The sequence below is a fragment of the Hermetia illucens genome, chromosome 5 (assembly GCF_905115235.1).
Source record: "Hermetia illucens chromosome 5, iHerIll2.2.curated.20191125, whole genome shotgun sequence".
NCBI classification, from domain to species: Eukaryota; Metazoa; Arthropoda; class Insecta; order Diptera; family Stratiomyidae; genus Hermetia; species Hermetia illucens.
The window spans coordinates 4,765,647-4,837,481 of NC_051853.1; the positions used below are offsets into that span (position 1 = coordinate 4,765,647).

Below are 71,835 nucleotides of genomic sequence, written 5' to 3' on the forward strand. Positions count from 1 at the left end.
TGTACGCTATTTATTGCTTGCAGTGTTTTATTATTTTATTACCAATACGTCGTCTACGTAACGCGCCCAAAATTTTGGCATGATACCCCGCTTTTCAATTTCTTCTTCTATGCTTTTCATGAAAATTTCGCAAGGAGGATAATCGATTCCCCATTGCAGTTCCTGAAGTGATTTGGTAAAATTGGTCTCTTCAGATGAAGTAATTCTCATTCGTGCAGAGAGCTGTTAATTTTGCCTAGATTTCCGCCTTTTTTCTCTTTTTAAGTTCCACCCATTGTTCCGTTAGCCAATTCTCGAGCTTCCAAATGGCTTCTTTAGTTGGTATGCTCCGATATAAGGCTCACAGGTAGATACTAGACAGATACCACACCACAGCTACCGAACAAGTATAGGGTGTCCTTCGTCAGTACGTATGGGAACAGCGCTCTTAAGTCGAAGGATATTAGTATTTCGTCATTTTGTATGCTCCCGTATTGTTCAGTCAATCGATAACTTGCCCGCTGTTTCGCACTGTACGTTTTCAGATTATTAGGCCCAACCTTATCGCTTTTTCCAGGAGCAGTATTTTAGGTCGGGGAATTCATTGCTGCCATTGGATAGAGAGACAGAGCGGTTGGGCATTCTCAGTTCGGAGGCTTTTTTAATGATAGGATTACATCCTTTTAGAGACTTATCGTATACTTATTTGTTCATAATGACCACTGCGTTTCCTTTGTTCACTGCTAGGTAATATACTCGATTCTCTTCTCTTCTCTCCATAATAATTTTTTGGTGGTTAGTTGATTCTTTTTTCCACGGAGCCCTTCGCTTGGTGGAATCTAATAGTCGCCGGATTTCCTCTTGAAGCCCGTCCTCCTTGCCTTGTGTGGTGCATTTAATTCTCGCTTCGATGACCATTGTGGTGTCTTCTTTGGGAATAGTGAGGCCTTGTATGGGGAGCTTTAAGTCTTTGTTGAATAGCGATGGCTACTCCTGAGTGAAGTGTTTGTTAGATTTGTTGATTACATAGCTGGGGATGAATTCGTCCTCCGATTTTTCTATTATCTGCTGGTCCGTTTGTGTTATGGTGAATGCCTTTAGTTTAGCTTGCAAATTTGCGGGCAGAAGTGAAGGTTGTTGTTCAGTTTTTGAACAATTCCGCAATGCCATACGTTTTCCCTTTCCTAGTGATCGTCTATTATCAACTTAATGGTCTGCTCAAAAATTTGGACGAAAATTGAGATATACACTGAAGAGGGTTAGGCTACTGATGGATGCAGAGTTTTTCAAGATTATGGATAGAATTCTGTCAAGTCTGGCCAAACTTTCATTGTTACTCTGTTTGGTGGGCTTCGCGAGAGTTTTGAATTTAACGATGTTGACTTGTTGGATTGAGCTAACGTCTGTCTGGGAAGGACTTCTGTGGGAACAGTTCCGTCTGACTTTTTGAAAAAATGTTTATTAATGGATTGAAGAGTCCTAAGTCTCGCTCCTGTCAGGCTTTAATCTGAAGTGTGAGCGGATTTAGGTTCGATATAATTCACACATGTGTTGTATTTAGCGGATTATAAGAAGGAGCGTATAACACCTGCGAACCGCTTCGGTAACGCTGTTCCCAGAGAGAGGTGAGGCAGCGTCTAATGAGTTGCTTTTACCTTGGTACGAAACCGTAACCCGTCTTCGTTCCCTTTAAGATTTTGAAGTTTGGGTGGTAAACCTAAAAAGAGGAGTCTGTGGACTAAAAAGAGTAGGAGTATGTTGCTCTTCATTTGGTCCAGTCTGACATCAAGTGGATGCGGACTTAGGACTCCTCAATCCGTAAACCATGCTTAATGTCTGACCTATCCACTGCCACTTCTGCCTTCTGATCACAACAAGTACGGGTATCAGGCCTGTGCGCCGACCAAGTTTTAAGTTTGCAATGGTGTCAGGCTAGCGTATTCCGTGGTAACGAAGGCATGGAACGTCTGAGTGACAGTGGAGGTCACTTTCCATGTGCTACTTCCATATAGCAACATAGAAATAAGACTAGCACAGAACAGTCTCGACTTACTGTTGTAGTGAGATTACTGCATTTCCAGATGTTAAACAAAGCAGCAAAGACGGATCGCTGTTAAAGGGTCGGGCAATATTCAGTTCAGTCGGTAGAAACAACGGATATACAAATTGATCAACGCCTCCGATGCTCTGTCCATTAGTCAAAATCGTCTCTGCGAATAGATTAATAGATATTCTTTTCAGAGAGTTTACAAGGCTGATTCCTACAAAGATAATCTATGATTGATTGATTGATTAATTATGACTGCACAAGGGAAAGTTTTAATTATAATTGATAAAAATGCCCAAGTAAATGTTATAAAGTTTTGGCTATACTGTTTTTAATAGCTCTGAGGTAATACTCCATTGCAGTATGTGTACTTTTCATATTTAAGGTTCCAATCGATCAGATGGATGAAGATTTAGGAGGATAAAAATTGAAGGCAAAAGTTTGAAAGCAGTATTACTGGAGCAATTAGTACTACGCCAAGTGCGGCACTTGAAGCTATCTTAAATTTACCCCCCATTCACTTGGAGGTGAAACGAAAAGCGGCCAACGACGCATATAGGCTCGATACCATTGGGGCGTGGAAATGGTCGCCTTTCCAAACGGTCAAACGGTCATTCGTCTATCTGGAAATTCCTTGGAAAAAATCCGGTAGCCCTGATGCCGACCGATCATCTGGTTTCCAGATTCGTCGAAGAATGGTTGACAAGTAGCCATGAGTCTTTTCAGATGACAGACCTAATAATCTTCACCGACGGGTCAGTCATGGAAGATGGATCGGGCGGAGGGGTGTTCTCGGAGAATCCGATTATAGAACTGGCCCGACCCCTCGAAAAGATGACGACCATATTCCAGGCGGAGATATATGCCATTTCATTGGCAGCAGAAGAATGTCTGCGACAAAAATGGAGGGGTCGTACTATTCGAATCTGTTTCGACAGTCGGGCGGCATTATCAGCACTAAATGGCAACAACATATCAAGCCAGTTGGTGTGGAGTTGTCATCAGGTGCTGCTGAAACTTGGCCGACTGAGCGAAACATTCCTGATGTGGGCGCCGGGGCACTCTAACATCGCCGGTAATGAGGAGGCTGACAGACTAGCTCGCTAAGGGTCTGGATCCACAATGGTGGGGCCAGAACCAGCTCTTGGAATCCGACCATCTACTGTCAAATCTACTCTGAAGGGTGAAATTGCAAGGATTCATGCAACCGAGTGGAGAAATTTGGACTCTTGCCGGCAAGCGAAAATCCTTGTGAAAGAGCCTAGGGACACTAGAGCGGCATTTTTGTTGTCCCTTAAGAAGCGGGACATGAAAACCCTAGTAGGGTTTTTGACGGGACCTTGCCCCTTAAACTACCATATGGAAAAGATTGGGGTAGTGGTTTCGGCTATGTGCAGCCAATATGAGGAGGAGAAGGAGACGGCCCTGCACTTTTTATGCAGCTGCCCAGCATCCTCAGATCTCAGACGAAGACACCTTGGCAAGGTTTTCTTCAATGAGAATCTGCACACTCTCTGCCTCTGGAGAATGTTCTAAGATTCGCTAAAGCCTGCGAACACCGTAGGCGGGAAGCCATTGAATAGGCAACTCACGGGGATAGTACAATGGGCCTAACAATGGCCTGAGTGCTCGGAGCTGCGGCTCCCCCCAGTTAACTAAACTAAACTAAACTTGAAAGTAGTACTTAAGTTCCTGCTATGTGTAAGTACTGTTTCGACATAACGTTTGTGATGTTATTTTATATCAATAAATATGATATTGTTTTGATAATGATGATCGAAACCATGAATCTGTCTCTATATTATAACCTTCTGTGAAGCAAGTCATCTACAGTCCATCACATTATCATTTTTCAACGATAAGCTCCCGCCTTCGCATTCGTGCTCCCACTCTAGTGGAGCTCAGTATTCCACTTTTAATCATTTTCTTTTCATTTTTCACTTTATTTCCGTGTGCTTTCATCGTGTAATCTTTACGTGATGCACATTATTGAAATATCATGGAAAAATAAATATAATATAAAGTGATGTGTTCAGGCATTGGTAATTCACTCGCAATATGTATTAAGGTTTTTGCATTTGCAACAGAAGCATCCCAAAGATTGGACGAATTGCATTCCGTTCCAGTTCAGAGAAATTCTAAACGCAATACCGTTCTGAAGAAAGTAGGACTCTGGAAGCAGCTTCAACTAAGGAGTTTAAATAACATATTCTTCCGGTGTTTTGCAGGATGGTCATGCAAAAGTTCTCCATGGTTTTGATTGCTCTGACGCTGGTTTTCATCACCAATAATATCGGCTTCGCTTTAAAGAGATCGTGTGGATCGCTTCTGACTAGCAGGCTGTACAAAGTTTGCCAAGACCTTGGAGGTTACAATGTCTTCAGAGATGGTGAGAATTTTTGCTTCCATAGATTTTTCTGCAATATGATCAAAAATACTCGATTTCAGATGGTCACCCTCGAAGGCAACGCAGATCGATAGTTGAGGAATGTTGCAGAAACGCTTGTTCAGATAAGGATGTGAGCCAATACTGTCGAATCAAGAGTACCAAGGAAGACTTCAGGTGAATATTTTCAGGACTTAAATTAATTAATTACTAATTAATACAATAAATTAATTAAATAAAATAAATTAATTAAATAAAATAAATAAAATAAATTAAATTAATTAATTAAATTATTTAATCCTCAATATTCATCCCACTTGATTATAGCCAGTGGTAACTGAACTAATTCTCATTTTTTTCCTTTTCAGCGAAGAAATTCCAGAACCTGTTCCAAACGAGATCCCGAAAATAACCTCTACTACGGAGCCCTATCAAATTAAGAAAGTTATTGACATCACAGAGATTACATCCGACTATCCTCCCATTTTATTTGGGACTGTATCCCCGGAGTATACTGGCAATTCAATGTCTCCCCAAATATCCAAATATTATGATTATCAACCCTTCGAGGATCATACTCAGTAGACAAGCAGTCGCTTGGTGGCAGTGTAATATTCCGCATACATCCTGTGAAATTTGTGATAAAATTGTATAGAAAAGTGCAAGCGAAATGTGATAACTGATTTTCAAAAAATCAATTTAAATTTCAAATATAGTAAGTGAAATTATTGCAATACTTCCTGCGAAAGTGTTGGTGTTTATCCCAGTGTGTACCAAGTCATCGTAAGTACATCGGAAGCCAAAGAGGACGAATAAATCATGAAATTCGTCTGAATCTTTTGTTTTAATTTATTATCGTATTTTAGAGAAGTCGTTAATCCTTGAGATAGTGCAGACAGGAGTGAAAAAGATCAAACGTATGGGGTTTTGAAAATGTGATCCTTGAAAGGTGTTTCCATTAATAGGAATTTTAGGGGATTTTCCGAAGGAGGGGAGGGGGGGGGTCTGCAATTTTTCCTCCAAATATAGTCATGTGGGGTGTCAAATGAAAGGCGTCAATTAGTACTTTCCAAAGCATTTCTGATATTTGATGCAAAAAGTGGGAGTTCGGAGCTGGAAAATTATCACATGGTATAATTCTCTGAAGCTACTCGAATCGAAAAATCTGGGAAAAATCCCTTAGTTGCCAACATACGATGTCTAGTTGCCAAAATATCTGCTCAGATAAAGTCAATAATACTATATTTCGGAATGAATGAATGAAATTTTGTAGTATTATAAGGCCTACAAATAAGTTCTTTCGGTTTTTTGTTTAAATTTGAAGCTTTATTGTGAAAAATTGGTTAAACATTCATTGTTCAAAGTATTGCCCATCGCTAGCCACAACTTTCTTCCATCTTTCAGGCAATTCATAGATACCATCGCGCCAAAAATTGGCCGGCTTTGCCCCTATCCACTCATCGAGGCATTTTTTGAGTTCGTCGTAATTGGAGAAGTGTGGAACCGGAGACCGGAACAAATAGTAATCAGAAGGAGCAATGTCAGGAGAGTACGGCGGGTGGGGTAGGAGTTCCCATTTCAACGTTTCTAGATATGTTTTAACGGGCTATGCAACATGTGGACGAGCATTGTCATGTTGCAAAATAACTTTATCATGCCTTTGCTGGTATTGCGGCCGTTTTTTCTTGAGTTCGCGGCTCAAACGTATCATTTGACGTCGGTAGAGTTTGCCCGTGACCGTTTCGTTCGGTTTTAACAGCTCATAGTATACCACACCCAGCTGGTCCCACCATATACACAGCATGATCTTCACACCATGAATATTCGCTTTGGCCGTCGATGATGAGGCATGGCCGGGGTATCCCCACGTTGCCCGACGCTTGGGATTATCGTAATGGATCCACTTTTCATCGCCAGTAACTATTCGATGCAGAAACTCCTTCCTTTCTTGTCGTTGAAGCACTTGTTGGCACGTGAAAAAACGGCGTTCGACGTCTCTTGGCTTCAGTTCATATGGAACCCAATTTCCGACCTTTCCGATCATTCCCATTGTTTTTAAACGGTGGGAAATGGCTTGCTGAGTGACTCCAAGGGTTTTTCCAAGTTCTTCTTGCGTTTGCGATGGATCTTGATCGAGTAATGCCTTTAATTCTTCATCTTCAAAAAATGTTGGCCGTCCGGCGCGCTCTTCGTCTTCCAAATCAAAATTGCCACTTTTAAACCGTCCAAACCACATCTGACACGTTCGCTCAGATAGAGCATGGTCACCATAAACTTCTACCAAAATGCGATGACTTTCGGTTGCTTTTTTCTTCACATTGAAATAATGAAGTATGATAGAACTCCCCGCAAAAACACATTATTTGGTATAAAATTGGCCATTTTCGTTGATGAAAGAAGCATTGTTGTTTACACTTCAATTAAATAATTTATACTGACGTTTGTGCCTATTGACAGTATCTTTCCGATGAATGTTTGGAAATGTGGATCAATTGAATAAAAAACAAGCTACGCCATCTATTGTGAAAACCGACAGAACTTATTTGTAGGCCTAATATGTAATGAACTAATGGGAATTGCGATGGTCAAATGACTATCCTGAGTGGCTGAAGACAACCTAGAGGGAAGAGCTCTCCTAAAACCTAAAATGTTGGCGAAACTGACTGTGAAGGTCCGCCCGCGAATACTAAAACTCCATCGTCGCGTTCGGTCGACATGTGTTTGCACACCTCTGTGCTAGCCAGGTTCGGGATTGTCGGGGGGCGGGGAGTCATTTGAGCCCTACGATCCCTCACGTGTCATTATACAGAATTCACGTGTCTATACCAGTGCGTGGGTCCGCAGAGTTTGACTTTGGGGGAGATAGCGGAGTCTTTCTTAAGGATGGGCCATAAGGTTTTTAGTCCTGTTAGGGTTTTTGCGATGATGGAATTTACCTGGGGCACGGGTGATAGGCGGGTATTGAGGGTTATTCCCAGGTATTTAGTGGATTGGACGGAGGGAATGGTGGATGTTCCGATTTTGATCTTGAGGTTGCGGGTGTCGGCTCGCATCTTGCGGGTAAAGGTGGCTCTACTGCGGAAGACGATGGCTTCACATTTGCTGGGGTTGAGGAGGAGTTTCCAGGATTGGAGGAATTTGTTGAGCGTTAGGATTGTGGTACTTATGCGGTTTTGGGCGGATTGTATGTTTCGGGACGAGGTGTAAAGAATCAAGTCGTCAGCGTATTGGACAGTTTTGACCGTTAGTGGAGAGTTGGTGGGGTGTTGGAGTGGTATATCGGCGGTATAAAGGGAAAATAGAGTTGCTGACAGTACTGAGCCTTGGGGGATGCCTGCTGGTGGATTGTATGGGTCGGATAGGGTATCGTGGATACGTACTCGGGCTTGACGGTCGGACAGGTAGTTGATGATGAGTTTGCATAATTGGGGATGGAATTTGAAAGTGTGGGAGAGTTAGTAGGTGAGGCCTTCGTGCCAGACTGTGTCGAAGGCTTTTTGGATATCAAGGAGGCAAGCGGTGGTGGGGATGTTGTTGTTTATCTGGGTTAGGATGCCGGTTTTGAGAACTAGGATGGCGTGTGAGGTGCCGTGGCCACGCCTGTTGGCAAACTGGAAGGGGGGGATAATGTCGTGGTCGGTGATGTGTTGGAGCATGATGTCGTGGATGACGTGCTCGAAAATTTTCGATGTCACGTTGAGAAGGGAGATGGGGCGGTAGCTGCTTGGGGAGGCCGAGGGCTGATCCTTTTCTAGGATTGGAACGATATGGGATTCTTTCCATGGAGAGGGAAAGTATGCAGATAGCAAGCATTGGTTGAAGAGTTGGGCGAGGAATGGGCATAGCGATTTTGTACATTTTTTTAGGATGATGATAGGGATATGGTCAGGGCCAGATGACTTTTTGTTGTTTCGGGAAAGGATGATGGATTCTACTGTCTGGGGTCATTTTGCACTATTAAACGCATTTTTTACGTCGAGGGTTATTACTGGGCAGCATTTTCCTTCTTGTATTGCAACCTGAACCAAACCGGTCACCATAGTGATTGCGTTGACAGTTGATTTTGCCTTACGAAATCCGTTTTGTTCGTCGGAAAGGCCTCCTTCCTTTCCCGCAACAGCGAGCTGTCTGTTGTATATTACTCGTTCAAATATTATAGTTTACCAATGGTATTGACCAGACATATCGGTCTATATGAGGAGGAGTCACCCAATGGTTTACCTACCTTCGGAGTGAGTATGACCTTTTGTAGCTTCCATTACTCAGGAAGTTCTCCTTTCCTAAGGCATGCTGTGAAAACTTGGACAAATACACCTGATGCTGTCCTGGCGGCTACTTTCAGGGCAATATTAGGGGTACCATCCGGTCCAGGAGTCTTTTTTTCAGTCAATATTTTCGCTGCGTCTAGAACGCAGGATTTAAATGTACTGCAGGAAGACTTGTACAGTTTACTGGGAAAAGAGGGAAGAGAGCACCATCCTTTTCTGCCTCTAATGTAAACTCCATTTTATGATGAATCTGGTTTATTGAGGAGATGACCCTGTCGTTTAGGTATTATTCCTCTTGACTCAATTTCTTTTTCCATTGATCCATGAACCTGTTACTGAGTAACGGCGAGCGAGGGTTCCCCAGCGCTACCCACGAAGTTGTTTTGTAGAATTTATCCCGAAACGTAAAATAGTTTTTATTCATACAGAGCCTGGCAAGGTTTGCATAAAGTAGAAGTTTTATTTTCCATTCTGGGTCAGATCCAAACTGGTTCAGCCATCTTTTGAGTCCGAAAATTGACTCTTTCACTGGGGTGTTGGGAAACAATGCGTTCACGTCGAACAATACCATCACCCATCCTGTCAATGAGTTGCAGCTTCTGGATTAGTTCGTGAGAGTTAGCCACTGAATACTTACTGTTCGTCGTCCCAAGGGCCTGGCACTCATTGATCAACCACTTGGCGATGTTATACGTCGGTGAGTTCAAATCGGTAAAGATTTCTCACATATCGTCCTCTACCTTGTGGATTTTCAGTTGACATCTGATTCTTGGAACCGCCGGATTTGGCATTCGGAGTCGTTCAATGGTCGGGAATACAACACTAGCATCCTTCAGCGCTCGATTACGTTAATTACGTAATTATCAATATGGGTTATTATTATTTACCTACGGACTCGATTCGTTTTTTTTATTTTTTGAGAATTGTGGGGTCCTAAGTCTGCATCAATTTGATGTCGGACCGAACCAAATGGAGAGCAACTCAGACCAGTCAGAAGATGATTTAGGTGGGTTGTTCAGGAATATCCAAAGCTGCAGGGCTGCGAAAAGGAAGATAAATTCACTTATTTACTCTTACTTCTAATGCCGGCTCCACACGTTTGCCGCTTGCCGCTAACTTCAAAGCTCCACAAAAATTTCGCGGACCACATATAGCTATCCATACGTTTGCAAGTGCGTTAGTGTTTTCTGAGCTGGCAAACAAATTACCTTTGATTCAAGTGGTGGCAAACCTACATAAGCCAATCCAAACACTCTAACACTTTGAATTTGCAATAGGAGCGATGGAGCCTCGGACTGGATAGAATTTAAAACGAGGAACCTACCATATTAAGCCAGAGGGGACCACTTACAATTAAATTCCTCATACGCTAATCGAACGTCGCCGACTTCCAGCGTCAATGAACGTCAGAACCTATAGGGGAGCCAATATTGACTCAGATTACTACCTCGTTAGCATGAGGCCCCGGGCTCGAATAACGAAACCACCCTGAATCCCTTCTGACAATTAGGTGAGAGTAAACACTGAAGCCATACAGAAAAAAATGCGTCGCAACAGCACGCGGAGAGACCGCTAATTGATAAGCTTGGGATAATCAACAGGTCAGAGAACTGGAGATGTACAATGACAGCGTAATCGTATCAGGGGCGAAAGTTTTACCAGCAAGTGAGCAATTATAGAAGTATGGAGGGAAAATATATAGGTTATTCTATATATTTTTCGTTATCTTGCTAGCCACCAAGGAGGCGTCATTCTGTGTATGAAAAAACTCACCGTCTCCTCATCAACTTCAAGGCAACCTTAGAGAATTCGGTAGGTCAACGAAATTGATAAGACTGATTAGGTTGACTCTGGTCATCAACAATAAGACAAGGGGATGGAGCACGCATTATTTGAAACCTGGCCTTGGACAGAAGTGATCCGTGGTGCTGATGTAAATGTAGGAGATACCATCCTCTTCAAGTCAACCAGGTTACTAGCCTATGCTGAGATGTACTCTCCACCTTCAGGACAGTTGAAGATAAGGATACAATTTGAAAATCGTTGACAATTTCTCCTATATAGCGTCGAAAATTACAACAAGCTTCCTAGACCGGATAACGGTTATTGCGCCGTTGATGATGATGGTAATGAACATACTCCTTGACCAAATTGCCCTCTAAAGTACCTTTAGCAGACTTGATCCAAGGAGGTTTTGGAAAGAGGGGATTCCTCCCAGGCCTGTAGTTTTCTAGGGGGGTCGGAGTAGAAATTTGAAGGAAACGAGGATAATATGGGGTCTCGCGTAATTTTCTTTCCCCTCTAATTTTCAACCAGGGTGGGGGGGGGGGGTGAAGTGCTGGTCTTGTAAACCACTTTCCATTGACCGGAACAAATGATAGTCTGAAGGTGCAATCTCCGGAGAGTAAGGCGAATGAGGTAAAACTTCCTAGCCAAGCAACTCCAACGTTTCTTTTATGATTTTCGTAGTATGTGTTCTAACGTTGTCGTGAAACAAAATCATGTTCATGTGTCATTTGGTCTATTCAGGTCGTTTACTGTGCAAAACGCGACTTAAAACGGTCATTTGCTTTCGATATCGTTCAGCTATCACAGTTGGATTTGGTTGCAGAAACTCGTAATACAACACAACTTGCTGGTCCCACCAGATACACAACATAAGGTTCATGCCGTGAATTTGTTTTGATGTTTATGTTGACGATTCACGTAGCTTCACTTTTGCTTTTTTCGCTTAAGATTATCATAGCTTATCCACTTTTCATCACTGGTAATTATTCGATACAAAATTTACTTCTTTTTGCGTCCTTTAGGAAGCAGTTGACAAGTGGCTAATCGCCTTTTTTGCTGTCTTTCCGTTAACTGGTGCGGTGCCAAATTTCCTTCTTTTTAGATGGATCCAAGTTTGTAGACGCGTTAATCCATTCCCTGCTTCTGCTAGTGTGTGCTTAACGCCATAAGCTTCAACAAACTATCTATGACTTTCAGCGGCACTTTCTTCAATTTGCAAAAGTATAGCAGAACATCCCCCAAATGCTGCTTTGTAGGAACTAAATTTTCCATTTTCGGATGATTAAAAAAATACTCTGCACACTTCAACTATCTGTCAAATATAAAATATTGCAGCTTGACTTGTCAATAATATGATATGATATTATAGCGTTAACATTTCTACAAAAAAAAACACATCAGTGTCATTTCTTGTAAAACGCCTGTTATTTATTTCGCCGCCTAATACTTTTAATTTTGTCCGTTCTGTCTATTTTGTCTGTTTTCGTCTAGCTTTTATTCAATCAGTTTCATTATATTTTTTGTTTTGGATGCTGGGAGTTCTGAGTCCGCATGCACTTGATAACGGACCGGACCGTCAGTCATATTTTTTGATAAACTTGGGTGTTAAACCCAAAAAAGGTGTCCGTCGAGAGAGGAAGAAAGTTGCTTCCCAAGGGGTCCAGGACTCCCATCCTCAACAAAAAATTCACTTCGGCCTGGTTTAGGTCTGAACTTACGACGGATTTCACTTCAATATAATTCGCACTTATATCGTGTTTACGATTATATATAAATGGAGCGATTACCACCTGTCCCTGCTCCCAGGGCAGAGGTGAGGCAGCGTCATTTTGATTTGCTTTGTTGTGCTATGACGGTGGAAGGCGTTCCTTTGGCGTCAAGTCCCCAATTCTGTTATCAACACAAGAGATAGAAATACTTTTGTTTCAATATTTTCTTGCATATGCTATCATTTTTGGAGCAGCAAAAAAAATTTGTTTCACCTAATATGGTTGTTGCTGTTTTTTAAATTGCTGTTAATCTGGAAACGGACAAAGAGAAACCAGATCTACCGAACTGAAACCTTAAATTTTTCAGTTGTTTTGGGGAATTACGATTGTTAACCTTCCGCCTGACCTGCAGCTCACCATTATCTGCAGAATTCTAAATGAATTTACTGCTAAATAAATGCACGAGTGCTATTACCATACAATACTCTGCAAAAATAAACAGATTATTTAGTGCAGAAATAAAAATGAAAAGAATTTCTGGTCTCCGCTAATTTTTTTTAAGTTACTGTATTTCGGGAACCAACTGTCCTTTTCATCAGTGTGCACTCTTGCAAGAGCCCGTCGTTGGCCGACTGCGGAATTATGCAAGCTGTCCGATGAAAGGAAAAGATTGAAGGTTCTTTTGGGCACTGCGAGGGATGGCGACTGTGGGCGCTGGAATTTTGGTACCCTGCGAAATCCCGGGAAGCTCAACCTAGTCTGTGCCGTTACAAAAGGGAATTTGTTATTGCGCTGGTTACGTAAATACTGGGTGCGGCAGCATAACTTCCTTTTTTAAAATGCGCGCCACTCAGTTAGTTGATGTCATAGCGGAGCGCTAGTGGTCTCGTTCAAGAGGGGATACTGTAAAGTTTTGTCCCAACACGGTTCAGTCGCCATCATGCGTTGGAATAGTGAAGAGCGTGCCTTTGCCGTTGAGGTTTACTTTTCAAGCGGATGTTCGGTTATTGCAACATAGCGTGCATTTCGGAATCGCTTTAATTTAGCCCCGTTGGCTCCCGTCCAAGGCCGCAAATCAATTGTTACATGGGTCACTTCATTCAGACAAACTGCAAGTGCGACAAAAGGAAGAACTGAAGTCCCTCGGCCCGTTAGATCACCTGAGAACATTGAAGGAGTGAGAGCGTCAATGTTGCGATCGCCACGGCGTTCTGCGCGCAAACACGCATCTGCCCTTGGACTATCCGATCGTTCTGTGAGAAGAATTCTTCGTGATGATCTTCATTTTCATCCCTATAAGATGGCGATAGTGCAGGAACTTTCAGAACGTGACTTCAATTCTTGGATGAACGCGTGTGAGCTTCTTCTTGATGTCGTTCTCGAGGGTGCTATTGTTTTTTTTAGCGATGAAGCCCATTTTCATTTGTGTGGGTCGGTTAACAAACAAAACATGCGCTACTGGGCTGACACCAACCCTCGAGAATTGCATCAAAAGCCTTTACATTCACCCAAAGTCACAGTGTGGTGTGCAATTTCCTCAGCTGGAATTATTGGTCCCTGGTTTTTTGAGGAAAATGAGGTTACAGTGACAGTGAATTCGGACCGGTATGTAAACATGCTACAGAATTTTTTTTCCACGGCTAGAAAATTTGGATTTGGGGGACACTTGGTTCCAACAAGGCGGTGCAACAGCACACACTTCAAGAGCATCGATGACTGTTTTGAGGGAACACTTTCCAAACAAAAAACAATGTAAATAAAAACTTTAGACATGTACCTACATTATAAAAAATAAATAAATATTTTCCGATGCATACAATAGTTTTTATTGAGTTTTGAAAAAAGGAAGTTATGCTGCCGCGCCCCGTATAAGCTGCCGCAGATCGCAATGATTTCAGAAGTGTATACCCCATCATTAAATAACTTGGATGTGGTGGCAAATTTTTTGATGGTACAGTAAGCCCCAACATGATGAGCAGCTGAGGAAGTGGAAGGAATCCGTCACCACGGTTCTTAACAGTATAACATACGGTGAAGTTCCGGAACAAAACCGCTGGGCTCCCCGTGGAGCTATTTATTACTGCTCCTCCCCTGCCCTTTTCTACAGATCTGTTACTTCCGCTGGGAGCCCAAGACGTTTTCCAGAGAGTGGAAGAGCAAGGTGATGGTTAAGCTTCCAAAAAAAGGGCCCCGCCTTGAGTGTGACAATTGGAGTTGTATCTGTGCTCTCCCTATCGTCGCAAAGATAATAGTTAAAATAATCCAGGAACACATCGAGGAGCATGTCGAAATCGTGAAATGACATCTCTTGTGGAAGAATAAGTGAGCTCACTGAATGTTTTCACTATTCCTTAGCTGTATGCATTCGGATATTGGAATGGAGGAAAACCGCCCCGGATACAAATAACTATGTCCAAATTTTGAATGCATCACCCAAATCCAGTGTATTCCAGGCGGAAGTACTGGCGATATTGAAAGTCTGTCGATGGCTGGAGCGTGATTCGAGCCCCATGCGTAACATAGCCATTCTAACAGACAGCCAAGCGGCTATCAAGGCCTTGTACTCAATGATGACATCTTCCCGGTTGGTGGGGCAGTGCAGAGACGCGCTCAACCATCTGGGCGGCACGCTCAAGATCACTCTCCTCTGGGTTCCCGGGCATAGGAACATAGAGGGGAATGAGCGGGCTGACGAATTGGCCAGGCAAGGCTCTGCTCTTGGCAGTCCCTCGGGGAATACAGTCGATGTTCCGCTGGTGGCTGTCGAGTCTACTCGCACTACCTAGCAGCCGCGCGAAGGCTTACAAGCTGTGCCAAATCAAGGAGAATTTGGCCCGCTTATAACATAGCCCGATCACGAGAGCTCCTGTGCCAGACGCGTGCAAATGCATTTAAGATTACGGCGGTCTGCACGGGGCACTGGCCCATAGGGGACCATGCCGCTAGGCTCGGCTTACCCTACAACTCGCATTGCCGAAGCTGCGGAGAAGGAAGGGAAACCCTCATGCACTTTCTCTGCGATTGCCCAGCTCTGGCGCAAGTCAGGCTGCGGACACTGGGTAAACCATTCTTTGGGGACCTCAGTGAGATTTCTAGCTACAGGGTCGGAGAGCTGCTTTCCTTCGTGAATGCTACGGGCTGGCTCTGAAGATCCGAGCCAGCTGGACTCTGCTTCCCTGTTCCTATAACAACAGTCACGGTCTTAGGAGTTTGTGGCATCAAAACGGTGTACTAAAGCGCTAATTGGGCTCCTCGGAGCGGCCACTGATACCTACCTACCTACCCCCACCCAAATCCTGCGTGGAGCGAATGACTCTGCCTCGCGACTTCTGAAGCAGGGGCGTGGCTAATGATATGGCAAAATATGATTGCCACTACTAGACTCACTACGCGCTTATTTTTACAGCAAGGAGCAGGCGGCCCCCTTGAATGTGGCTGTTTGTAAGGATTTCGGGTTGACACCATTCAACTTGAATGTGTGGTTCTGCGTTCGTAACGTTAAAACATCTCATTTCTTACTGCGCTGTGATAGCATCCATGCAATACATGAACAGGCGTAGTGGTAGGTGATTCATCAGATTCTTGCATACAAGTATGGCCTGATCACGGGAACATATCCAGTTTATCGATATGTGCCTCTGTCAGCACCCAATAGTGCTGCTTATGGCTTGTATTATGATCGGGAATCTCTTACCTTCCTCCGTCAAGCTTGCTTCATAGGTTTTGAGTATATTTTTAAAGATCCTACTTTCCATCAAATTTAATATCAACGGGAGTAACCGTTTTTGAGAAGAATGTGTGTGATAGGCAGACAGACAGACAGTAAACAGAGTCCCTCCCGTATCACTTTAAAAAAAACTTTAGTCGATGGGTGTCCGGATGAGAATCTGAAAACCGAATAACAGATGGTACCTCGGGCGTACTTATCGCAAGCAAACACTCGAGCCAAAACAGGAAATTAAACGAAAAAATAAAAATAAGGGCTTGACCGTGCCTTTTGGGTTCCTAACCTTTTTGTCATAAAAAGGGAGGATGTCCCTGTTCTTATTGTGAGTTTTGTGGGTAAGAGAGAAGGAGATGAATGGGGTGTTCTCAAATCAAAGATTTTGGCCCAGATTCATGTTTGTATTTCAGAACTCATGCAAAATGACGAAATACAAGGAATTCAAGACAAAATAATTTTTAAGAGAAAAAAATAAAAAAATAAATTCAAAATAAAAAGAAAACACAAAAATTACGCTAAACGAACAAAAGTTAGTGAATAGGAAAAAATGGTGAACAACAACAATTGAAAATATGGAATGCGGGCTCCTTCCTTTTAGAGACCCCTGATGATGTTTTCGCCTATGTATAAAATATCCAAGATGCACATAAAATATTTTGTAAACTTGAAAACCTTTCCGTAATCTTCAATTTATCAAATAACAGATTATTATCGACAGGATGAGCTCTTACAAAACTTAAACAAACGGTGTAGTGACCGGGGCTTTGCACCGGAAGCCGAATTTAATTCACCTTCTTCGGGATTAATTTGATCAAATAATGCATTCTATAGTGTGCAATTACCTTAAAATTGGTCGCATATTGCACATTATTGAATGAATTCGGGGGAATTGATCCTGACATCTGATCCTGACAATTGATCCTGACATCTGATCCTGACATCTGATCTGCCGCATTCGCCAACACTACAGCGCATGTTGCTGACAACATAACCTCGAGAAGTTCACGGCTAAGTTTAGCCGGACCGGTTGATCGAGAGGCGGCTGATGGGCAGGGGAGGACAAAGGAACAAGGAGAACGGAGTTTTTGACAACGGTGTCGAAAGACTACAATGTCTCGTCGGATTTTCTGTAGATTATTTTTTTGTGCGGTTTTTTCTGAATTCTGTGGATGCGATAGCCGGAAAACTTGCAAAGTTATCCACCGAGCATGATGAAAGTACAAAACTTTGTCTGGGTCGAGTGGAAAATTTGGAATCGCAAAAAGGCCACTTACAGTTTTGAGTTCTTTCCTACGTCAGTTTCGCTTGAAAATGTTTTATTACACAAGGAGTTGAGTGAGTGAAAAAAAGGGGGATTTTCTGTCCGGTCGATTTTTGGGAGTGTGGAAAAAGAAAGTTCGTTGGTGATAATCAGAGAGTTCACTTGTGAAGGAGAATTGAAGCCTTACGCCAGCTTGGTGTCGAGGTGTTTGATATTTCCTGCGAAAAGGAGTTGCGAGGATATATACGGGAAAAGAGCAGCAAGATTTGAAGAACTTCTATACCACCATTAAGGACGTAGTCGAATTGAGTTCTACCGTGATTGCTCAGTGTTTCGCTCAGGCGGCCTTGAGGAGGCGTGAGGGAAGTCTAAGTCCAGGGGAGAGCCGAATTTGGATTCTATTCAGTCAATCTAGCGCTGCATTGGGCTAAACCGTGGTTCAAGTGCATTTTGTTTAAAAAAAGAAAATTTTGAAAATAGTTTCAAATCATAGTCAAATTTTCAGAAGAGCTACGGCAATAATTAGAGACCCAGATAAAGTGTCGGAATTCCCGAGCTGGGTAAAGCCAAACACATAGATCGTGAAGCACAAAAATTATGGAGGAAAAGTGTAGAAAGGAAATAAGCAGCGTTTTAAAGTTTTTGAAATTTTTGGGGAATATTTATCATAACAAAGTTACATGATCACCAGAGCTGAGAGTGAGGGTTTTATTTTGGATATTTTTCTTTATTATGATACTTATTTTTTTTCTTTCTTTTTGAATTGGTTCTTTCTATTCTTTCCATTTTAATTTTACTTTTTTTTTTATTCTGTTTCTTTAGATATTGGCTATTTAAATATTTCTACTTTATATTATTTTCTGCATGAGAAGTACAATCTTCTCATATTTTCTCACGCATGAATATAATGAATTAACTCTTTAGTCAATTTGAGAATTTCCTTCTTTTCTCCTCCCCCTTAACCCCGCAAAACTTTAACACAATAGGGACATCCTTCAGAATCATGACCCCTCAGAGGTCGCGCCGCAATAACCATCTGAGGCAGAAAGAACAGGGATCGAGACGGTGACCCATCGTGGATCCCCCTCCTCGATCGCGGCACTCTGGTCCGGAGTTTTTTTTCAGGTTTTAGCTCGTCATCATCATCATCATCAACGGCGCAACAACCGGTATCCGGTCTAGGCCTGCCTTAATAAGGAACTCCAAACATCCCGGTTTTGCGCCGAGGTCCACCAATTCGATATCCCTAAAAGCTGTCTGGCGTCCTGACCTACGCCATCGTTCCATCTTAGGCAGGGGGGGGGGGATGTTCTGAGCGTATGGGGCTATTCGGCCTAGCAAGATAGTGGAGAATATCTTATAGATGGTACTCAGCAACGTGATACCTCTATAATTGCTGCACTGTGTGATATCTCCCATTTTATGTATGAGACAGATAATGCCTCGTTGCCAATCGTCAGGCATTGATTCGCTGTCCCATACCTTGAGCACAAGTTGATGAACCACTTGGTGTAACTGGTCGTCTCCATGTTTAAACAATTCGGCTGTAATTCCATCGGCTCCTGGCGACTTATGATTTTTTAGCCTATGAATTGCACGGACTGAGAAAAGTACGTGTGACAGACAGACAAACAGACGGACAGACAGACCTGTGAGGAGTGGCCAGATTTCGCATCGGGCGTGACCCCAACTGGCGGATTGGCGCATATCTATTGATGTGTAAATATGTGTTCGTACACTTTTCTTTTCCCTCATCTCTGGTGCGTGGACTAAAATGGCTATGGGAAGGATACCAAGAACATAAAACCAGACGTGAGAAGGAGGAAACTTACGGTGCAGGGGCTCGGAACCCCAGTACCGGCGGCTTTCGGGAGTGAGCAAGCGGGATCCCGGTCGTCGATATCTCTCGGCCACAGTGCCTCGGTGGTGGACAACTTGGCCGCCTTGGCATATAATGTTACAAGTGATTTGGATCTGGAGAAGGAGGTGTTCAAGCGAAGTACGACCTTACCGAGAACATCAATAACATCAATAGCAGATTTTAGGACAACGAAAACCGTGACAACACCCACCGCATATGTTCAAGATGCTCGACAGCAGGAGGTGCTCCAGGAGCAAGCAAGGGATCCATTCAAAAGAAGCTCATGCCGTGTAAAAGGAGTAATCCTGCCGGGACTTATAGGGAGCAGAGTCCCGATCTGGACGAATTACCCTTCACCCAATTTGGGGCAAAAATAGTTGAGCTGTCCGAGTTCTTCAAAGACAAGCACAATTTGCACCAAGCCATAAAGAATATGGTGTGGGCTATTAGAGTCCTCTATAATAGATCGCAGATGGAGGAAAAGAATACTAAGGATACGCCGAACCCCGCTGCACCAACAGTGTCACAAACGACCCAAGTGACATCTAACCGTACTACCATAGAATCACGGCGAAATAAATGAGTACGTGAAAAAGAGGGGGATCCTTTAAATAGTCAGTAGGCGCCTAAGAGGAAAAACGCGGACAGGAAACTCTGAAAACCAGCACTAATAGCTCTGACGGAGGAAAGCGTACAGCGAATGTAGAAAAGTCGACCAGCGTTGCGAAGCCCAAGACGAACGGAAACGATGGATGGACTAAGGTTACCCGCAAAAAAACGAAACGAAAAGCAAAAGTGCGAACCCGTCCAGATGCGATTGTTATCTCCAGTAAGGTGAATCTGTCTTACGCGGAGATACTCAGAAAGGTCAAAGCGGATGAGTTCACGAAAAGCCTATGGCGGTACTCAAATGGCCACAATACGAGTACCAGCGGAGGCAGCCCAGAAGTTGTTGGCGGCCGGAGAAGTTCGGATTGGATGGGTTGTCTGCCGTTTAAGAGAACAGACCTCACTAAAGAGGTGCTTAAATGCCTCATGTTTGGGCACTTTGCGATGGTATGTACCAGCAGCATTGATCGATCTGATCGATGCAGAAGGTGTGGGAGAAGGGGCATATTGCCACAGAGTGCAATAAGGACCCCAAATGCTTATTGTGTGAGGTGAAGGGGGGCATATTGTCGAAAGTGGTAAATATCCGGAATTTAGGAAGGCGCGCACTGCAATGAGAAAATGAGGTTTATTCAAATAAACCGGAATCATTGCAGGGTCGCCCAGGATTTACTTGAGCAGACCTCGTTCGAATCTGAGATGGAAATCACCATCATAAGTGAGTGGGTCACAGATTCGACTGGTTGAGCGGCGATATCGGCCACAAAATGTACTGCAAGTCAGGCAGCCAGTGGCTTTATGTGGGCGGAAATAAGTGGTGTGTATGTATACTGCTGCTACGCCCCACCAAGTCTGACACTGTCTAAATTTAAGGAAGTGCTTGATAATTTTGTTCTCGACGCAAGGGAACGAAGTGCAAGAGTGATTGCTGGTCATTTCAATACTTGGGCCCTTGAGTGAGGTACCAGAGAATCAAATGCCAGGGGGCCCAGTTTATTAGAGGCTTTTGCGCAAATGGACATAGTTTTGGCTAACAAAGGTGCTGTAAACACCTTTCAGGTCAGGTTTGGTTGTAGACCTGACCTTTGTCAGCCCTTCGCTGGCGCGTGGCATGTCCTGGTGCGTCAGCGAACGCTACACCCACAGCGATCACCAATCTTCTTTGAGACATGTATCCAGCCATGTATTTGTCCGTCGTCTTCAGTTGGCGGGACCTCCAACTCGCCGATGTTCTTGTTGTTCAGTAGCTCATCAAAGTACTCAACCCATCGCTCTAATATGCCCATTCTGTCGGAAATCAGATTTCCCTCTTTGTCTCGGCAGCATGAGCATCGAGGTGTATAAGGCTTCATCCTGCTGACTTGTTGGTAAAACTTGCGCGCCTGGTGCGGTTGCTCCCTGTACTTTTCTAGTTCACAGACTTGTTGGTTCTCCCAGGCTTCCTTTTTCCGTCTGTGAAGTCGCTTCTCCGCTCGACGGAGTTCGTGATAAGTCTCTGCGCGTGCCCGCTTTCTTTGAGAATGCAACATTACTCGGTATGCGGCATTCTTCCGTTCCGTTGCTAGCTTACATTCATCGTCAAACCAGCCGTTCCGACTCCTTTTGCGGCTGGGGCCAAGTATGTTTGTGGCCATATCCATGATAACGTTCTTCAGGTGATTGTGAAGATCATTTGTTGATGCTTCATCTCCAGGTCCTCTGTTGACTGCGGTTATTGCGGCATCCATTTCCCTCTTATAGGTGTCGCGGAGGGTTGTGTTGTGGATGGCTTCAGTGTTCACTCTCACCTGATTGTCAGAGGAGATTCTAGGTGGTATTGTTATTCGAGCTCGGAGTACCATGCCAAGGAGATAGTGATCCGAGTCTATATTGGCCCTATATGTTCTGACATTCATCAAGGCTGAGAGGTGGCGGCGTTTGATCAACACGTGGTGAATTTGGTTGAAAGTGGCCCCGTATGTTTGTGGACCGCTTTCCGGCCAAACCAGGTACTTCCGACAACCATTTCGTGTGACCCTGCTAATTGAATAATCCACAGCCCGTTATCATTTGTTTTTTTCGTGTAAGCTATGGGAGCCAGCGTATCGCCTGAATACGGGCTCCTTCCCTACTTGGCTGTTAAAATCCCCAAGTATGATTTTGATATCATATCTGGGACAGGCTTCGAGGGTTGGTTCTACTGCCTCGTAGAAGGTATCCTTCTCCGACTCTGCAGTCTCCTCTGTAGGGGCGCGAACGTTTATGAGGCTTATATTTCTAAACTTGCCTCGCAAGCGCAGAGTGCATAGCCGTTCGCTTATGTTTTAGCTCGTATTTTGGTTTAAATCGTTGCGCTTACGCGAATCCCTATGTTTGTGTAGTGATTTTCAAATCCGGTGCCCGCCCACGCACTAGTACAGAACGTGAATTTTGGATAATGACATGTGAGGGATCGTAGCGCTCAAAGGACCACCCCACATGCCCAAGCTTGGTTGACACAGAGGCGTGCAAGCACCTGTCGACCAAGCGCCCCGATGGAGCTTCAGTACTTGCGGGCGGACCTTCACGGTCAATTTCACCAACTTTTTAGGTTTTTGCGATAGTTCTTCCCTCTAGGTCATCTTCGGGCACTTTAAAAGAGCTTTGGATCAATTTCCATCAAAAGTTACTGATTTTGCGTTATTTGACCTTTAAAAGTATTGCTTTTTTTACACATTACGAATTTATGTTTGACAAGAGTAGTACTTGTACGAACAATTTTTACTAAATATTTTTTTATTCGATTTTTGTGGTTGTTCCGAAAAAAAATTCCACTCTGGAGGGGCAGAAGCACACATCGGCGCTATATAGCTTTTGTTTTCTATGTTACCCTCTACTTCCAACCCAAATTTCATGTGAATCGGTCCTGACTGAAAGAATTAGAAAGCTGAAAGCTTTAATGACTGAACTTTAAAACAAACTCAACAAAAGTCAGTTCACTTTAACAAGAGCTTTTTACCATATATATCGCAGATATCTCTATGAAAATCTAATTTATTAGCATGCACAAACCAACTCCTTGCCACTTCCAAATTCGATCTCCTCGAGTCAGCTGAATCCTGGTTCACTTCCTCAGCTACCCAATGTGCTACTAATTTGGTGGCGCAGACTTTGAACTCAAAATTCTTTGTCAGCTTGGGACAGCATCAAGAGTTGCCTCAATTTTTTTCATAATTTCTGTCATTACGACAATAACATCCTCACAGAATCAATTTGCATTCGCGTGCACGTCGTCTTAGCTTGAAAGAAGCGTTAGGAGCGTTAATAACATGCAGCATAAACAGTCCAACAACAAACAAAAAGGTTAATGATCGTTTTCTGAATATTAGAAAAATTCTATATTAAAATTTGGAAATATTTAAATGAACTTTAGAGTTTTGAGCGAAGTTAAAAAGTGAAGGATTGGAGTAAGGGAATTGAGGAGGAGTATATTGGAGATGCTCAGGGCTGCCAAAACATGAAAAAAAAAGCGCGACATGCCCCAATCCACTTTTCTTTCTCTCTTCTTTTAGTAGGAAATTATGCAAGAAGTTTCTAGAATCGCCTGCAATTTCAGACGACCATTCGACTGTAATTCCATATTTCTCTCAATATGAAATATATACATACACACTCTCGAAATTGGATGTTGTACTGAAGATAACAATTTACAAAAATGGCTTTAATTTGTTGATTTTTGGAGTCTATTATTAGCAACGTTACCTCTAGCACTATAAAAATTCTCCATATAATTTGTATTTTAATTAGGGAACCATTTATGAGAATCTTCTCAGTTTCTGATGAAGGTCAGTCAACTTTCGAAAAATTCAATTATCACATAAAAAAGGAAAGAATGTGCTAATTTTATAAACAGACGCGATAAAGTAATTGTGTTTTGATAAGGTCGAGAAGAATCTATGACCTTGAAACTTAAATTGGACGCAAAATTACGAAAAACATTATCTCAAGCAACCTTTGTAAACTTTTTTATATAATATGCCTCGAGAAATGATTGTTTTGAGGAAAACCGCACTCTAGTCCGCAATAACAGCAGTGCACCCTAGCAGAGAAGATTATTAATTTTATTTGAGGTTGAAATAGTCATCTTGATCATACTGATGGCTATATAATTATTTCTTCTTCGTTTTCTTTAGTCCTCGTCCCGTTCACAAGCGGTGTCGGCTCGTCATAATCGGTTTCGCCATTTGGATCTGGATACAATCCCGAAGCTTTCAAATCCCCATCCAGCATATCAAACCACAGTTGTTTCACCGACCTTTTGGTCGCTTAACAACGTTCTCGTTAGTCCGAATTATGTGACCATACCATCGAAGACACCTCTCTCTCAATTTTCACACGATCGGTGCCACCCCATATCTTCCCTCCCCCCCGGATATCTTCATTTCGGTCATGATCAAAATGTGTCACGCCACTAGTCCAACGCAACATTTTCGTCTCCATTATCGCAAGACGCCGTTCATTGTCTTTTATAGTCGGGCAACATTCAGAACCATAGAGAGCAACAGGATGGACGACATTTCGTCAAATTTTAGTTTTGAGACGTTCGTTGATACACAAAGAACACCAGTTGTGGAACGCCACTTCATCCAGGTTGCGCTAGTGCCTGAAGAAAATTCATAACGCAGTTCTCCATTAGCTGATATCATTGATCCGATATACAATATTTAAATCGTTCAGTTCTAGACAGGTCATCGCCGCTGACAGTGCCTGTTTCATGGGGATCGGCCGCCAAATTTCTGTTTTATTTAGTTTCAATCTGAGACCGTGTTCCATGAGGCGATCACTCCATTTTTGGATAAGTTGCTCGAGCTCATTTTTGCCATTAGACGCTAGGAAAACCTAACCTGCATAAAGCAGTGTATAGGGCGCTGGAAGGCGGATGTCCCGTGTGACAGTGTCCATAACAAGAACAAAGAGGAGTAGGGTAGGTTGGTAGGTATCAGTGGCCGCTCCGAGGAGCCCAATTAGCGCTTTGGTGCGCCGTTTTGATGCCACAAACTCCTAAGACCGTGACTGTTGTTATAGGAACAGGGAAGCAGAGTCCAGCTGGCTCGGATCTTCAGAGCCAGCCCGTAGAATTCACGAAGGAAAGCAGCTCTCCGACTCTGCAGCTAGAAATCCTACTGAGGTCCCCAAAGAATGGTTTACCCAGTGTCCGCAGCCTGACTCGAGCCAGAGCTGGGCAATCACAGAGAAAGTGCATGAGGGTTTCCCTTCCTTCTCCGCAGCTTCGGCAATGCGAGTTGTAGGGTAAGCCGAGCCTAGCGGCATGGTCCCCTACGGGCCAGTGCCCCGTGCAGACCGCCGTAATCTTGAATGCATTTGCACGCGTCTGGCACAGGAGCTCTCGTGATCGGGCTATGTTATAAGCGGGCCAAATTCTCCTTGATTTGGCACAGCTTGTAAGCCTTCGCCATCTCAGGCCCGCGGCTGCTAGGTAGTGCGAGTAGACTCGACAGCCACCAGCGGAACATCGACTGTATTCCCCGAGGGACTGCCAAGACCAGAGCCTTGCCTGGCCAATCCGTCAGCCCGCTCATAGAGGGAAATGTTCCTATGCCCGAGAACCCAGAGGAGAGTGATCTTGAGCGTGCCGCCCAGATGGTTGAGCGTGTCTCTGCACTGCCCCACCAACCGGGAAGATGTCGTCGTTGAGTACAAGGCCTTGATGGCCGTTTGGCTGTCGGTCAGAATGGCTATGTTACGCTTGGGGCTCGAATCACACTCCAGCCATCGACAGATTTCCAATATCGCCAGTACTTCCGCCTGGAATACACTGGCGAAACCTGGGAGACCATACGACTTGGATAACACCGTGTGTATTCTCGAGGTATTTCATCTAGAATGTTGCTGTGGCTTTAGGACTTCGCTGCTCAGCATCCGGACTCACGTAGTCTGACGGCACTGCACGGTGCAACATATCTGATGTGGAGGTCTAGGGGGAGGAGATGCAGGAGTACATTGAGAGCATCTGCCGGGCAGGACTGCAGAGCCCCCGTAGCACCTGCACACGCAGTTCTTTGAATCCTATTAAGCTCCGTTCTATTGTATTCCTTCTTCAAAGCCTGCCACCATACATAAGATCCGTACGTCAGGATCGAACGCACTACAGCGGTGTACATCTAGAGAACCATCCTCGGCCGGAGACCCCATTTCTTCGCAAAGGTTCTCTTACAGACATAGAAGGCTATACAGGCCTTCTTAACCCTCAGTTCTATGTTCAACCTCCAATTTAGCTTAGGATCCAGGATTACACCCAGATACTTCACATTAGAGGAAAGAACCAATCTTTGTTCATTCAGCCGTGGTAGATGGAATTCAGGTATCCTTGTCTTGGTGGTGAATAGCATCAGTTGCGTTTTGGTTGGGTTTATGCTGAGTCCGCATCTTGCGGCCCACAGGCACACCTTTCGCAACGCTCCTTCCATGATGTCGCTCATAATGGACAGAAACATCCCTGATACTAATATCACCAAATCGTCGGCATACGCCACCACCTTCACCCCGCTGCTGTCCAGTGTTCGTAAAATTTTGTCCATTACTATTAACCAGAGCACCGGTGAGATAGCACCACCCTGGGGCGTGCCTCTGTTCACAGCTCTGGTCAACTGGTTGCCTCCCAGATCGGACTGGATTATCCTGGTACTCAGCATGGATATAATCCAATGCGTGAGATACCCCTCCAATCCAATACCGGTCAAGGCTTCCTTGATGGCGTTGGTACTGACGTTGTTAAAAACTCCTTCTATATCCAAGAAGGCAGCAAGGGTATACTGCTTGTACTGCAGCGACCGCTCAACCGTGCCAATTACTTCGTGGAGGGCGGTTTCTGTGGATTTTCCTTTGAGGTAGGCATGCTGGGACTTAGAGAAAGGCGTTCTCTCCATAATCGTCCTTAAGTGAATGTCCAGGACGCGTTCTAGGGTCTTCAGCACGAAAGAGGTCAGGCTGATTGACCGAAAGTCCTTCGTGGACTCATGACCTCGCCTGCCCGCTTTCGGTATGAAAACCACCCGTGCGCGCCTCCAGGACTGCGGTACGTATTCTAAAGTAATGCAGCTCCGGTAAATCTCAACAAGCCACGGCTCAACCCTTTCCTTCTGCTTCTGTAGCATGACTGGCATTATGCCATCTAGGCCTGGAGATTTGTATGCGGAGAAGCTGTTTCTAGCCCAGCCGATCCTATCCCCGGTAATTACCGATTTGATAGTCTCGCACAGCTGGGGTTGCCGCAGGTTCTGACTCACAGTCCTCCTCGCTGGCGGGAAAGTGCGTTTGCACCAGCAGCTCCAGGGTTTCGCTTGAAGATTCCGTCCAGGAGCCTTCCGAATTTTTAAGGAAGGATGGACTCTTATGTTCCTTGGACAGTATCTTATTGAGCCTCGCGGATTCACTAGTGCTTTTAATGTTCTGACAATAGTCTAGCCAAGACCGCCTCTTGGCGGTCCTGATGGCCGACTTGTACTTCTTCAGGCAGTCCTTGTAAAGCTGCCAGTATTTTTGCCTGTAGCAGATGTTGAAGATTTCTCTGGTCAGCTTCCTGAGACTAGAGAGATCTTCGTTCCACCACGGTGGCCGGGTTTTTTTGCTGTGCTTAGCAGGGCACGAGACTTTGAAGGCGGTATCAAAAGCCTTCTCCAGAGCCCCGACCTTTGACTCCAGTTCGTCTGTCGTGCCAATCCTACCAATTTGCGCACCGGAGAGTTTGTTCTTAATTAAATAATAATAATCGTTGGCGCAACAATCCATATTGGATCAGGGCCTTGAAGTGTGTTAGAGCACTTCATTCAAGACCGTAACGGTACACTAGGAGGCAATATGGTCAGTATTGCGCTTGCCCGAGATGATTACCCTGATTTGACTCAGGTACTTATTCACAGCTGAGTCGACCGTATGACAGCCTAGTGCTCTAACCACTGAGCTATCCGGACACTCTTAATTACCTGACCAAACTTTCTCCAGTCGATCCTTCTGGGGTCTCTAAAGGGCTTGGAGACCTCTGCGGCGAGATCTAGACTGAAGAGTATCCAACTGTGGTCAGAGAAGGATCTCTGGTCAGACACTCTCCAGTCCTCCACCCTAAGAATCCCGTTGTCGGTTATTAGGGTGATATCAAGGACCTCCTCCCAACCGTCACAGTTCTCCGAGCAGGGGAAATGAAAGGTTGGTGTACTGCCCCTGTTACACACCGATAGATTTGAAGTAATAATAAAATCAAAGAATGACTCACCTCTTTCGTTGATTTCGGAGCTGCCCCAAAGCGTATGCCTTGCATTTGCGTCGCAGCCTATCATCAGGTTGGCTTTCTTTGGTGTTATGGTGTACGTCAGATGGTGTAGTTCTTCTGGCGGAGCTGATCGGTCGTGAGCCATGTACGCCGAGGAAATATACACGCTCTCTGCCCCCACCTGCTCCAGCTTGACCACAACTAGGTCACTGGAACTCAGGTCCGGGCACAGGAAAGCGTGCAGACTCTTCCTCGCAAGAATACATGCTCTAGGTTTAGCCTGATCAGCGTCTCCTGTGCTGTGAAATAAATTAAAATATTTGCTTTGGAGCCCTTTGATGGTACGGTCGCTTCCGACCCAGGGCTTCTGTATTAATGCGATGTCGATGTCTTCCTCTAAGAGGAAGACGAGCAGATTAGCCGAGGCGCACTTCGAGTGCTGCAGATTTATTTGCGTTACCCTCAGCATGATCTGCTTGCGTGGGGGGTTTGTCAGCCCCCGTCGGACCGTCGATCATCATCTCCTCCAACAGCTCGTTGGCGGCGTCGATTGGGTCAAGGTCGTCGTCCGGTTTTCCAGAGCGGAACACTTTTACTTTGGCATTCCTGACTCCGAACCACACTTTATAATCAGCCTTTTTCAGGCCTCCAGGCACTCCTCGTTTATGCGGAGTAGTACGGGCTGGCTGTTTATCTGAGGTTCTTCCTCCTTTATAACAACCCAGTCGGGTTGGAAATGGACGAGCTTGTCCTTCTCCATGCGGATCTTCGGCAACCAGATGCGAGTGACCGGTCTCCTGGGAATCTCGTCGTAAGGGATAATCTTGAACTTAACGCCCTTCCAGGCGTCGCTGATCTTAGCGACACACGAGCCGAGAAAGTCCTTAGAGAACTGCTCCATGGAAGCTATTACGTGGAACCCACGGACAACCTAAGATGAATCAAAGTGGGGAGTGAGTCCCGGGTGTTTGCCTCCGGTCTCCACGAGATGTTCATAGACCATGCTCGACAGCTTAGCCTCAACACTGGTCCACACCTCCAGCGTTAGTTTGCCGCTAGCAGAATTGCCATCCGTCAGCGCCACACGTAAGTGACTCCTGGCCACATCGCTGAAGGGCTTCGCAGTACGTGGCCCGTCGGCTGACGGTTGCTGTACAATTTCCTCCGTATGTTGCTTGGCGTCTGCGCTTCGCTCCGGGAGGTCCCTGCGGTTGGTTTCAGCACAACGGTGCTACGGCTGGCACTGAGTGTACTGCTCTCGACGGCCACTGTCTCTTGATTGGAGGCCAGCAGCTCGTCCTCCGATGATGCGCCTGGCATCATCGCCTCCTCTTCTATCGTCGTTTTAGTTTTTTTGTTAATTGAGTCTATGTCTTGGTCCCACGAGTAGTCCGGGAAGAATGTCCACCCCGGCTGGCCCGGCCACCGGGGTAAGGGTCTTATTTGAAACTGAAAGTGCCCAAGGTATTCAGAGTTCGCATACTAAAGACCAAGCTCCCCATTGGCCACGCAGCCCTCGGCGTGTGCTGTTTCACCTTGGCTTGGGGTCCTATTACGACCTTCTCCGGTGCAGGGAGAACGATCCCCGGGCTGTTGCTTCAGTCCATCCCCCGCCAGATCTACTTGCCCCTAACACATGACCAGCAGACAAGCAGATCCTCTTCAGTTGGATGAGCCTACTCTCAGCCCGGCCCTACACACTGTTGGCCCGCCCGAAGACGGTTTCCAGCGGCCACCACGCGGAGGTCGTGTGAGGATTTGCCGAATTATGCAACTTTAACCTGAAGGATAATCAGACCAGGCCGCTACAAAGAGGAGTGGTGAGAGAGCGCTTTCTCGATGATCCCTCGATCCCTTAGATAATAGCTTGGTGGAAGAGTTCACTATGCCACCCGAGGACATCAGTGGAGTTCAAGAAGGAAAAAAAGCGGCTTCATGCCGAGTCTTAATCTCAGCGAGGATTTGCTATGATATTGACGAAGATCACCAAAGCCTTAGAGAGCAGATACCTATAGCGGAACACAGCGGTTTCAATAGGGTTCCTATGTCAGCATGAATTGATGTTATAGAAAAATATATGGAAGTTATCATGAGCAAAGGAAGAAGAACGGGGTCCTTCTAGTTTTGTTTAACGGCGAAAACCAAGGAACAATAAGGTTAGTGCAAAAATTATGGTTTCTTGAAGATAGTACCAACCCCTCTTTCGAACTCAGTCCAAGGAAGCTAAGAAAGGCGAAAAATTTCTACGATCACAAGTTATAAAATGAACATATGCAATCTTTTGAACTCCTTAGGAAAAGGACCTTAAACCATCTTAAAAATACATTCACATAGGTAGCTTTACCTCTGACTTTAGAAAGTGGAAATTGGCGTTCAGAGGTATTCCGGAAAGAAAATCAAGCTGCTCCTGCAAAAACAAGAACTAACAATCGAATCAAATATTTAAAGGGAGGTCCTTCAGGGGGAGAGAGTAGGTATTTCCTAGTCGGGAATTTTCCTGGCTGAGAACTAGGTGCTTGGCGAAATAGTGTCACTTGCTTTGTTGATTCCGAAAGATGAAATTTGGAATGTCCAATAGATGGTCGGATCCTTGTTAGGAAACATTTTGAAAATTGAGTCCTCAAACTTGGCATGTCACAGTCTGATTCTCGTGACAGATAAGATGACGAAATGGTTGTGGCAAAACTTTGCATTTGAGTTGTTATTGGCCATCAGATAAGAGCTAAAAAGTGACCATCACCACACTGACTGCCGGGATAACTAAAAATTGCCAACAGTTTGATGTAAATAGGTTTATCCAAACTATTCTTAAGACGCGAATAGGTCCAATCCGATGTATGAACGGCATACGTTGGTCTGATACAATTTGGTTCCTTCTAAATCTCGACGATGCACAAGGTTGGTTTCCACGGATGTGCCGACTAAAAAGCTGAAGTGGGAGTGAATAGGTTGTATATAGAGGAAGGGCTGGCTACGCTATGCAGTGGCATCCGCTATCCCCAGGTCGTCCAAGGCACACATGGCACAGAACAGTGGGGGAGGAGGGCAACTGTCTCGGAAAGTCGTGGAGGGAGTTGAAGCTTATTTCAGCGGAGTTGAGCGATAGCGCGTGACCAACTGACTTTACTTCATTTTTAACATATTTATTTTCTTAATTTATTGGTATACTCAAATTTGGCACAACTTTAACAGAACAAATATTTTTGTGTTGTTTTCAGAGCTACAAATGTCCGGCCAGCTCTGAGTCGCGATAAATTCGTCCCAAATTATTCAGAGCAAGTCGAAAAAATGTAAACCATGCATTAAAAAATATATCAAAAGTCAAACCACAGTTCAGACACTTATCATCCTTAAACACGAGGAATTATTGTCTTTCTGCACTTTGACATCTGATGGACAAGCTAGTGCAGCCGATTTGTGGCACTCATGCGGCTTGAAGCGAACACGCGTAAGTGACACATCAGGGCATGCCACCTTTTTGTTAATTGTTGTCACCATGTTTGGTTTTTTGTAGTTGAGAATGGTTCCAAGTGAAAACCTTTTGTTAGGCTGTGCTGTTCCTTTGGGGCGATTTTCTGGAGGTCTTCTATCTGGTACAATACTTGGTTTCTTTGGTTCTCCTTCAGGTCCTTCAGATGGTTTTTTGTTGCCAGCTGGTTGAGATGGTCGAATGGGAGGTGGCCGAACGGGAATTGGCCGATTTATATTTGGACGAATCGATGGACTCTCTTTATGCTTCTCTTCCATAGATTTCGTTGTACTCCGTCGGGTGCTGTCTTTTTGCTGAGATGGTCTTTCAGGTTTTGATTGATTTGACTCTACTGGTGGTTTTAACCCTGGCTTTTTATGTGGACGACTATCTGGTTTTGTAGATGGCTTGGGTCCTTGAGGTTTTGTATCTGATTTTCCCTGGTTGTCATCTTTTTTATCATCATCATCAGTCGAGTCTTTTTTGTCAGCACTAGTACCAGGTTTAACCACGTTTGCGCCAGAGATAGGCTTTTTTGGTTTGCTTGGGTCTACATTGATTGCGCTAGGGAGCTTATTGGTAGAACCTCCCTTTCCCTTTTCCGGCTTTTGAATTTTATGAGAGCTTGCGGGCTTATTTTGTGTAGTTTTGGATTCTGATTTTTTCTTCTCATCCCCATCAGATTTGTCCTTACTAGGTCTTAGTAGTGCACTTTCACTTTTTGGTTTATTGGGTTTAGTTGGCCTTTTGTGTTTGTCGCCAGCTGGAGCTTCATCTCCATTTCTGTTCAAAAATAAATCCAAATGTTAAGATTTGTTATCGGTGATTTACTATGAAGGAGTTGGAAAAGGAGGTTATATAATCAAAGTGGATAAAAGTCTCAATAACAAAGGCAGAAGCCAATATAATAAGCATTGGCGAAAATAATCCAACATACACTTTTTGTCAACTCGTTTTCCAAAATTTTCCGTTGCTCTTCCGACGTCTCAGGATTTTTTTAACCTATCTCGATGATTATTTACCTTGTCATGGTGATTGAGCTCAGTAGGGAAAAACCTCTATTGAACGAGAGATAAAACCATGCCGAGGGCTTTGTCACAGGAGTTAATATATGGTCATGAATGGAGAACTCTGGGTACCAGGCCAACCCCAGTTTCAACTAGTCTGCCGAGATTGACCTACTTTCCCAGGTAAAACAAATGGGCTGCATCGCATATGAAAAAAATTAAAAACAAGTAAGATCCAATTTCAATCGTACCGATTCAGCCCTGAGCGAGGGGCAACCTTGAGCTCCTCAATCCCAGCATATTCAATTAGGGTCCAATCCGATTGGGAGCCAGCCCTTAAAAAATGAACCGGAGCAAGCCGTTTCTTTCAGCACTTCTGACCCATGCAGTGGTCTTCGGGCAAACCCCCGTCGGGCAAATTGTCTTGGGGCAAGCTCCTTCCTGGCAAACCACAAACTCCGAATTTGTGCTAAGGTAGAGGGAAAAGAAACATCCGAGGCATCTGCGGCTAAGTGGAGAGTATCATCGATATCACACTCTCAGATCACATGGGGATTGATTTCGAAATGGGCATGGAATCATTTCCAACCACTCCATTTTGGAATCCGCGGAAGACAGACAGACCAGAATTGGCCGCCCCAGTTACGATTGTCGGGTGGAATCGTTGCCAGAGAGGTTTAGAAAGCTCTAAAAAAGAGAAATAGGTTAGCTAAGCGATCATTATTGAAATGTTTTTGGGAAGAAGACTAGCTCGCTTGAGGTGAATTTGAAACGGATCCTTATCTCTGTCTACAGAGCAGAAGGCACACAGAAAGGCATGAAGAAACGGCAACACCATTTGCTTGAAGTGCACTTTCTAACTTGTAGTGACCGCGGCTGCGCGACAGGAGCGGAATCTTATTCGGCTCTTTCTTAATTAATTTGCTTAAACAATGCATTTAATAGTGTGCAATTGCCTTAAGGTTCGCCGCAGATTGCACATCAATGAATGCATTCGAGCGAATTGATCTTGACAAGGGGCGAATGATTTGCCGCATCCGCAGGCGAATGCGCATGTTACCGCAACATTGCCTAGCGAGTGAGAAAGGCTATGTAGCGGGAATAGAAGCGGTGCACGAACAAAGAACGCGGAGAGTGTTGCTTAGTGAGGGAAACGGTGCACGGCAAATTAACCGAGGAGTTGGTTTTTTGGCGTTGGGAAGGAAGGAAGTGCTGGAGCGGAGTAGAAGGGAAGAGAAAAAAACAAAGGAAAAGGAGAAGAAAGAGTTTCTTTTGATTTGGGAGTTGGATTTTTGGCGGAATGATGAGTGGAGCTGGACGGAGAAATAAAGGGAGAGGAGTGAAAGTCTTCGAGAAGAAGGAAAAACGTCATTAATCCGAAGGTGAAGGAATGGCAATTGATTCGCCATGAAGATGCGAATGCAACTGGATAACTTTTCCCTCTGCAACAAAAATTAAAGAAGTAATAAGACATAACGGACTTAAGGAAGAAATCGGTGAAGCGTTTCGCTAATAGTGTGATCAGACGAACAATATAAATGCATTTATCTAAGAAATCTTTGAAAAAGTTGTACATATAATCGGATCTAAAAAGTGGGGCAGAAAAAGCTTTAACTAATGCTAATTTTAGCCAAAAAGAACTATTTAAAGACATTTTTTTTTGCATTTGAGAAGGGAAAGAACCTAAATTGGCATTTGTTTTTGAATTTACCTTGTAGTGGCGGAGGAGAGCAAATGAAAGTGTTCGAGTGATTTTAAACTAACATATTATCATTGAATTCTTGATATAATTTGTTTTTTTTAGAACTTGCTACACCAGCCGCCAACCGAGCTGGGAGTGACGACCTGGGTGAGTCCTTGTTCTTATTTTCTTTTTATTTATTTTTCTTTCTTTTTTATTATTATTATTTTTTCTTTTCTCTTTGAATTTTACCATTTGTTTAGTTTTATTTTTATTTGTTATGAAATTGCAACAATAATGAAGATTGAATAAAGTGATAGAGGTTTGAAGACTTCCCCCCCTCCCCCCCCCCCAACTGTTTTATAAGGGACATCCTCAAAGTAATAACTGGCCTGAGGATGTCGAGGTAGGGTGGGAACCTCAGAGGCCGTGCCTCATGCAAGATCTGAGGCAGAAGGGACGATCATTGACACAGTGAACCGTCGTGGATCTTCCCCTCCTTGATCGCGGCACTCGGGTCCGGAGACTTACGGCTCCACGCGGGCGGCCGAGCCGTTTATTTTTCTTTCCTCTTTTAATTTCCAACCTTAGTTCGCGTTCTGTTTGTCTTTCGATAGGCCGTCGCAAAATTCGTAGTAATGTCGAATTTAAAATCCGGTGCGGACCCACGCATCGGAATAGACACGTTGTTTCGAGTAATGAAGTGTGAGGGATCAAAGCGCTGAAAGGACCCCCCCACATTCCCGAGCCTGGCTAGCACAGAGGCGTGCAAGAACTTGTCGACCGAGCACTTTGATGGAGCTTCAATCTTTGTGGGCGGACCTTCACGGTTAATTTAGCCAATTTGTCTAGATTTTTGGGATAGCTCTGCCCTCTAGGTCGTTATCGGCCACTCAGGATGATCGACTTGATCCCCTATTTCCACTAGTTCATTACAAACTAGCATACAAAATCCCAGCCCAGTGTCGTCAGCCGGACATAGCTTTCAACCGAGGGGTTGAACTTTGGCAGTCCAACTTCCTTTCTACTAGAAACACCAGTAGTAGATTGGTTTATAAGGGATTCATACATCCCTAGGTTGCCACTGTATTGCAAAGATTGAGAAGGCGATATCTGAAAAGGAATACGCCTTAAGTACATTCATGGAGAACCAAGATGCCTTCAATTGGCACCTGAGAGAGACACTGATCCAGGATATCTAAGGTTCCCTTTCTTCTGTTATGGTTCCTGGTCATGGACACCTTGCCACGGCTCTTGGAGAACACAAAGGTTACAACAGTTGCTCGCAGATAATCCAACAGTTGGTGTCTCTGTAACGCACTCAAAGTGAATGCTGGAAAGACTCAACTAGGAATGTTATGTGGGGCAGCTATACCGTACCAGTCTTATTAGGGGTGGAAATCCACTCCAACGTCATAGTCAGGAACAATTCCAGAAAAGTGGTGCTGTAGGACTGTGATAGGTAAGACATCACAACGGATTCATTCGATGTAGGCATGCATTTTCTGATGTTTAGGCCTCCACCAGAATGCTGGTTAGCTCGACCGTCACGGCCTAATAAACTGCCTCTACCGAGTCATGATGCTTCCTCTTGAGTATCGATTTTACTATCGGGAATAGAAAAAAGTCTGGCGGGACTGAGCCCAAAAAATGGGGGTCCCCATTCACATGATGAAGAAAATCCTGGTAGCTTATTCGATGACCTTTTGTTTCTCTGACAACACCCTCGTACACTTTCCATACGGCGGTGTTCTGTCAGGATCTCAAAGACTTCAGTTTGAAGAATGCTCGAATCATCAGCAATGATTCTAATACTCATCCTACGATCACTGTTAAGTTCAGTATCACGGGGAAGGGCGTTCGGAATGGTCGGGTTCTTCCACTTTTTCTCTACTCTCTCGGGACAGCTTGTGTCCGTCAAGAACACCCGATATAGCCATGGCAGCATCACCGTAGATCTTTTTAATCAGGTCGTGAGTCTCTTTGCCCTTTTTACACAAAATTGTAAATCGCGTGTCGCTGCTCCAGTTCTCTACGATGAGGCGTTTCGACAAGGATTCACAATACAGACAACCTGCTCTTTTCAATGGCTGAAAGACGACTGCTGAGTTTTCCCCAACGTTCTAAATATCCCTCCTCCCTCCACCGATCCTGCACAGACCGCGTCTGATCCGCCCGTTCGATTGGGAGAAAACAGTCCTACTTTTAGAGCATACCCTATGAACGTTTGTTCCATTATCGGTTGCTCAGAGGAAATAGCAGATAGCCTTGAAATGAGCGAAGTAAGTAACATTTCAGGAAGACAAAATATTTTTTTTGGTAGGGCGTGGTCTAAGCGTAGTGAAGCAAGTTAGATAAAAGCGGATATACGTGGAAGGAGAAAAGGGGTAACTAAGGAAAACAACTTGATATGCAATCTCAGTTGATTGATGCTAAAATGAAAAGAGGGACGAAGACGGCTACGGTGTCTTACCAGGGCAGAGGCAACTTCTCAGACGCTGCCTCACCTCTACCCCGTGAGCAGCGTGACCGAAGTGGCTCGCAGGTGTTGTACGCTCCCATTCATAATTCGTAAAACACAATAAGGGTACGAACTATATTCAGCGTAAATCCGCCCATAGTTCGGACCAAAACTTAGACGATTTCTTTTTAGGAATTGAGGAGTCCTAAGTCCGCATCCATTTAATGCTGAACCAGACCAAATAGAGAGCAACTTGTGCTCTCACTCTTTATGATCCACGGACTCCTCTTTTTGGGTTAACACTCAAAGTTAAAAAATGGAAAGAGGGACGAAGACGGCTACGGTTTCTTGCCATGACCGGTCTCGCGATTACAGATCAGGCGAAATCTATCACGATGAGCTGACCCGGCTTGTGAACGGGACGAAGGCTGGAGAAAAAGAAGAAGATATATGAGAGCAAAGCAACGCTCCAGCAGGTTGTATAGGAGAAACTCGAGTGCATCGTCTACGTCTATCTTCTTGGTATTGTTGTGGTGCAGGATAGAACAACTGTTTATGAAAGAAGATAGTACGGCGAAAGTACAGACAATAAACAATAAACGGTGGGGAGACCTCTACAGCAACATAGTCACAGGGAAAATAAAACGGGGAAAATAGTTCCTGTGCGAAAACGAAAATGGTGTATTCTTCTACATGATATGATGCTTGTAAGCCAATCCAAACGTATGGTCAACACACATTGCGAAGTCATGCACTAACCCAAATGACAGGTCAAAGCAATGCAGGAGATGCGGAGTGGAAGGCCATATCAGCAGGGACTGCGGAGCTGACCCAAATTGTCTACTGTGCAAAGGAAAGGAGGGTGTGGACCATCGGCACATTGCGGGCAGCAGTAGGTGCCCGGAATACAGGAGAGCCCTTAGCACAAATCGCAGATGAGGTTAATACAAATCAACCTCAACCACTGCGAGGCGGCGCAGGATCTACTCGCGCAAACCATCCGCGAGAAAAACATCGATGTGGCCATACTAAGTGAACCATACCGAAACCACGGTGGTAGCGTTTGGGTCAAAGACCAAACGGGCCAAGCAGCGCTATGGACTTGTGGAGAACAAGCCTTCCAGGAAATAATGGAGCACCCGGAGGGGGACTTCATCAGAGCGAAGGTGAAGGGCATCCACATCTACAGCTGCTAAGCTCCACCCAGTGCTACACTCGTCGAGTATGAGCGGATGCTTGCTGCTCTTGTTTTGGATGCAAGAGGACGTTGGCCGATCATAATAGGAGGCGATTTCAATGCGCGGGCTCTTGAATGGGGCAGCCGGATAACTAATGTCAGGGGACGTGTTCTCCTCGAAGCATTCACGGAGCTGGACGTGGTACTGGCGAATGTTGGGTCTTCGTACACTTTCCGGGAAAGGGGCCTGGAGTCTATAGTGGACCTGACATGCGTGAGTGCGACTTTAGCCAGTAGAATCGCTTGGCATGTCAGTGAGGACTATACTCACAGCGACCACCAGGCAATCTGCATAGAGATCAAGGGCGGCTCGAGCTCGAAAAAGAGTTTTCGCAGAATGCCGGGTGGTATGCTTGACTGGACAGTGAAAACTTTCGAGGGGGACACGTTTTCCGCGGTGCTCAAATCCGACATATCGCTGAATGGTACGGCTGGAGAGAAAGCCACCCAGATCACTCGATGGGTGACGGAAGCATGCGATGCTACTATGCCCAGAAGGCGATTGCTCCCCAGTATGCAACCCAACTACTGGTGGAACAACGAAATCGCAAGTTTGCGAGCCTCATGTTTTCGGGCAAGGAGGTTTTGCCAGAGGCTCAGGGGAAAACCCGGTGGCGACGGTCGAGAGGAGACACACAAGCAATTGCGTGGCTGCCTAAAGGAAGCCATTCGGTGGAGCAAAAAGAACTGCTTCAAACAACTGTGCGACCATGCCGACATAAACCCTTGGGGCGAGGCTTACAGAGTGGTGATGAAAAGGCTGCGGAAATCACCCCAGGTGACCTGTCCGCGCCTCCTGAAACAGATTGTTACCACTCTGTTCCCTCACCACGAAAATAGGGGAAGGCAAAGGTTTGTCCAGCAAAATGACGGCATAATACCGCCTGTAACTGTGGAGGAGCTGCGGGAAATATGTGGTAGGTTCGGTGACAACAAGGCCCCAGGTTTGGATGGCATCCCCAACCGAGCTTTGAAACTGGCAGTGAAGACTAGGCCCGATCTTTTCGCCAACACCTTCGAGGCGTGCCTAAAAGAAGGAATATTCCCTGCCCAGTGGAAAAAGCAAAAGTGGGTGTTTCTTCCGAAGTCTGGCAAACCACCTGGAAACCCAGCGTCTTATCGTCCTATCTGCCTGTTGGATACAATGGGGAAGATGATGGAGAGAGTCATCTACAACAGACTCCTGCCCATCGTCGAAGCTAGCAATGGTTTGTCGGAACGCCAGTTTTGTTTCCGACGCGCCCACTCTACGGTGGACGCAATTGGCATGGTGGTAAACCTGGCAAAAGGTGCACTGATTTCTGGCGGCTGCTGTACCGTGGTGGCGTTGGATGTGAAAAACGCATTCAACTCGGCCAACTGGAATAGAATTAAAGGGGCGTTGGCTGACATAGGTGTCCCCGGATACTTAGCGAATTTGGTGGAAAACTACCTCTCAGAGAGGACTCTCTGGTACGGGACGGATGAGGGCCCCAAAGAGTACATTGTCACAGCCGTGGTACCACAGGGATCGGTACTTGGTCCCCTGTTGTGGAATATCATGTATAATGGGGTGCTTGCTCTTCCCGTCCCAGAGGGGACTACGATTGTCGGCTTTGCTGATGACCTAGCTGTGGTTGTTGCAGCAAAACGCCCAGAAGATGTGGAGGTTCACGCAACGGAAACAGTGAGAGCGGTAAAGTCCTGACTAGAAAAGGCCGGGCTGACCTTGGCGGACGCGAAAACGGAAGCGGTCTTAATAACGAAACGTAGGAAAAATAACACTGTAAAAGTGGAGGTCGGTGGACATACGGTCGTATCAAAACCGGCTATCAAATACCTGGGGGTAATAATTGACACTAAATTGAGTTTTAGGGAACACCTAGAGTATGCATGCCAAAAGGCAGCCAGTGCCACCACGGCACTTGCAAAAATGTTGCCAAATATTGGTGGGCCGAAACATTGCCGGAGGTTGGTGCTAGCCGGAGTGGTGCGCTCCATCCTGCTCTACTCGTCGCCTGTGTGGGCAGAGGTGCTTGCAAACTCTCAGAGGCGGAAGCAGGTGAACTCGGTTTACCGGCGGATGGCTTTGAGGGTTTGCAGTGCTTTTAGAACCACATCAGATGAGGCAGTATTGGTGGTGACAGGCATGATCCCGGTTGACATTCTGGCCAAAGAAATGAGTGTCCTGTACAATGCAAGACATATGGAGGGGCATGCACAGCGTAGAAATGCGGCAAGGTCAGATTCGCTTGATCTCTGGCAACGCAGATGGGACGAGTCTACGAAAGGTCGGTGGACGCACAGGCTCATTCCCAACATTAGGGTGTGGCTTGAGCGAAAACATATGAGACCAACTACCACATTTCCTAGTTCCTCACGGGGCACGGTGGTTTCTACAGGCAGTATCTGAACCGCTTTGGGTTGGATGATTCTTCGAATTGTCCCAGATGCGATGGTATACCGGAGGATCCAGAGCATGTGATGTTTCGCTGCCCACGATTTGCGATGGAGAGAAGGAGCTTAAACCAGGTGCTGGGCAGGAGCGGGACCCCGGAGAGCTTGGTTACTGAGATGCTGGAGTCCGAGGAGAAATGGCTTGCGGTTGTCTCCGCAATCATCCAAATGCAGGAGGAGTTGCTGAAAGAACAAAGAAGGAGGAAAGCTGCAAATAGGAGAAGGATGAGTGCCTAAGAGCAAACCTACCCCGCGAAGTAATACCTCAATGGTGGTCCCGCGGGGCTGGGGCTGGAGAGACCGGGGATGGTTTTTAGTGGGTGTGAATCCCACACGCGCCCGCTGTAGTTCCGCCGTTCGGATGGCGGAACTGCGGCGGACGTGTCTTTCTAAGATTTTCCCCCTCCGTGTACGCACAAAAAAAAAAAAACGTATGGTCAACATTTTGTTGGCATATTTGATATAGAAATTAGGAGCATACGTAACAGATCGTGGCATAGACCAATATGGACCCGTTGTAAGAAAACTGTATACAGGAGGACCAAATCCAGCGGCAAAGAGGCAGGAATATTATTATATATTATTTGGGGTAGGGACGAGGTAGCTAATGAGCCCGTGACCGTGGTTAATGTATTGGGGTGTCGGAGGGTCGATGGCGCCTAGATAGTTTTCTTATATGTGTTTCCCTATCCCATGTGACAAGCCATAAACAGCTGTGCAATGCCAGCTGTGCAATGCCACATGCCCCCCCCCCCCTCCCCCCCCCCCCATTAGCTCGCCACCACATGGGCGCACCAATGTACTACATGACATAAACGGCACCAACAGCAGACCCTTATGCATGAGATTTTTCACCGACAATTACCGCCGCCGGTCGAAGATGCGCAATGATTTTTCTCTACCTTCAAATTTGGCCATTTGGCCATCCGCTGTGTACAATATAACCTAACAAGATATTTTGCATGAAGCTTCAATCAACAGCAATATTTTGTCTATATATACTTTCCTTTATGTGCCTCCTATTGTACCGTATAAAGTCAAAGAAAATAACAAGGGACTGTAAATATAGGTTTAATCGTCTTACACGTTGGGGCATACATATAAAGAAACTATATATAAACAAAATGAATGATAAATAGAAACGAATTAATCCGTTTAAATAAAACATTCCAAAAAAAATATTTACTTTTTACTTGAATCCATAGTAGCTTGTGGAGACCAACATTGTGGGAGTTTTGAGATGCCTCCGCAGGGATGTCCTTTGCGGGATATAAATTCCTTTGGATTATATTTCCAAACACTCTTTGCTACAGGACCCACTTTAATGTCTTCCGCATTACATTGCGTCTCAGCATAGGCAGTTGATGGTCTCATCCGTATTGGTTGCCTGTTTATGGCCGCAGGTGGGGAAAACTCCATTTCAATTTCGCTTTCACTTTTGATGGTCTCGGAGAAGTAGAGTGTGTCCTTAAGTTGGGGGGCGCACATCTCCTGGCAGAGACTATCAAATGCATCTTCAAGATTCTCGCGATCTGATTCTTCCCGACATTCACATTGGTAAATAGGCCTTCCGCAGGTACAAGACTTGAATCCCAAGCGTTTTAGGCGCGACTTTATTTCACGCTTGACGATCTCCATAGGGTCCTTTTCGATAACGAATTCAATGGGTATTGACCGCTTGTCTGTAGGATCATAGGACTTTGTGGAGTCATACACTGGCTGCAGAGTTATGTGGAATTGTCCATCTTTCTTTGTTACACGTAAAGTTGGTAAATTGAAGTCCTTTATTCGACGGGGTATATTCTCGTCCATATCTGGTGGTTGAGGCTTTTCTTCGAAAACTTCAATTGGGTGGATTCGATCTTCGAGAAAGTATTTCATGATCCTATGAGTTTCACGGCGGACAGCACCAGGACGCCAGCCTCGTCGATGTCCATCGATACTCGCACTCCATAGCCAACCCATATGGCGAGGGATTTTCTTGGCAGCTCCAACACAATATTTATGTCCAAGCACAACACCAGGATATTCATCGTTGCTGAAGTACCGGACTTTTCTTTTCATTCGGCTGTAAGGGAGAATAGGACGATCGATAATTTTAGGAAGTCAATGTTTATTAGGTATATATATTTATAGGAATCCTAAATATATCCTTCACCTGTGTGGTGTGACCAAATCTCCCATTAGCTGCGCCCCTTCGTGCGGATAAGGGATTGCTCGCTGGATGCATTATGGGATCGGCATGCTACGTAGGTGGGAGCAAACGCCCACCCGTGGATAAAAATTGGCTATGGGAAGGAAGGTTGCGGTTCAAATCTTACTGGTGGCTACTTTGGAATCTTATACTTCAAGAGATAGTAGCGGAGTGGAAATGAGATCCACCCCGGATCATTTTCGCAAGAGCTGAATGCTTGGGAGGTTACTACTGACGACAACGTCACTCATAGGCAGTCGAGATTCATCGCGGGACTCGGAAAGGAATACGCATCGTTCCCTGGTCGACTTAAACGCTACTGTTGAAAAAGGCGAGCCTAAAAGGCAGCAAAATGCAAAAGGGTTTCTTCCACAGGGAGAATGCCTAAATGATTCTGTGAGTTCACCAAAATATCAGGCCTCTGATACGGGCTATTAAGTTGTCCTATATAAAGGCAGGGGAGGAGAAAAACGCTCAAGCGTCATGTGGTAAAGTGATGTCAGAGACGCAGATGACACCTCCTCAATATAGGGTAGGTGACAAAGCAGGCAAATGGAGTAGGGACAGAATAAGTGAACTTCTTAGTACCCAGCAAGCGGCTAAAAAGGAAAAACTTCTTCCGCCAAAGAAAGCTGGCCCAGTGAAAATTCCGGGTAGTTCTTTGATTACGGCCCCAACGTTGACCAAAGGGGAAGGAAGAATCTACCGCCCGTAAATCCGAGCAACGGACAAAGTTGGGCCGAAGAAAGCGGCAGAAGGAAAAAAACGGGGTTTATCCGGATATAATCATTACTTCCAAGAAAGAAGATATATCTCACGACGATATCCTTGGGAAATTCAAAGCGGATTCGAAATTGACAGACCTGGGTGGTAATGTGAGTTGCATCAGGTATTCGCAGAAGGGGAACCTGGTGTTGGAGCTAAACAAATCCAGCGAAAGAAAACAGCGGATAGTTTTCGCGGCCAGGTGGAAAAGTTGGGAGAGAGATGGGAATCGAGTACAAAGACCTGGACGAGGTTACGTCACGGCAGGATATCTGTGTTGCGCTAAGTGAACAATTTTACTAGAGAATGCGCTAAAGAGGATGAGGCTGAGGCGTATGGAGCTACATAGACCGCTATCTTTGGCTTGCGGTGGAATCAGGAGTTTAACTGATTACCCCATGCAAAGTAAGAATAGGTTGTGGCGTGTGTCGACTAAATAAGCTTTGTTTCGGTCACTTTGCAGTAATATGTAATAGTGAGCACGATAGGTCGAAAAGGTACAGAAGGTGTGAAGAAGAAGAACATCTTATCAAAGATTGAACTGGAGATTTACTGTGCATGTTGTGCAAAGGGAAAGGAGGAGTGGACGATCGGCACGTTCCAGGTGGTGGAAGGTGTCCGGTATATAGTAGGGAGCAGAATCTTGGGGCTAAATGAGGTTGATACAAAACAAGCTCAACAGTTGCGAGGGTGCTCAAGATTTGCTCTTGGAAACCATTCGAGAGTCGAATGTGGATGTGGCGGTAATGTGGGAACCTTACCGAAAATACGGTAAAATACTCATCTGAAAACGCAGCGATATGAGCATGCACCATTCAACAACAAGCCATTCAAAAAACACTGGCATTCTTCCTAGGCGGTTTTGTAAGGGCAAAGTCAACGGTTTGAAACATTAGCGCAATATGAAGAGATGCTAGACGACTTGGTGTCGGACGCTAGAGACCACAGTTCGAAAATTATTCCGGACGATTTCAACGCGTGAGCTTAGGACTGGAAAAATTGAGTGACGAACACCGGTGGCCAAATCCTGTTCGAAACTTTCGCGGAGCTGAACATCGTATTAGCCAACATTGAATGCGTGCCCACCTTCCGAGGCTCAATCGTCGATCTGGGGCACCTCAGTTCCTCGTGAGGGAGTAAAGACTACACAACCACCAGACCATCTTTCTCGACATCAGAAACGGAGGAGGCGACAGTGAAATGCGCAATAGAAGTGGAAGAACCAGGATAGCTGACTGGTCCACTGGAGCTTTCCAGATAGATAGATAGAGATATTCCTGATGGCTTTAGAAGAAGGTTACAATCCGAACCAGACCACAGACCATCTTTCTCGACATTAGAAATTGAGGAGCTGACAGTCGAATACCCAACAGAGGTCGAAGAACCAGGATAACTGGTTGGTCCACTAGAGCTTTCGAGGAAAAGACATTGCGGCTTTAGAAGGAGGTTGCGACCCGAGTGGAACTGCCCTGGAAAGAGTGATTCGGCTGGGTGAAGGGGTAATTGAGGCATGCGTTCCACCAGTATGAAACTAAACTACTGGTGGAATGAAGAAATCTCGCTGTTGATATCATCGTGTCTGCGAGTGAGGAGGTTTACCAAAGAATAAGAGGAAAGCCAGAACATTGGCAGTGGGAGGAAAAATATCGTGATCATCGAAATAGCCTTAAGAAGGCCATACGGTAAAGTAAGCGGAATTACTACAAGCAGTTGTGGATTGTGGCAAATAAGAATCCGTGGGACCCTGCTTACATGGTTGTATTGAAAAAGATTCATTGGCAAAAATCACCCCAAGTGACGTGTCCATGGCTCACGCTCAGAATAATTGGAATTCTTTTCCCACAACAGGACGAAAGTGGACCTCAACCGACGGTTCAATAATAGCCGTTGACCGAGAAGCAACTAAGATAGATCTGTGGACGAATTGGGGTTAATAAGAGTCCGATATTGAACGGGGTTCCGAACAAAGTCCTGAAAGTTGGGTGTTAAAATCAGGCCCGCATAGTTCATAAGTACATTTGAATCGGGCATGGTGGAAGGAGTGTCTCCCGCCCAGTGGAAGAGCCAGAGGTTGGTTCTGCTAGCGAAGCTCTAAAAACCACCTGAAGCTTCATATCGCCCTGTCTGTCTTTTAGACACTATGGAGAAGATGTTGGAGAGGGTGATATACAATAGGCTGCTTCCGTTTGTCGAGCTAGCGGGTAGTCTATCGGAGGTACAATGGCTAAACTGGGTGTCCTTGGTTACATAGCCATGATAATGGAGAGTTACCCCTCGGAGAGGCTTTGTTATGAGAAGGACAGAATATGTTGTAATAGCAGGTGTTCCTCAAGACTCGAATTAGCGCCCCTGTTTGGAACATAATGTATGACGGAGTGTTTGGCCCTCGCATTCCAAAGGAGGCAACGTTGATTGGTTTTGCAGATGACCTGGCGGTGGCAGTAGTTGCGATATATCGTGAGGACGTGGTATTGTATCGAAGTGAATCCATTCATGCCATCAAATTATGGTCACTAATGGTGAAACTGGACCTGGCGGACTATAGGACGGAGGCGGTCCTTATTATCAACCGCAGGGAAAACAGTATTGTCATCCGAGTTGGTAATAGAATCAAGAAGTCAAAATCGATTATTAGATTCCTGGGAGTAATGATCGATGTCAAGTTGAGCTTCAAGGGGCATCTGGATTATGCGCAAAAAAAGGCAGGAAAGGCTAGTTTAGCACTAGCAAAAAGGTTGTCTATTATCGGAAGGTTAAAATCTAGTCGCCGGCTCCTTATAGCAGGGGTTGTGAGATCTCTTCTGCAATACGCGGCTCCTGTCTGGGCACAAATTCGACTGATGCGACTGTGGTCTTCTGAAAAGCCACTAGCAAGGAGCTGTACAGGAGATGGCAGCAACGGTGGGATAACTCCGAGAGAGATGGGTCGAGCGAAAGAACGGAGAATTGAACCTAACACAGTGGATACAGGATATATCGCTTCGAATTGGACGAGTCCTTAGGCTGTCCCGAATGTGCTGCTCCATGCGAGGATCCGGAGCATGTTATGTTCCATTGCCCGAGGTTGGCGATTGAAAGAGGGAGGAGGTTAAACATCGCCATCAATCCCCCATCACAATCTCTTGGAGGAAATGGTGAGATCGGAAGCATATTGGAGCGTGATGAACACAGCAATGTCTACGATACACGAAAAGTTACAGGAACTGGATCGACCCCGAAAGGCGCGTCGAATGCGTGACTGAATCGTGCTGGTGTAAACCAGAGCTTTCCTTGTGAATTAATAGCGCTTTCAACGCGTGGGCCTTGGACTGGGGAAACCGAATGACGAACACCAGGGGCCAATTTCTGCTTGAAATCTTCGCGGAGCTGGCCAAAGTTGGAGGCGTCACGATCGTCGATCTGATTTACCTCAGTATCTCGTTGGCAAGGGGGATGGTCTGGCGAGTGAGTGAACACTGCACCCACAGTGACTACCAGGCCAAATTTCCCGGCATGAGAAAAGGAGGACGTGACAGTTGAATGCGCAACAGAAACGAAAACACCAGGATAGTATGAAGTTTTCGTAGTAGAGACATTCCTGGCTGCTTTAGAAAGAGGTTATGACCCGAACGGAACTGCGCTGGAATAAGTAAGTCAGCCATATCAAAGGCTAACTAAGGTATGCGACTCTACAATGCCATGATCCAGTTCGAGTTCCATCGCAGTAGGAAACCGAACCACTGGTGAAACCAGGAAATGTTGCTGTTGAGATCATCGTGGAGCTTTGCTAAAGGACAAGAGGAAGGCTGGATCATATACTGTCGGAGAGAGAATATCGTGATATTCTAAGTTGCCTTAAGAAGAGGGGAAGTCAGCAGAATTGCTACAAGTAGCTATGCCTTGAGGTAAATACGAACCCATGGGACACTGCTTACAAGTTGGTATTGAAAAAGATTCGTTGGTCAAAATCACCCCAAGTGACGTGCCCCCGACTCACGTTCAGAATAATCGCAATTTTTTTCTCACAACAGGAAGAAAGTGGACCTCAATCGACGATTCAACAATAGCCGGAGTGATCGTGGGAGAACTACGAGAGATCTGTGGACGAATAATAAAACTCTGAGATTGGACAGGATTCCGAACAAAGTCCTGAAAGTTGGGTGCTAAAATCAGGCCTGCATAGTTCATAAGCACACCTGAATCGGGCATGGTGGAAGAAGTGTTACCCGCCCAGTGGAAGAGCCAGAAGTTGGTTCTGCTACCGAAGCCCTAAAAACCACCACCTGTCGCTTCATATCACCCCATCTGTCCTTTAGATACCATGGGGAAGACGTAGGAGAGGGTGGCATACAGCAGGTTGCTTCCGATCATCGAGTTAGCGGGTAGTCTATCATAGGTACAATGGCTAAACTGGGTGTTCCTGGTTACTTAGCTCGGATAATGGAGAGTTACCTCTCGGAGAGGGTTCTTTGTTATGAGACGGATGACGATCAAAGGAATATGTTGTGATAGCAGGTGTTCCCCAAGGCTCCGTATTGGGACCCTTGGTGTGGAACATAATGCATGACGGAGTGTTTGGCCTTCGCGTGCCAAAGGAGGAAACGTTGATTGGTTTTGCATACAACCTGGGTACTAGTAGTTGCGATGAACCCCGAGGAGGTGGTATTGTATGGAATTGAATCCACGCCACCAAATCATGGTTACAAATGTGTTGAGTTGAACCTGGCGGACGATAAGGCGAAGGCGGTCTTCATTATCAACCGCACGAAAAAAATAGCATTGTCATCCGAGTTGGTAATCAAATCGAATAAATCATTCGATACCTGGGAGTAATGATTGATGCCAGTTTAGGTTTAAGGGGCACCTGGACTATGCACGAAAGAAGGTAGCAAAAGCTAGTAAAGATGATACCCTAATATTGGAGGGCCAACATTTTTTGACGTGCTTCTTATCAAAGGGGTGTTGAGGTCGGAGACCGGCTCCTGTATGGACGGGAGCACTGGACAATATGGTGAACCAGAAAAGGATTAGTACGGCATACTGGCCAATGGCGCTGACGATGGGCAACGCATATAGGATAGTATCGGGTGAGGTAGCGTGTGCTATCGCATGTGTTGTGTTGTGTAGGAGATGCTGAAGTTGGAAGCAAATTGGAAAGTGGTGAACGCAGCAATGACTGTCGATACACGAAAAGCTGGAGGAACTGGATCGAGCCCGCAAGGCGCGTTCGATGCGCTATTGAATGGTGCTGCGAAACCAAAGCCCCCCACCCAAGTTAGTTAGTTTAGTTAACTGGGGAGAGCCGCAGCTCCGAGCACTCAGGCCATTATTAGGCCCATTGTACTATCCCCGTAAGTTGCCTATTCAATGGCTTCCCGCCTACGGTGTTCGCAGGCTTTAGCGAATCTGAGAACATTCTCAAGAGGCAGAGAGTGTGCAGATTCTTCATTGAAGAAAACCTTGCCAAGGTGTCTTCGTCTGAGATCTGAGGATGCCGGGCAGCTGCATAAAAAGTGCAGGGCTGTCTCCTCCTCCTCCCAAAGTAATATTTCAAGTTGGTCCCGCAAGGATATGGGGTAGTTTTATTGGGAATCTCACACTCTGTTTCAACCTGGCGTAGCAGCGCGTTTCTAAGTTTTCCACCTATGTTCAGCGTTTCATTGTAAAGTGCTTAGGAAGTTAACGAGAAATATTTATAATTTAAATTTCTTGTGTGGAAACTTACTTTTGGGCATCCTTCTTTTGTTTTTTGCTACCCATTTCTTGAGACACTTTTCTCTGCCTTGTTTCGCTACTCATAGAGCCTCTTTCATTTTCGGATTGTAAGAAAGTTTTTCCCCTCCCACAAGTGATATCTTCAGAGCTCTTAGAAATGGAAGATGACTCCGAACCTGGCAGTCCTTTATCGAAAAAATGTTCACCAGTTTTCGAAAGCGATTTTTTCTTACACCATTTGATTATCCTCTTGATGCTTGGGATCTTATAGTCTGGCCTCTTAGAGTTCCATTTTGTACCTAATTTGTTTCCCGATTTTGGTAGGAAATCGTCAATGATTCTATTTGCCTCGCCTTCTTCCTCTCCTCTCTCGACTTCCGCATCCCCCTCGAATCCTTCCTCATCACAACTTACCTCATCTGATTTATCCTCACAGCTCCTTTGTCCTTTTGTCTTGTGGGTCCTATGCCTTTTTCGGGAGAATTTACGGAGCTGACAATTAAGGCATTCGTTTTGAGGTGTACAGTAGCACGCCCCAAATTTACTTATTTTCTGCTCTCGACGAAACTTGGCAGTCTCTTCCTTCCATTGATCAAGGATCTGTTGGGCAGTTTTGTTTTCATCGTAAGCTCGCTCTTCCAAAGGGGTTATGATTTTCGGGGCAAATCCACACTTTGGGCAAGTTCCGTATAGTGGAACCCATGAAATATCCTCACAGCAAACTGGACAACTCCTGAAATGGACTCAGATTAATCGATTAACTGTTAGGGATTAAGGACATGTAAATTACCTGGGTTGTACTGGCTCAGCAGGTGCCAGAAGTTGCGGAGTTGGGCATGTGTGTGGATACAAAATTTCCTTCTTTCGTTGTTCGTAAGGATCATTTTTCATAATGTCTTTCATTATCTGATCATTTGTTCGTTTCTTGTCCTTCTTGTCCTTCGGTTTGCTTTTGAATATACAACTGCATGATTCTAGATGGAAAGCCAGAAAGAAATGTTTGGAATCATTGGTATGACCTACAAAAGGAAAACCCACTCTTTTTCCTCTTCTGGTTTTTGCTTCGTTGCAATGTACATTCAATTGTGTGGAACTCAGCGTGACATGGTAGATTCAAATCTGAAAAATGATAGATAAAGTAATCTGGGTATTGGCAACTAATATGACCACTTTATTCAGTCTCTGATCCTTCAAATGAACACGAAATACTTTTCCGTTGTGGGGCTAAGTTTTGATTTGAATGGCGTATACCATATTTCGGGAACCATTTGTTCCCTTTTTCGGAATTTTTTGAAGGGCTGAATTTTTAGAAGGAGCAACGAATAAATACATTAATCAAACCCTACCTGTACATGTTGGTCCATCGCGTAAGCCACGTATTGGGCCGAAAATTTGTTCACAAGGATCTAAACAGCAAGCTCCAGGGACAGGTTTCGGTTTAAGTTCCTCAAGGACTTCATTGCAGATATCCATATCGTCCTTCATTTGGCAGCAATCCGGTGAACCACAACCACCCATTCCGCTACAATCTTCAACTAATGTTCCTTGCATAAATCGATAGTGATCCGCCTCGAACCGGGCAGGACATTGATCATTCCCCCCGCAATTTCCCAATAGGTTTGATGTCATTGGAACAGGACATGGTGAATCTCCGATGACGAAAAAGATATCGTTTGGATCGAGGGTGGGTTCGATTTCCTTGAAAATGCCTAAGGTACCCTTTTGGTCGACAAAAGGAGTTGACTGGTCGAATTTTCTGCGGAAAATATCTTGTGGGCGAAAGGCGTTTATTTATCTGCTTCTGAGTACTTACCTTGGATTTTCTTCACATTTGAAATGCAGAAGGAAGGAAAGCGTTATGTTACCAACCTGTTTTTCATCTTGCTTCAGTGAATATTGTTCAGTGAATGGTGTTGTTATGAACTCATTGGCTTTGAGTGCCTTTATTAACTTTATTGGCCATGTAGATTCAGTTTGGCCTAGTTTAAAAGAGTTTTCTTTGTTATTTGTCGAGGATCAAGGATCGAGGATTATCAAAAGGGCCAGACTGTCCAGATCATTCTGGGGACGAAGGAAATCATTTTCTGCTTTGAACCCAGGTTCTGTTTTGAAGTTAGAAATCTGAACTATCTCCCGAAAGAACTAGCGGAAGCAATCAAACTGCTTTCCCTAGTTGTAACCAATCTCAGGGTCAGGGAGTCAAGGTGTCCCTGAGAAAACAGAGAAGTAACTTCTTGATGCCAAAAAGGTAAAAATCAAGTGAATTAACTGCTGTGTATAGAGAAGGGCGGTTTTGGGCCCGGGATAATAAGGGTAGGAGAAGAGGGTGTTGTGTTACAAAGTTGGCAAACCAGGGCATGACACCAAACCTTATACTTTACTAGAATGCTATATTCCCTGCATTAAGTGTGACCCTTTCGTTCCTGATTCGGGGTGATGCTAGGTTGTCATAGAAAAGCTGTAGCATGAAAAATATGATCCATAACCTGCAAGCAAATGTACCTAAGAGGGTGGATGTTATAAGGAAAAAAGGTTGCATATTGGCTTCTCAGGGAGCACTATCGAGGGACAAGCTGGCCATCGTTGTTTTCCGATACATTTGGCGCCGCTGCTATGTGGATTCGAGATACTGTCAACTTGTGAGTGCGGAAGCTTGGTTGGAAAAGGGGGGGGGGAGTGATAGGTTTTCCATGCGACCCTTATGTGGGAATTATACTTTTCATCACTCACCACTCACCAAACGGACCTATGCTTGCTTTTCGTGGAAAACTCGACTCCTTGGAGGAAGACATCCAACATACGGAGAAGAAAGTCCTAGTTCAAGGAAACTTCTACGTCAGAATTATTGTGTAGGATAGTGAGGGATCCTAAGTCCATATCCACTTGATGTTGGACTGGAGCAAATGGAGAGCGCGCCGTTGAGACTTCCGCTTTAGCTTTCATACCGAAGCCAAATGGATTCCCTCTACCGGCGGCTTCTACTGTATCTACTGTACTTCCAGCTGTGTCTACATCTCCTTCTGCCAAGGACGACCATACCAAGCCCCCCGATTCAGCCCAATCACTGAATTCCGCCGAAAATGTGAACAGTAACACTGGTGCAGTGCCAAAAATGCAGCGATCGACGTCGTCATCTGCGTGTTCCCGATGGCTCAGGAATTCGTTAGACGAGACTGTGACTTCCGAAAAGGTGCTTCCCACTGTGCATAACAATGTAGTCTCAATGTCATCTCAGGAGTCTATGCACCAGGCCTCTCAATCTGTGTTGCATTCGCCTGCAATACCTTCCTACATCAGGGTTGCTTCCACTGGCTCTATACCCCTAATCCAGCGGCCCCCATGCGACGAGTTACGGTCCACCGAGCCTCCGATCCGCCTACGAAGCTCCGCTTCCCGCTACTGCCATATATCCTGGCACTTCATCCATCCATACCAGTGGCCGCAAGCTAAAGGTGGCGTCCCCACCTAAACAGCTCTTCATCTCCAGGCTAGCGTTCACAATTTCTACGGACGATGTTCTGGAGTATGTAAGGAGCAAAGTTGGTTTACTTTCTCCTCTGTCATGCATTAAACTCACAAAAGACAACAACACCGACCGGGTGATTGCATCTTTCAAGGTTACTTATCCACATGAAGTTGATATACTCGGCAATCCTTCTTTCTGGCCTGAAGGTGTATTCATCAAGCCATATAAGCGCACCAATTCGCGGGTAAATTTCAGGGCAACCCGCCTGACTCGCCGAGCTATATAACTGGATCTATGTTCACTGTCCGTCTGTTTTATTAGAACGTCAGGGGTTTAAGAACCAAGCTGGGGGCCTTCAATTTATCCGCGCTGGCTCAGCAACACCATGCCATCTGTATCTCCGAAACCTGGCTAGACGATGCCATATTTAACTCCGAGCTCCCTGAAGGGTACTCCACTTTCCATTGCGACAGGGACCGGGATGCTTCTCGTAAGTCCACCGGCGGTGGGGTCCTAATTGCTATAAAAGATACACCCCCGCCGAACTCGTCTTCTCCTCCTCTGGCTTTCCTTTTGATTGTGTTGCTCTTCGTGTCTCGCCGCCCAACTTCCTCCCGTTCATTGTTTCTTGTGTATATGTCCCCTGTGCTAGCCCTTCTCACCTGTATGAAGAGTTGTTTGACAGTTTGTCTGAACTCCTTACCGTCAGATTCCCTTCCCTCCCTTTCTTCCTTTGTGGAGAGTTCAACCTCCCTCTGCTCAACTGGCCTAATCATCCGAGCCTTCCAATTCCTTCCAACAACCTCTTCCATTCTTCCCTCCCACTTTCTTCCTTTATGTACACTTGCTCTGCCCTGAACTTCAATACCACCAAAAACTCCTTGGTCCGCACTCTCGATCTCTTCCTTTCCAACCTCTCCGAGCGCCATCTGTCTTTATTTCCTTGGACATCCCCGTATGTCAAAACCGACGCTCACCACACCGCGGTTGAATTTGAAGCGGAGCTCCCTCGTTTAAAACCCAAAACCAAGCGTTAACCCACTAAGTTCAACGCAAAGCCAATTTTGACGGTCTGAACTCAGCTTTAGCATCTTTCAACTGGGTACATATATTAAACAATTCATCGTGTGATCAAGCTCTTAACACCTTCTACAATATCCTCTCTGATCTCCTCTCCTGTTATGTCCCTTCTTCCCCTCCCTGCCTACGTTCGTACCCAACTTGATTCACAACGGAACTTCATATTAATATTCGCTTGAAACATACACTGCGGAAGAAGTTTCGGGCTTCTAAAAATGACGCCGACCTTGCTCACTTTAAGGGTATGCGCTCTACTGTGAAGTCAATGGTCAGAAAAGCGCGTAAAAGGTACCTATTGAGCGTCGAAGCCGCCCTTGCCCTGCGGTAACTTTAAACCCTTTTGGTCTCACGCTCGCAATTCTCGTAATCCAACTCAATCTCTCCCTTCTTCTATCAGCTTCGCTGACTCCACTACCAACTCCCCATAACAATCCTGCGACCTTCTCTGCACCTACTTCTCTTCAGTGTTTTCTCCCCCAAGCCCTCCACCCTCTACACTTTTTATAACTACAGACTCCTCTGAATCTCTAGCCATTTCTCTCCTTACGCATTCCTTGGTTGAGTTCCTTATTGGTAACCTTGACCCCGATGGGCTTCCTAATCTCTTCCTCCTTAACTATAGAAAACACATTTCCCTCCCCTGTGTATAATCTACAACAAAAGTCTAGATGAATGCTAATTTCCCCGTCTCTGGAAAGAGGCCCTTATCATTCTTATCCTCAAGAGCGGAGACCCTTCCCTCGCTGTGAACTACCGCCCCATTCCTCTTCTCTCCTCTTGCTCAAAACCGTAGAAAGATACGTCAACGACTGGTTGACTGCGCACTTCGGTCACCTCATGGTCAAAGAGCAGCATGGTTTCGTGAAACATAGATCAACCGCTTCAAATCTTCTGGTCTTTACCAACTTTGTTGCTAAATGCTTGAATTCACGACAGGAGGTACATGCTATTTATACTGATTTCTCCAAAGCCGTTTGACACCGTTGACCATCACATTCTCCTCTCTAAACTTTTATCGCTAGACTTCCCTCCCTCAGTCATCTCTTGGCTTTCCTCCTATCTCTCATACCGTTCCTGCAAAGTTTCTTTTCATGGTCACTCATCTGGTTCCTTCTCTCCTTCCTCTGGTGTTCCCCAAGGCTCTATACTTGGCCCCCTACTCTTCCTGTTTTTTATCAATTATCTCGCCTCCATCCTCACCTGTCCGTATTTGCTTTACGCAGACGACCTTAAATTGTTTGCCTCTGTTTCGTTTCCGTTGGACTGTGCTCCCTTACAGTCCAACCTTGATAATTTGGCCCGTTGGTGTTCGGTCAACAAGCTAACACTGAATGTCAACAAATGCTACTGGATGCGCTATTCCCTTAAACCCTCCCATCATCCTTTTCCTATTCTCTCAGTGGACAACCCCTTTCACTACTGACCTCCTTCAAAGACCTGGGTGTAATATTCGACGATAAATTTCGTTTCAATTCCCACTTCGTTGACATCATCAATAGAGCTTCCAAAATGTCTGGTTTTATCCTATGTTCCTCCTCCGACTTTACCTCAATCCAGCCAGAAACATCCTTGAATATTTCTGTGTAGTCTGGTCCCCCTACCGCATCCGTGACGGCCGCGCTCTTGAAGCTGTACAACGCAAATTCACCCGGACCCTCTTTTACAAAAAGAACCTTCCCCGGGTTGATTATCCGTCACGACTCCGCACCCTCAATCTCCCCTCCCTACAGCAAGGCCGTATCTTCCTTGATATGTGTACTCTTTTCAAAGTTGCAATGGTCTGATGGACTGCTCCGCCAACTCGGATATTACTTTCCGTATCGCCTCGTCTCATAACACACGTAATGCGGACATTTTTGATGTACCCTTCGCCGAGCTCGAGATTTACTTTCACTCTCCGATCCTGAGGTTTTGCCGGTCCTACAATGCCCTACAGCTTGGGTCCTTTAACTCTATGCTTCCCTCTAGCTTTAAGCGTAAAATATGCCATTTACTTGCTCTTCTCTCTGAGGACAATATGTAATAAGAAATTTGCTTTCAGTGTATTGTTCTCATTAAATAAATAAATAAACAAACTTACTCACGTTTTTCGGTCCGCGGATCCTTCGTTTGGGGCATGGTACCTAAACATTTAAAAATATGAACTAATGGTTTCGTCCAGGGCAGAGGTAACTCATCAGACGCTGCCTCATCTCTGCCCTGGAAGCAGCGTGATCCCCGGTCACGCCGGTGCTCCGGCCCATCATCAAGTGGATGTGGACTTAGGATCCCTCACTATCATAAACAATAATTCAGCTTTAGCCTAGTTTAGGCTCAAACTATTGGCGGTTCCACTTGGATATAATTCGCACCTTTGTCGGGTGTTTGCGAATATATAAAGGAGCGTTTTCCACCTGTTGCCACTTACGGTCACGCTGCTCCCAGGGCTGAGTTGAGGCAGCATCTGATGAGTTGCCTCTGCCCTGGATGAAACCGTTAGTCCGTATTTCTACGTCAGGGCTTTTAAGTGAAGCGTGACGCAATCATCGAATTGGTGGACCACGGCGCAAAACCGGGATGTCTGGAGTTCCTTATTAAGGCAGGTCTATACCGGATACCGTTTGTTGCGCCGTTGATGATGATGATGACGCAGTCAAACTTCGGTGGAACATTTAAGATTTTGGTTCAAAAAACCCATATTAAAATTGATATACTCTCTGTCTGTTTGTTCGTCTGTCTGTTTGTCTGTAACACCTACTTTCGCAGAAAAGGTTACTTTCATTGATAGAAAATTCGGTGGAAAGGTGGAAACTGTGAACCCCCTTGCATGTAGCGGGTAACATCGTTCTCCATTTAGTTTAAGGGGGGATCCCCATAAACACAAAAGGGAGGTGTAACATTTTTTTTTTTCACCGAATATTGTCATACTGGGTATCAAATGAAAGGTCTCGATAAGTATATTGCAAGCTAGGTGCAATTTGTACAAATATGCATTCATATAATGTTCAGCTACCGGTTTTCTTCGGCTTGTAGTAAATATTAATAGTGTTCCTGACACTCCCAAGCCTTGGTTTGTAGGCACTATCCCCAGGGGTGAAGTGAGGTTCGCAAGGCTTGAATGCGTTTAGAAAAGTCCTCACTGAATTACCAGTGGACTCGACAATGAGCCTCGTCACAGACTCATCGTCCGAAAAAGTCACCTGTGAATTCTCATCACACTTGTCATTTTGGGGGAGATTGGTGCTCCTTGAAAGCGGCTGAGATGAAGGAAATTCATCCTATCAGAGCCAACACTCCCGATGAGGTGAGATATATAAAAGACTACCCTGAAAAAAAGCGACGGGATTGGATGATATTCTATGAAGTGATTTAGTATGTTGGACAGAGCGTGTATGCTGCTTGTGGAGCTCATTAAGGTTTGGCAGACTCAGTGCGTGGTGAAGTAGGCGTGTTGCCAAAATATTCAGACGAGCTGACGCACCCACTGCAAAGTGGATTGATATGCTTAATGCGTTGGAAGCTCGTTTTCTTAATCAAGGTACCTCTTGAAGGTATAGAGAGATAACCTAAAGGATCGCACGTTACTATATGAAACTCGGAAAGGACAAAGGAAACTCACTTTGGGAATGAATTCTTAGCTTGAATCTCTCTCAGGTAATGGCCTGCTGTCACTCACTGCCCGAACAGTTGCAACTCGTTGTAAACGCGGATGATGCCGCAACAATTGCTGCCGGTTGAAGGAGCCTAATATTCACTGGGAACAGTGATGTAGCTGAGAATGGATTCTTCCCAACTCTAGAAAAAACAGAAGTGGTTATCGACACCAAAAAAAGGATCTCCACAGCCCTTCCGACGTAAGTTGGAAATCAGTCATTCAGTTAAACTGGAAGACAAGTTTCTTTGCGCAGATTCGAAGCACGGTAGAGAAGCGAACCGAAAGGATTTTTGGTAGGCAGTATTCGCAGTACGCCACTCCTCTGATGTCCTACTTATAAACCCATGTTTCTCCTCCAATAATATTTCGCTTGATGGATACTGGGGGGTCATGGGAGATATCGAAGAGTAGCTAAGGCTGAACCACGAGTAGTGTCCTCCTAAATTGAATAGACGCAGACTCCATCTCTACAATGAAACCACCTTTTCCTTGATGTCAATGAAAAAAAAAATGTTGTCTCTCCAGATACGCATTTTAGTGGAGCTTCCACCAAAGGAGATACCAAGTGACTATCAAGGAAAAAGTAACTTGAGTTGTATGATCAAATATTGTATGTCTGGCCGACAATTTAAGAAAAAAAGATCAATATGCCGAAGGACGCTGAAATACTTACTGGCCAGGCTGTGAAACTTTCGGGACTCATCTGACAGATATGCGCCAATATCTGCAGGTTTCTAAAAATCCAATGTAATGCCATCAAAAATTGCGACGTTAACCGAAAATGCGGCAACAGCTACTACCACTTTTCGACCGCTGGCAGCTCTAGCTTTATTGGTATAGAAATCGTGACAAGGGAGTGATCAATATCTATAATCACTCTTGGTTACGCTGCTCCCAGGGCAGAAGTGGAGTAGCGTCTTATGAGTTTCCTCTGCCTTGGATGACACCGTCAGTGGTTCTTTTTTGAATCCTTGTGTGTATAGTCTAAAAAGAGCGGTTTGGAGACCAAAAAGGCAACAGAAATTTGTCTCCAATTGGTTTGATCCGTCATCAAATTTTTTATTGACTCCATCTGCCTTTAAACAGGGAGCAACCGCACCACGCACGGAAGTTTTACCAACAAGGCAGCAGGATGAAGCCTTATACACCGCGATGCTCATCCTGCCGAGACAAAGAGGGAAATCTGATTTCCGACAGAATGGCCATTAGGAGAAACAGTCCGTGCAATTCATCGGCTAAAAAATCATAAGTCGCCAGGAGCTGATGGAATTACAGCCGAACTAGTTAAATCTGGAGGCGACCGGTTACACCAAGTGGTTCATTAACTTGTGCTCAAGGTATGGGACAGCGAATCAATGCCTGACGATTGGCAACGAGGCATTATCATCATCATACATAAAAAGGGAGATATCACATAGTGCAGCAATTATAGAGGTATCACGTTGCTGAGTACCATCTATAAGATATTCTCCGCCATCTTGCTAGGTCGGATAGCCCCATACGCCCAGAACATCATTGGCCCATACCAAAGAGACTTCACTCCAGGCAAATCAGCAACAGATCAGATTTTCTCTCTGCGGCAAGCGATGGAAAAACTGTTCGAATATGGACAACAGTTGCACCATCTATTCATCGACTTTAAAGCCGCCTATGATAGCATAGCCAGGGTAAAACTGCACACGGCCATGAGAGAATTCGGTATCCCGACGAAATTAATAAGACTGACTAGGCTGACCCTGACCAATGTGCGAGGCCAGATAAAAGCAGCAGGATCACTCTCAACACCATTCGACATCAACAACGGTCTACGACAAGGGGATGCCCTATCATGCGTCCTATCTAACCTGACCCTCGAGAAAGTGATCCGTGATGCTGATATAATTGCAAGAGGTACGATCCTTTTCAAGTCCACCCAACTACTGGCCTATGCTGACGATATCGACATCATGGGAAGAACCACCCGAGACGTACAAACTGCCTTCATCCAGATCGAGCAGGCGGCAATCGGGGCGAGATCTTGGGCTGCACATCAATGAAGGCAAGACAAAATATATGATGGCAACCTCAGCACCGAAAACCAACCAACCAACAACGTCAAACGGCACTGGTCAAACGGGAAGAATAAGGATAGGAGAATACAACTTTGAGACCGTTGATAATTTCTCCTATCTAGGGTCAAAAATCACAACCGATAAAAGCTACCATGATGAAATCCGCGTACGGTTGTTGTCAGCCAACAGAGCCTATTTCAGGTTACAAAAACTGTTCCGCTCGAAACGTCTCACCAGACTATGATCTTGTCAGTTCTCATGTATTTCTCGGAGACTTGGGTTCTCAGCAAGAAGAATTGCGAACTCTTGGCCGTGTTCGAGAGAAGAATCTTCCGAAGAATTTTCGGCCCCCTACATGAGGGTGGACGATTCCGTAGCCTACATAACGACGAAATCTATGAGCGACACCATGACCGTCCAGTTGTGGATAAAATCAGGCTCAATAGGTTACGGTGGGCGGGTCACTTAATCCGTATGGATGAGGATGATCCAGCCCGGAAAGTCTATAAGGGCAATATCTATGGTAAGAAAAGAAAACGAGGCAGACCCTGCCTAAGATGGAGCGATGGTGTAGGTGTGGACGCCAGATAGCTTTTAGGAATATCGAATTGGTAGACTTCGGCACAAAACCGGGATGTCTGGAGTTCCTTATTAAGGCAGGCCTAGACCGGATACCGGTTGTTGCACCGTTCATGATGATGATGATGATCTGCCTTTAAACAAAAAATTAGAGATTGGAACGAGATAAAAGATTATGAAAAAATTTGGATAGAATAGAGACTTAAATTTTTGGTGTCCAAGACGTGTAAAAGAAGACGTGGCAGACCCTGCCTCAGATGGAGCGAAGGCGTAGGTCATGACGACAGACATCTTTTAGCGATATCAAATTGGTAGACCTTGGCGCAAAATGGGGATGTTTGGAGTTCCTTACTAAAACAGGTCTAGTGTGTATGCTTACAAATATTTAGGTTTTGAGAAGAAAAGGAAATTATAAATTTAGATCCAGGAGACGATAGGGATGGAACTAACATCAACGCTACAAAACTATCTTACCGACTATTTGTCGCTCCTCTCCAGAGGCGTCAGCCATTCCTAAATTTGCGGTTTCATCTCCCAGCGGTGCTCTGTCTGACTTACTGCCTTCGTCATCCGCTCCCGCCCTTCCTTTTCGTTCAAACACGGTTAATCTAAACTGTATCGTCTCTAGCTTCTCTATAAACTCGTCGACATTCCGCTTAAATTCTATGTTGTATTGTTCATCGAATTCCAGTCGACTGATCCTGTCCTGTCCCATCTCGAAAGCAAACTCCGGATCATCGCCCCATTCGAATTTAACAATAGCATTTTCACTGGTATTCCATTCATTTCTTAGTTCTAATTTAGCTACATTTATATTAAATACAAATTCTTTTTCGCCCATTTCACCGAGACTTTCGCTTAATCCGAACTTTGGCAAAAATGAATTATCATCACAATTTTCGACTCTTGATGAAGAATCCGCTTAAGGATTAAATACGGTTTAAATTGGCGAATACTGAAATTGTTTCGCAATGTATGCAATTGGAAATTTTGACCTAGTCTGAAAGACGAAAACTAAAAAAAAAATTAATAAATAAATAATACGGATAAATCGGTCAATTTGGAAACTTTTGACGAATGCTTGCACACTAACAACGTTTCATTTTTGAGCAAAGCTTACTGCGATTGTATTAATCACCGAAAGTTGGTTGATGATTGCTTTGTTTAATGTCGATGTGGCGATTTAATCTTTGGTTAATGATTAGGGATTAAATTTCGAAAGAAAACTTTCCTAAGCCCGACGAATCAATGATAAACCCAAAAAGCATATACCCAGGAGATTCAACTCCCAGCGCATTCTTTGAAATTTTATGGAGACGGAAGAGTCTTGCACACGTTCGGCTGCGCCGAGAGTTGCGCTAGCAAAATTCCGCGCATATGGGCTGGTGTTAATCCCATATATGTGGTACAATGCATTGGTGTGTGCCCACATGGCTGCACGTTGTTGCGAGCACGTAGCAGCATCTGTCATAACAACAGACATTGCATAGCTGTTTATGGCTTCCCACATTTAAGCGGGAACCAAATATAGAGCTTCCGATTCATATCGGATTAATGGTAACAGATCTTAATGGAATCACCGAGCAGATGGGGCTTCAAAATTCCTCTATGAGAAGCTTGTTGGAAGCAAATACGCTCAGCATGTTTGCTCGCTTACGAAGTGAGGAGGAAATACCTAGATGCATCAAAAATCAATCTTTCGGATGAATCCGTTTCCTGCTGTGATAAGGTAAAGAAACACTCACAAGAAAATCATCTAGGCGACATAGCACACCACCTCCCCGCCAATACCACTTACCTACCTCGTCCTCACCCGAAAGGTCCACAAGAAGATTCCGTGCCTCTTTGCCACAGAAATTGTTCCTCCTGTGTATAGTTTCCTTGCCCGGAGCAAATTGTTTCGGCGTTGTTTCGGGCCAGGATAACAGAATCTTACGACTCAGACATGAGTTGATGAAAGGATGGAGTATATGAGGTACTACCCGTATAGCAGTAGAGGGACAACATTGACTTAACATGAAGTTGGTGTTGAGATCAAGGTCAATCAAGGTATCAAGGTCGCAACTGCCGCCCCAGAATTAACGATTCCTAGATATAAAAATTGATTAACGCCTTCGATGGTGGACCCATTAGTATAGATAAGAAGAGTGCATACTGGAATCTTGGTTTTGTTGGTGTTTATCTTCAGTCCAACTCTGCTTGCCTCTTTCTTCGAATCGACCCATTTGACCAAGGTTCATGAGTCGGCGAGAGAGCAGGCAAGCGTAGTTAGAGTGTTTCCACGTCTTGCAACCAAGATAGAATGGAGGACGTCACTGATTTCTTCGGAATGCTCCCTTGCGTAAAGCGTTCCAGATAGAGTCCTGTATTGTCTAAATCTTTCTCGAGTTCGTTGAATCGCAGTTCATCATCATCATCAACGGCGCAACAACCGGTATCCGGTCTAGGCCTGCCTTAATAAGGAACTCCAGACATCCCGGTTTTGCGCCGAGCTCCACCAATTCGATATCCCTAAAAGCTGTCTGGCGTCCTGACCTACGCCATCGCTCCATCTTAGGCAGGGTCTGCCTCGTCGTCTTTTTCTACCATAGATATTGCCCTTATAGACTTTCCGGGCTGGATCATCCTCATCCATACGGATTAAGTGACCCGCCCACCGTAACCTATTGAGCCGGATTTTATCCACAACCGGACGGTCATGGTATCGCTCATAGATTTCGTCATTGTGTAGGCTACGGAATCGTCCACCCTCATGTAGGGGGCCAAAAATTCTTCGGAGGATTCTTCTCTCGAACGCGGCCAAGAGTTCGCAATTTTTCTTGCTAAGAACCCAAGTTTCCGAGGAATACATGAGGACTGGCAAGATCATAGTCTTGTACAGTAAGAGCTTTGACTCTATGGTGAGACGTTTCGAGCGGAACAGTCTTTGTAAGCTGAAATAGGCTCTGTTGGCTGACAACAACCGTGCGCGGATTTCGTCATCGTAGCTGTTATCGGTTGTGATTTTCGACCCTGGATAGGAGAAATTATCAACGGTCTCAAAGTTGTATTCTCCTATCCTTATTCTTCCTGTTTGACCAGTGCGGTTTGATGTTGTTGGTTGATTCGTCTTCGGTGCTGACGTTGCCACCATATATTTTGTCTTGCCCTCATTGATGTGCAGCCCAAGATCTCGCGCCAATCGCCGCCTGCTCGATCTGGATGGAGGAGGTTTGTACGTCTAGGGTGGTTCTTTCCATAATGTCGATATCGTCAGCATAGGCCAGTAGTTGGGTGGACTTGAAGAGAATCGTACCTCTTGCATTTCCCTCAGCATCACGGATTACTTTCTCGAGGGCCAGGTTAAAGAGGACGCATGATAGGGCGTCCCCTTGTCGTAGACCGTTGTTGATGTCGAATGTTCTTGAGAGTGATCCTGCTGCTTTTATTTGGCCTCGCACATTGGTCAGGGTCAGCCTAGTCAGTCTTATTAATTTCGTCGGGATACCGAATTCTCTCATGGCCGTGTACAGTTTTACCCTGGCTATGTTATCATAGGCGGCTTTAAAGTCGATGAACAGATGGTGCAACTGATGTCCATATTCCAACAGTTTCTCTATAGCTTGCCGCAGAGAGAAAATCTGATCTGTTGCTGATTTGCCTGTAGTGAAACCACTTTAGTATGCGTCAATGGTGTTCTGGCCGTATCGGGGTATCCGGGCTAGCAAGATAGTGAAGAATATCTTATAGATGGTACTCAGCATCGTGATACCTGCTGATAATTGCCGCGTTGTGTGATATCTCCCTTTTTATTTATGAGACAGATAATGCCTCGTTGCCAATCGTCAGCCATTGATTCGCTGAGCGCAAGTTGATGAACCATTTGGTGTAACTGGTCGCCTCCATATTTAACCAATTCGACTGTAATTCCATCGGCTCCTGGCGACTTATGATTTTTTAGCCGATGGATTGCACGGACTGTTTCTCCTAAACTTGGTGGTGGCAGTATTTGTCCGTCGTCTTCAGTTGGCGGGACCTCCAACTCGCCGATGTTCTGGTTGTTCAGTAGCTCATCAAAGTACTCAACCCATCGCTCCAATATGCCCATTCTGTCGGAAATCAGATTCGCCTCTTTGTCTCGGCAGGATGAGCATCGAGGTGTATAAGGCTTCATCCTGCTGACTTGTTGGTAAAACTTGCGCGCCTGGTGCGGTTGCTCCCTGTACTTTTCTAGTTCACAGACTTGTTGGTTCTCCCAGGCTTCTTTTTTCCGTCTGTGAAGTCGCTTCTCCGCTCGACGGAGTTCGTGATAAGTCTCTGCGCGTGCCCGCGTTCTTTGAGAATGCAACATTACTCGGTATGCGGCATTCTTCCATTCCGTTGCTAGCTTACATTCATCGTCAAACCAGCCGTTCCGACTCCTTTTGCGGCTGGGGCCAAGTATGTTGTGGCTGTATCCATGATAACGTTCTTCAGGTGATTGTGAAGATCATTTGTAGATGCTTCATCTCCAGGTCCTCTGTTGACTGCAGTTATTGCGGCATTCATTTCCCTCTTATAGGTGTCGCGGAGGGTTGTGTTGTGGATGGCTTCAGTGTTCACTCTCACCTGATTGTCAGAGGGGATTCTAGGTAGTATTGTTATTCGAGCTCGGAGCGCCATGCCAACGAGATAGTGATCCGAGTCTATATTGGCCCCCCTATATGTTCTGACATTCATCAAGGCTGAGAGGTGGCGGCGTTCGATCAACATGTGGTCAATTTGGTTGAAAGTGGTCCCGTCTGGAGAGGCCCACGTATGTTTGTGGACCGCTTTCCGCGCAAACCAGGTACTTCCAACAACCATTTCGCGTAACCCTGTTAATTGAATAATCCGCAGTCCGTTTTCATTTGTTTTTTCGTGTAAGCTATGGGAGCCAACGTATCGCCTAAATACGGGCTCCTTCCCTACTTGGCTGTTAAAATCCCCAAGTATGATTTTAATATCATATCTAGGACAGGCTTCGAGGGTTCGTTCTACTGCCTCGTAGAAGGTATCCTTCTCCGACTCTGCAGTCTCCTCAGTAGGGGCATGAACGTTAATGAGCCTTATATTTCTAAACTTGCCTCGCAAGCGCAGAGTGCATAGCCATTCGCTTATGTTTTCAAAGCCGATAACAGGTGTCATTTTTTGATTGGCTTAGAAACCTACTCCGAGCACATGGTTTACTGGATGACCGCTATAATATATGGTGTAGCGGTTCTTCTCCAGGAAACCGGTCCCTGTCCATCGCATCTCTTGTAACGCTGTTATATCAGCCCTATATTGGCAGTGGGTATCGGCTAGCTGCTCATCAGCTTTGTCTCTATACAGGGAGCGCACGTTCCAAGAGAAAATGCGCAAATTGTTAATCCGTTGTCGTTGCCGGGTTCGTCGTTATAAAGTCCATCCTGTCCGAGGCTCCTTTCGTGGCTTCGTAACATCGGTTTTCCGTGTAGGGTTGTCAGCCGTACCCAACCCCCAACCTGGAGGACCAGTTGGCACAATTTGTCCCGTTTTTAGGCGCGGGAGACTCGCCTTCATCCTTCTCCGTCTGCAGCTTTTCGTTACGAAAGAGCTCCCAGCGGTCACCACGTGGAGGTGGAGATAGGGTTTGGTAGTAGAGCTGTTGGTGTTGGTTCAGCAGGTATTTCCCAGGTTTTATGCTCCATCGTGGGTACCAATCCACGTTTCGTCCTGGGATCTATACTACCCTTTGACCACTATTATTAGGGATTAAATTTCGAAATAAGAATTTCCTAAGCCCGATGAATCGATGGTAAACCCAAGAAGTATATACACAGGGGATTCAACTCCCAGAGTCTTGCACACGTTCGGCCGTTTAGATCCATGCTTGCTCTCCTAGGAAGTGAGGAGGAAATACGTAGATGAATCCAAGATCAATCTTTCGGATGAATCCGTTTCCTGTTGGGATAAGATGAAGAAATATCAACAAAACGTCACACCAATACCACTTACCCTGTCCCTACCCGAATGGTACACAATAAGATTCCGTGCCATTTTGTCGCTGAAGTTGTTCCTCTTGTGCATACTCTCCTTGCCGGGAGCAAATTGTTATCAAGGCCAAAGAGGGAGCACCTTGAGATTCTTTCATTTTCCAAAGAATGAGACAATTTGCGAAAAGTGGAGAAAGCTTTGTGAAAAGTGTAGGAATATCGACTTCAAAAACCATCGTGTGCGTTCAAAACATTTTGTGCAAGACGATTACAAGCTCCAAGAAATACTTCTGGAAACCTTGGAAAGCAGAATGCGGTGAAAGGACGACGCATTTCCTAGTCAATATTTACAGCAGCAGGGCAATGAAAGCGACAGATCCAAAAAAAAATAGTGTTCAGGAGACAAAAAAGGTAGTAGAAGACGCTGTATCATCTTTTAAGAGGTGAGATGTTATTCAATTTGAAGATAAAATTTGAAAAATAGAACGAGACTAGACTTTTTAATCCAAGATGGAGGTATGATTCATCTGACGCTATTTCGCCTCCACCTTGTGAGCAGCGTGATCGAAATGTTTATTTCTCGTGTCTCCTTCTTAGATGAAACCTTTTTCCTTTTTTTCATTGAGTCATTAAGTTGATGATGGGCTTACCACTCCTCAAAACCCCCAACAAAATAAATCCAAATCTAGGTAGGTAGGTAGGTATCAGTGGCCGCTCCGAGGAGTCCAATTAGCGCTTTGGTGCGCCGTTTTGATGCCACAAACTCCTAAGACCGTGACTGTTGTTATAGGGGCAGGGAAGCGGAGTCCAGCTGGCTCGGATCTTCAGAGCCAGCCCGTAGCATTCACGAAGGAAAGCAGCTCTCCGACCCTGTAACTAGAAATCTCACTGAAGTCCCCAAAGAATGGTTTACCCAGTGTCCGCAGCCTGACTCGAGCCAGAGCCGGGCAATCGCAGAGAAAGTACATGAGGGTTTCCCTTCCTTCTCCGCAGCTTCGGCAATGCGAGTTGTAGGGTAAGCCGAGCCTAGCGGCATGGTCCCCTATGGGCCAGTGCCCCGTGCAGACCGCCGTAATCTTGAATGCATTTGCACGCGTCTGGCACAGGAGCTCTCGTGATCGGGCTATGTTATAAGCGGGCCAAATTCTCCTTGATTTGGCACAGCTTGTAAGCCTTCGCCATCTCAGGCGCGCGGCTGCTAGGTAGTGCGAGTAGACTCGGCCCCCGACAGCCGCCAGCGGAGCACCGACTGTGTTCCCCGAGGGACTGCCAAGCGCAGAGCCTTGCCTGGCCAATCCGTCAGCCCGCTCATTCCCCGCTATGTTCCTATGCCCGGGAACCCAGAGGAGAGTGATCTTGAGCGTGCCGCCCAGATGGTTGAGCGTGTCTCTGCACTGCCCCACCAACCGGGAAGATGTCGTCGTTGAGTACAAGGCTTTGATGGCCGCTTGGCTGTCGGTCAGAATGGCTATGTTACGCTTGGGGCTCGAATCACGCTCCAGCCATCGACAGACTTCCAATACCGCCAGTACTTCCGCCTGGAATACACTGGTGAAACCTGGGAGACCATACGACTTGGATACACCGTGTGTATTCGAGAAAACCCCCGCGCAGACTCCATAGGCCATCTTTGATCCGTCCGTAAAGAATACCGTGTCATAGTCTTGCAACACGCCGCCGGTCTTCCACTTTGCCCTGGTTAAAAAGGTCCACAGCAAAGTTTCTTGTGAAGTTCAGCTTGCGTGTGACATAGTCCGTGGGGGATGCCCAGATTTCTCGAGGTATTTCATCTAGAATGTTGCTGTGGCCGTAGGACTTCGCTGCCCAGCATCCGGACTCACGTAGTCTGACGGCACTGCACGCTGCAACATATTTGATGTGGTGGTCAAGGGGGAGGAGATGCAGGAGTACATTGAGAGCATCTGCTGGGCAAGACTGCAGAGCCCCCGTAGCACCTGCACACGCGGTTCTTTGAATCCTATTAAGCTTCGTTCTATTGTATTTCTTCTTCAAAGCCTGCCACCATACAATAGATCCGTACGTCAGGATCGGACGCACTACAGCGGTGTACATCCAGAGAACCATCCTCGGCCGGAGACCCCATTTCTTTGCAAAGGTTCTCTTACAGGCATAGAAGGCTATACAGGCCTTCTTAACCCTCAGTTCTATGTTCAACCTCCAATTTAGCTTAGGATCCAGGATTACACCCAGATACTTCACATTAGAGGAAAGAACCAGTCTTTGTTCATTCAGCCGTGGTAGATGGAATTCAGGTATCCTTGTCTTGGTGGTGAATGGCATCAGCTGAGTTTTGGTTGGGTTTATGCTGAGTCCGCATCTTGCGGCCCACAGGCACACCTTTCGCAACGCTCCTTCCATGATGTCGCTCATAGTGGACAGAAACATCCCAGATACTAGTCACCAAGTCGTCGGCATACGCCACCACCTTCACCCGCTGCTGTCTAATGTACGTAAAATTTTGTCCATTACTATTAACCAGAGCACCGGTGAGATGGCACCACCCTGGGGCGTGCCTCTGTTCACAGCTCTGGTCAAGTGGTTGCCTCCCAGATCGGACTGGATTATCGTGGTACTCAGCATGGATATAATCCAATCCAATCCCTCCAATCCAATACCGGTCAAGGCTTCCTTGATGGCGTTGGTACTGACGATGTTGAAGGCTCCTTCTATATCCAAGAAGGCAGCAAGGGTATACTGCTTGTACTGCAGCGACCGCTCAACCGTGCCAATTACCTCGTGGAGGGCGGTTTCTGTGGATTTTCCTTTGAGGTAGGCATGCTGGGACTTAGAGAAAGGCGTTCTCTCCATAATCGTCCTTAAGTGAATGTCTAGGACGCGTTCTAGGGTCTTCAGCACGAAAGAGGTCAGGCTGATTGGCCAAAAGTCCTTCGCGGACTCATGACCGCGCCTGCCCGCTTTCGGTATGAAAACCACCCGTGCGCGCCTCCAGGACTGCGGTACGTATCCTAAAGTGATGCAGCTCCGGTAAATCTCAACAAGCCACGGCACAACCCTTTCCTGCTGCTTCTGTAGCATGACTGGCATTATGCCGTCTGGGCCTGGAGATTTGTATGCGGAGAAGCTGTTTATAGCCTAGCCGATCCTATCTCCGGTAATTATCGATTTGATAGTCTCGCCCAGCTGGGGTTGCCGCAAACCCTCCAAGCGAGGTTCTGACTCACAGTCCTCCTCGCTGGAGGGAAAGTGCGTTTGCACCAGCAGCTCCAAGGTTTCGCTAGAAGATTCCGTCCAGGAGCCTTCCGACTTTTTAAGGAAGGATGGACTCTTATGTTCCTTGGACAGAATCTTATTGAGCCTCGCGGATTCACTGGTGCTTTCGATGTTCTGACAATAGTCTAGCCAAGACCGCCTCTTGGCGGTCCTGATGGCCGACTTGTACTTCTTTAGGCAGTCCTTGTATGGCTGCCAGTATTTTTGCCTGTAGCAGATGTTGAAGATTTCTCTGGTCAACTTCCTGAGACTAGAGAGATTTTCGTTCCACCACGGTGGCAGGCTCTTTTTGCTATACTTAGCAGGGCACGAGACTTTGAAGGCGGTATAAAAAGCCTTCTCCAGAGCCCCGACCTTTGACTCCAGTTCGTCTGTCGTGCCAATCCTACCAATTTGCGCACCGGAGAGTTTGTTCTTAATTACCTGACCAAACCTTCTCCAGTTGATCCTCCTGGGGTCTCTAAAGGGCTTGGAGACCTCTGCGGCGAGATCTAGACTGAAGAGTATCCAACTGTGGTCAGAGAAGGATCTCTGGTCAGACACTCTCCAGTCCTCCACCCTAAGAATCCCGTTGTCGGTTATTAGGGTGATATCAAGGACCTCCTCCCAACCGTCACAGTTCTCCGAGCAGGGGAAATGAAAGGTTGGTGTACTGCCCCTGTTACACACCGATAGATTTGAAGTAATAATAAAATCAAAGAATGACTCACCTCTTTCGTTGATTTCAGAGTTGCCCCAAAGCGTATGCCTTGCATTTGCGTCGCAGCCTATCAGCAGGTTGGCTTTCTTTGGTGTTATGGTGTTCGTCAGATGTTGTAATTCTTGTGGCGGAGCTGATCGGTCGTGAGCCATGTACGCCGAGGAAATATACACGTTCTCTGCCCCACCTGCTCCAGCTTGACCACAACTAGGTCACTGGAACTCAGGTCCGGGGACAGAAAAGCGTGCAGACTCTTCCTCGCAAGAATACATGCTCTAGGTTTAGCCTGATCAGCGTCTCCTGTGCTGTGGAATAAATTAAAATATTTGCTTTGGAGCCCTTTGATGGTTCGGTCGCTTCCGACCCAGGGCTCCTGTATTAATGCGATGTCGATGTCTTCCTCTAAGAGGAAGACGAGCAGATTAGCCGAGGCGCATTTCGAGTGCTGCAGATTTATCTGCGTTACCCTCAGCATGATCTGCTTGCGTGGGGGGTTCGTCAGTCCCCGTCGGACCGTCGATCGTCATCTCCTCCAACAGCTCGTTGGCGGCGTCGATTGGGTCAAGGTCGTCGTCCGGTTTTGCAAAGCGGAACACTTTTACTTTGGCATTCCTGACTCCGAACCACACTTTATAATCGGCCTTTTTCAGTGCCTCCAGGCACTCCTCGTTTATGCGGAGTAGTACGGGCTGGCTGTTTATCTGAGGTTCCTCCTCCTTTATAACAACCCAGTCGTCCATGGGAATCCCGGGGTTGTGAAGGCGCAGGAAATGGATCAGCTTGTCCTTCTCCATGCGGATCTTCGGCAACCAAATGCGAGCGACCGGTCTCCTGGGAATCTCGTCGTAATGGATAGTCTTGAGCTTAACGCCCTCGCAGGCGTCGCTGATCTTAGCGACGCACGAGCCGAGAAACTCCTTAGAGAACTGGTCCATGCAAGCTATTACGTGGAACCCACGGACCACATGAGATGAATCAAAGTGGGGAGTGAGTCCCGGGTGTTTGCCTCCGGTTTCCACGAGATGTTCATAGACCATGCCCGACAGCCTAGCCTCAACACTGGTCCACACCTCCAGCGTTAGTTTGCCGCTAGCAGAATTGCCATCCGCCAGCGCCACCCATAAGTGACTCCTGGCCACATCGCTGAAGGTCTTCGCAGTACGTGGCCCGCCGGCTGACGGTTGCTGTACAATTTCCTTCGTATGTTGCTTGGCGTCTGCGCTCTTGCCCACTCTACTCCGCTTTTTATCTTGTTCGACCTCGTCTTGAGATCGGTTGCGTTTTTGAGCGATGGGCTTCGCCTTCTGCTCGTCAGCCCGGCGTTTGCTGTTGTATTCATCAACAATCGCCTGGTATTTAGCGAGGTCTTTTTCATCCCGCTCGTCGACAGTATCGGCCTCCTTATTCATGGCAATCTTGCCGAGAATATGCATGGCCTTCTGGTACTGACTCTTGAGCAGGACACCCGTGGACCTTCGCTTCTTAGCCGGTTTCCGGTGACCGATATTCTTGTCGGTTTTCGCTTTCGAAGGATCCCCCGACGCTGAGGGCTTCGGGTCAGGAGTACTATGTCTGGTACTCGCTACACCCAGCCTGACGGTAGTGGGTTCCAGGCTAGAAGCCACTAGTCCGTCTGACGCCTCGCTCCGGGAGGTTCCTGCGGTTGGTTTCAGCATAACGGTGCTACGGCTGGCACCGAGTGTACTGCTCTCGACGGCCACTGTCTCCTGGCTGGAGGCCAGCAGCTCGTCCTCCGATGATGCGCCTGGCATCATCGCCTCCTCTTCTATCGTCGTTTTGGTTTTTTTATTAATTGAGTCCATGTCTTGGTCCCACGAGTAGTCCGGGAAGAATGTCCACCCTGGCTGGCCCGGCCACCAGGGTAAGGGTCTTATTTGAAACTGAAGGTGCCCAAGGTATTCAGAGTTCGCATACTAAAGACCAAGCTCCCCATTGGCCACGCAGCCCTCGACGTATGCTGTTCCACCTTGGCTTGGGTCCTATTAGCACCTTCTCCGGTGCAGGGAGGACGATCCCCAAATCTAATTTTCGATAATTGTATTAAAGGGAGGGAAAGATCGCAAGTTGTCAAAGCGAAGTAGAAAGTATTTCGCCTGTCCAATCGACTCAAACAGACGCCGATGTTTAAACAGAATAAGTTAACATTAGGGTGGAAGTACGTCTGTTTCGCTAATCTGGTTGAAGTCTAGGCTAATTTCGAATGTCGGGGGTCCTATATCTACCAGAAAATATTTTCTTATGGGAGTAACGCAGTCGATTCTGATCTACAGGGTGGAG

General features: G+C 45.7%; 2 protein-coding genes across 2 annotated transcripts; one reads left to right on the top strand and one right to left on the bottom strand.

The window, feature by feature from the left end:
• Positions 1-3,986: 3,986 nt before the first annotated feature.
• Positions 3,987-5,148, top strand: LOC119657300. The gene is made up of 4 exons (XM_038064146.1): positions 3,987-4,190; positions 4,255-4,415; positions 4,475-4,589; positions 4,781-5,148. Exons 2-4 carry the CDS (start codon positions 4,256-4,258, stop codon positions 4,995-4,997), a joined length of 492 nt encoding a protein of 163 aa, XP_037920074.1. The 5' UTR covers positions 3,987-4,190; position 4,255; the 3' UTR covers positions 4,998-5,148.
• Positions 5,149-31,210: 26,062 nt separating this feature from the next.
• LOC119656915 lies at positions 31,211-60,472 on the bottom strand. Its single transcript, XM_038063607.1, has 8 exons — positions 60,106-60,472; positions 50,635-50,800; positions 50,168-50,577; positions 49,860-49,940; positions 49,612-49,795; positions 48,832-49,554; positions 41,355-42,236; positions 31,211-32,129 (listed from the first exon to the last, which is right to left on the bottom strand). The coding sequence occupies exons 1-8, from the start codon at positions 60,470-60,472 to the stop codon at positions 31,211-31,213; spliced, it is 3,732 nt and encodes a 1,243-aa protein (XP_037919535.1).
• Positions 60,473-71,835: the final 11,363 nt, after the last annotated feature.

Bases quoted from the DNA above. Each gene is read 5' to 3' on its own strand.
- LOC119657300 (XM_038064146.1), top strand. From the start codon at position 4,256: ATGGTCATGCAAAAGTTCTCCATGGTTTTGATTGCTCTGACGCTGGTT. The intron at 4,416-4,474 runs GTGAGAATTTTT...ACTCGATTTCAG, and splicing joins TTACAATGTCTTCAGAGATG to ATGGTCACCCTCGAAGGCAA. The intron at 4,590-4,780 runs GTGAATATTTTC...TTTCCTTTTCAG, and splicing joins AGTACCAAGGAAGACTTCAG to CGAAGAAATTCCAGAACCTG.
- LOC119656915 (XM_038063607.1), bottom strand. From the start codon at position 60,472: ATGGGCGAAAAAGAATTTGTATTTAATATAAATGTAGCTAAATTAGAA. The intron at 49,941-50,167 runs GTAGGGTTTGAT...ATCATTTTTCAG, and splicing joins CGATGGACCAACATGTACAG to ATTTGAATCTACCATGTCAC. The intron at 42,237-48,831 runs GTAAGTTTCCAC...TCTCCCTTACAG, and splicing joins CAAAAGAAGGATGCCCAAAA to CCGAATGAAAAGAAAAGTCC.